Here is a 72,089-nt window from a genome sequence, read left to right as displayed (position 1 = left end):
ACCGGAGCTTTGGGTGTCACAAGCGATGTCCTTACAAGCTTTGTTGTAGTCAGATATTAGTTGTATTAAAAACCTGTATAGTGCACTTGAGAATGAAGCAGGTGGGGAGGTAAGGAGTGGCAGAGAGAAGAGAGCTTGTGGACATGAGAGCCTATTGCTCATGGGGAAGCCAGGTTAAGCCAGTTAAGGGTATTAGACCTCCAGGCCGATGAAAAGGGGTCCTTCTAGATCAAATTGATGTAAATCCACCCTACAAAAGGAGTTTAGAGTTTGCCTTTGTGCAGGCCAGAGTAAACAGGGGGTCCTTGGGTAAGCCTCCCCTCACAGTGGACAAAGGCAGAGAGTTGAAGAGCTGATCTTACCCCAGTAGGCCAATGTTAGCACACAGATCACAGGGTTAGACACACTCAAACCTATCAGCTGCTACACAGGCCTCTACGGTCACAACACTCTCATAAGCCTCAAACAAGCGATAAGTTCCACTGGCTCTGACAGTCCAGCATGCTTCCTGTGACTGCTCCCATTTTGCCCCGAAGACATGAGTGAAGATAACTCTAAGTCACTAGCTCTTGGACAGATATCTCAAAGGGCAATTTCCTCACTCTTCTGGATGTTTCGGACATCCTTCCATTTCACTTTAAGAGTCTAAAAGGATTGTTTTGTGTTTTCACAACTGACGAATCAAACCTCCATCATCCTTTCGTCAAAACATTTGCCGGATCTCCCATATGGATGCGAGGCACTTGTGCTCTGAAAACAGGATTGTAGTCCTGGCACTTGTTAATTTAATAGCCCACTCCCGAAAGGTAAGCATAATTATCAAATTATTAGTCCTAATTAAGGCATCATCACACCTGTCACACTGAGTTGAACTCAGCCCAATAAATATGTGTTCAATTAACATCCATCAAGTGCTTGTAGCCACTGATTCTGGAAAAACAAAGGCAGCTCCTGGTCCACAAACCTTATTCAATTTACCTGGCAATCATAGCATGATTCTCACATTTATGACTAAAGAGGGAGGGTCTGTTTTCCCCGAGATAATTTGAAACCATTCCATTTTGGCAAGGACATTTGTTTTACCCCTCATAACTAAAACCCTAGCAGATACAGCATGTCATGTTATTGCTTTGAAGGTGTTCTAACTAATAATTTGCAATGAATGTTCCTTGTTTAGATAAAAGGTATGTAACCATCGACCCTAAAAGAGCCATTTGGGTCATTTTCTCTCTCAGCAAAACTAAGTCAAATCCATGAAGCCTTATGTCACTCAATAGTAAAATACAAAAAGAAAATACAAAACGGGGTAAACCCTCAACAGTCCGTTGCAGGGCCAAACATTCAAGGGCAATTTACAGACTTCAAACTTAATTTATTTGTATAGCGCCTTTCATTCCGGTTGAAAACACAAAGACGACAGTTAAGAAGAGTGGACTGTGGGAGGAAGCCAGAGTTCCTGGAGAAAACACATGCGTGCACTGGGAGACACGCAAACTCCAAGCAGAAAGGTCCTGGATTTGAACCGGGGTCTTCTTGGTGTAACACTGCACCAGCATGCAACCCCCAAGTAACCCAAATGAACTTGAATAAAACCGTTGAACAAGAAAAGCCTTGTTGTTTTGATTTCAGTCTGCTTTTTTGAAAGATCTTTTTTTCCTTCATGATACTGCGGTTAACCTGAAAATAACAAGACTACATTTTTTAGGATCGAATACAAAAATGTATGCAGTTATATCATTGTAGTACTTTCCTTGTGGACACCAATATGTACTTTAAAATAACTAATGTAAATCAATGAAATGAAGTTGTTTAACGATGTGATCATAATGTATATTTTTAATAAATGACAACCAAGTCAAATTTTAAATAATAAAAAGTAAATGCACTTTATTTATTTTATTTATTAATTATATATTTTTTTGTCTTCAAAGCAAATGAGCCACATGAAAAGATGAAAAGGCCAGATGTAACTCCAGAGCTTCAGTTATGGTGCTGTATTTTCGGCCACACCGCCTGCATTGTGATGTTCCAAGTTGTCTGTAGCGCATTTTTGCTCAGCCTGCACCTGGGATATTTCCTGATGTGCCAGACCCCACCCATACAACGTTTTAGTAATTACAAACCAAGGAAACCAAAACAACATTGACAAAATACAGGTTCGAGGCAGAGACACCTGTGGAGTCTTAATTTTGATGGTTATCTTGTTGGTAGACACATGCAGTAAATAAAGTAAAATTACCTCAGGCATCCAGGTGTACCTTTTACTTGCATGGAGTAAAAAAAAAAAAAAAAAATCAGTGCACTCTGCAAATAATGACTGGATTAATTATTTCATATAAATTAATAATTCACGAATAAGACTTTTTACTTCTTAGAATTTATAAAATTATCACTGTCAGATGCAAACTGATTAGAGGAAAAAAAGAAAAGACAAAGTTACTTAAAAAGTTGATTCTCTTTTTTTTTCCGCTTTCAGCACATGGCTGTTTGTCAGCATAGAGGCCTTTGCACTTGAGCATGGTTCATATGAGCAGCATGAGGGTCCATCACAAGCCTGGCTATAGGAGATGATAAATAATCCAGCTGAAGTCAGCCATAAGGAGAGCTGGCTGTCAGTCCCCGTACTGTGGAACAGCCTGGGGTTATCATGACGTGCCAGCACATTTGGTGCGAGCGTTTGACTGCTTCACCTCCTAATCGTGCCTCCTCCGGGCAGTGCTCTCCTGGGAGACCTCTCAACCTCTTCCTGCTCGCCTCTCTCACAGTCTGTCTTTTCTTACACAGAGCAGACAAACAACTATGGATGGAGGAAGCTTACAAAATGGGGAACTAGTCTCAACCACTGAATGTTTCCATCCCTGCTGTTCTTCAGGATGCTGTCTGTGTTCTAACAATCTAAAGTATATGACTTTTCTTTTTGATTCTGAATTTATCTTTAATAAAGGAAATATCTGGAAAGTAAATTTTAAAATGGAATAGTTTAGGGAAAAACATTTAAAAAAATAGAAATGCATGACCAAACATCATGTAAAATTGTTAACAAATCTATCAGTTTAAAAAAGATCTGAGGACTAAAGATGCCCCCTTTTTTATCTATTTTTCCCATCTACAGCTGAAAAACCTGCAGAAAAAAGTAAATACTTTTTTTTTCTCTGTGCATATCAGTCTGGTTGTGCCTAACTACTTGTCTATGCAGGTAGACTATAAAGCTGGAATGAGTTGACGAAGGAAAGCTGTTAGCAACATGATATGAAGACCATCTTTGAATGCACGGCAATCAATTTTTGCTTCAACATTTGGATGGCATGGTCTGTACTGAATGTAAACAACATGAAAGCATTGGTCCATTTAGTTTTTTATCAATAGATTTGGCTGGTAGCTGTGTATTGGTGTCGGGGGTTATCTTCTTGAAATTCTTTGAGACCCACTCAGATGAAAACCATGTTTTGTTGTTTTTTTAAATGTTATTGTGGCATGTTTCTCATGATGGAGGACACATTAAAAGAACATTAAGCTTAAAATTGATTTTCTGATTATTTCTTTATTCAAATAGTTGTGAATTAAGTAAACATACAAAAAAGCTTGGGAAAAAACTGGCAGTTGTGACAGAAGATCTATAATGGCAAGTCACTAGATCCCTGCTACATTCCATTAGGATGCATCCAAATGACGGAAGAAGGGGGCAGGCTTACTCAGCACCAACAGCCCCACCCACAACGTCTGTGTCCTATGAAATTACATGTTTTTTTTAATTTGGCTAAAATCTGCATAATCATAATTAACCCTTGTGCTATCCTAGGCATTTTAACGTTGGGAGTTGGGTCATCTAGACCCACTAGACAGTGCTCTGAACCTCTTTTCTACAATGATTTGTGATCTTCACTGGTGTCCATGGATTACATGAAATCTTTCCACCTTTATCCACCTTTGTCATGGGAGAACACGTCAATGTAAGGGTGGGGTCATCTAAGATAGCACAAGGGTTAAAAGACCACAAGGAACCCTTTACAATAGATCAGAAGATGATCAGAGAGAGACTTAATGTGGTTTAATTTTCAGACCAACTTCTTAATTTCATGCATCTCTGATAAAAGTTCTAGGCTGGATTTGTTTTTTATTTAGTGCCATGGTAATACAAAAGTAATCAGTAGGTGGTTAAAATAAATTCTGTCAACAAATTGTTGCTGATCATAACATATAAGCAATTTTCTGCTCGAAAATTTAAATCTTCTTGGTATTCAGTCAATTGTTTTGTCATTGAAGCATTCTGCAAAATGCAGAGTTGTCATGCAACTGTTTACTTGGAAATGTAGACTAAAACGTTTTTCCAAAGTATTTGTAAAAGCAAATCAAATGCCAAGTTTCTTGTTTCTACTTGTTGCTTCTCCCTACTCATATTTGTATATATTTACTTGAACTCCTTTTTTTTTTTATAAATTGCATCTTGCACGTTGACTACCTTCAGTTTGTGCTCACTTGAGCTGCTATATTTTTGTTGCAATTTGCTATTGTAATGACAAAAAATGACTGATTCTAAACCCATTCTGATAATTGATTTGTCACCACAGGAGTTAGATAATATAAATCAAGACACTTAAGATAATTGTTGTTTAGAATGATTTAAAATTAAAATCCTGAAGAAAACATCAACTTAACTTTAAGCACTTTAGTTATAATTGCATTAGAAATTCACTTTAGTTTTACCGATGGTCTTTATGATTACATCTGCTCGGTTTGCAGCAGGACAATGCAATCAAATCAAATCAAATCAACCTTTATTTATATAGCACTTTTTCAACAACATATGTCACTCAAAGTGCTGTGCATAAAATACAATAAAATTTAAAAACAAGATGACAAGACAAACCGTGCGACAACCCCCCCCCCCCCCCCGCCCCCCCACAAAAACACACACACACACACCCACACACATCAAAAAATAAATAAATAAGTGATAAAATGATAGAATGTAGAGACCTGGCTTTGTCCTGAAGTGGGGAAACGATATTTTGGGGACATGTCCACGTCAGCGACCCCCCAACCCAAGTTCACGGAGAACACTACCACAGAACCCCCCAGATCCGATCAAAAGAGTCAGACCCAGGAGATCCCACTGCAGCGACCCCGTTCACTGAGAAGGGTCAGTCACCGATGTGTAGGATCCCTCAGAGGAAAACAATATTGTAAAAGCACTCAAAGCAAAGTTTAAAATGTATTGACCATTTAAACATCTTCTAGTCATAATATCTCAGCTCATAGATTCATGTCATGAAAGCACTAATGAATAACGGGAAGTGACACTTATTTTCTAGACCTTTAAGGTTCAACCTAGAGCTGTAAAGACTCAGATTTAGCTTGACAAAAGTGTTATGATTTATTGCTTGATAACAGTATTTTAGTAGCTACAACATTAAAATGTTAAACTAAATAAGAACAAATATTTAGCATAAATTTTATCATATATGTCTGCTGCACTTAAATTAGACGTTGGGATCTTAGCAACCAAATTTGAGTTGTAAAAGTTGCAAAAACAAACTTTAAAAATATACACTTTAACCCACTAGTAGAGTGTTTGCATGTGGTCAGCATCGACCACATCGTCCTCTGCGGCTTGTTGTTCAGTACATTTCTGAACCCACCCATTTATATTGGCTTGCCTTAAACTATATTTATCTTTTCTTTATTGACACGAACAATTCTAAAGGGACACAATATGAAACAAGTTATGCCTGTACACTTGTCATCTCTGCATATGTTGAGAATTACCACTGACCTGCAAAAAGAAAACATCTACAAATGATGTTAAAAGATTTAAAGAAAGGCCAGATCGAAGGGGTAGCAAAGAAAAGCAATGAATGGTATGTATGTATGCCAAAAGATGAAAATATCCTAAAAAAAAAGAGTTTAAGGAAACACATAGCCTAATGAAAATACTCTCCTAGAAACCTCTAAATTTAGACATAACTGGAATTGTGATGTTTTAATCTGGAAAACACGGGACAAAGTTAGCAGCAGCGAAAATTTATGGTCCCATAGGTTCTAAAAAGCTTACCCTATACTTTACCAATGTGATCGGTTTATTATACAGTGCCACTCTGTTACTTGCAGACTTTTTCTTATACTTTAAATGCTGTTCTAAAAAAAAAAAAGTTTATGTGTGGCCCCACAAACCTTTCTTGTGCTTAAAATTGTTAAAGTTTTACACCAAAGAGCAGACTGAGTGAATATGCCACAGATAAAACTTAGGGGCTTAAAAGATGCAGGAGGGTGGGCTACTCAGGATGAATCAGAATTTCTCAGTGCATGGGTATACACTCAAAATATGAATAATTAAGTGGCTATCATACCCCCATAGTATGAAAATAAATCCAGGGGTGAATGGAAAGCGATGGAGCTGAGGTGGTGGATCTGAATACTAATGTGGACAGAAATCCCAATGGAGGCAGGGGTACTAAAATGCCACTGGGTTACTGCCCTGGACCTCATGCTGCAAGTGCCTGAACGTGCCATTTAACCTGTGACATGGTGGATTCAAAACCAACAGCGCAAGTGCTCTAATATACAACAACACAGCTTTTGACCCTACTAGCAGGTAAAGGTGCTAGAAAGGAAGGTTTTTGAAATGTGCCACAAAAAAGGAGGCACTCACCCTGAGATTAATGTAACACTTTTATAAAGCTAAATAGAGAATGTGGCCAGAAGGGAAAAGCTATAGAGACATGTATGGTCTAAAGATTTTAACCAGAAGGACTTTAACTTTAAACAAAACTTGATTTTGGTGTTGTAGTTTAATAGCTATGCATAGCAAGACATAATGGTTGAATTGCTAAACATTTTATCATATTGCAACTACATAGTAGTTTCTGCAAAGGCATTTTTTAATGTACATAACATATTTGCCTTGTTTTGATCAGAGTTTGGTCCTACAACACTTTATATCTATTCCCAAAAAACATTAGTATATCTGTGTAATAAATCACGATGTATCTGTTTACAGTATAGTACAGGATCTACTGTGTATCTACTGTGTATGGCTGATACTTCCTGTAAACACCTGAATAAATGATAAATTATTTTAGTGTGTAAAATGTTTAATGTGCAATAAGAATGATGATGTAACATGTGGAGTACAGTAAAACATTTTAAGAACAAACTTAAGTTATAGGAGGCATAAATGTTCATGGCTGTAAGATTATTTTACAACCGGGAAAACAAAAACGCAGATAATTTCAAAGTCTTTTTTGATGGTATTCGATAATCAATCTATGCCACATCGCCTTTTAAATCGGGATTTTCTAAATAAAAATGAATAACGTGTCAACAAAAGTATTAAAATATAAGGAGTGTGAAATTTGAAACTAATCTTACATAAAAATGAGGACTCAGAAACAACAGTAAGATTTTTGCTATTTGATCACATTTGATGAAAAAAGTAAGACACTGATTAAGGCTTATTGGGCAATTTGTAAGAAATGAGACACTATAAAATATGAAGCTAAATGCAGTTGAGTCCTTCACCACCAGATGGGGTGTATTCAAGAGATCCACCAGCCAGTGATGGAGCTGCAGAACCATACCCATAAGGAGGGTCTAAGGGCAGGGATGTCACAAGCCAGAAACACAATGTGACGTTCACTTCTCCTTTCCTAATCTCACTCCCACATACAATGAAACTGATGTTGGCTTACTTTGAGAAAAAAACTGTAAACTGTTGATTAAAAGGGTCAATTTTGACAGTTATCCATCTCCATTTAGGTGCAGCATCCTGAGTCTGCATAATATGGTGTTTAAATTAAATTTTATTTTACCTCTACATTCTTTAAAAAAAACAATAACATTATCTTATTTAAATAAAATCTGAGTTTTATAATTGACTAAATAAAAAAAGGGAGACAATTCCTTAAAAAAAAGGAGAAACAAACAACAGTGCAATGCTAAAACTTATCATTCTTATTTATCCAAAGTAATACCATAGTTGAAAAGCTAAATTTCGTCCAGCTTGATTTTTTGACTTGCAGTGTGCATCAGTGAGTTTTTAGGTCACCTTTGACTGCATCCAAACTTTATCATCAATCATGTTTTTTTTTTTTAACATGTTCTTGTGGCATTTTCCTCATGCTGGAGGACATGTATAAAAGAAAATTAAGCTTAAAATAGCATTTCTGAGTTTTTCTTTATTTAAATTGGTGAATCAGGAGCAGAAAAAAACAAGATGGCTTTGAAAAAGTGTGTTGCAGTGACAAAGCTGCTACACTCGGCAGGCCACAAGCTCCCTGCTCTGCACCATTCTGATGCATCAAATGGAGACAAATAGATCCATGTACGTCTTTGTTTTCCTCGTCTGACCTGGGATCTGGCTCAAAACTGTACAGCTGGATGGCTCCAATATTGCTCGCCATTTTTGTTGCACCAGTAATGTTAGGTTGGGGTTGTAAACTAGTGGGAGAGAGTGTAAACAAAGGGACGGTGGGAAATGAGGGGAGGCTTACTCCATGCCAACAGTCCCAATCAGGAAAAGACATCACTTATCTGGTTGTCATGCAGAGTTAACAGCTGTGAACAAATTTTGCACTTACAGTGTTACCCTACTTTACCTTTACCTCTCCCAGGTGCAAGATAAGATTGAAATAAATTATACGTTTGTGGTAGTGGTATTTTTGTTTTGTTTTCATGTTTTAATGTTGTGATCACATTCCTTTGGATTAAAGATTACTAAAGCTCTATAAATAGAACGTCTTAATACAAATACCAGGCTACCACTAACGTGTGCCATACTAAAGTCTTAGATAGTTTTATATCCTTTTTTGTAAAAGTGGTGGTTGTTGTTCCAAGATGCTGGAGAGAGCTGAAAGGCTTTTTTTTTTTAAAGAGACACTGTAAATTAAGAGTTTAGACCTTAATCAGCCACCAGACGCAGTCTATCATATGTGAAGTGAAGGCTATTCATTGGAGAGGAGTTTACCATCATTGCGTCTGATAAACTGGGCTATCAACACTGAGGGGTTAAGGGGGCTCTTGGGGTTAGCCTGGTCAGACAGATAGAGCAGGTAAGGAGGAGAGTGAGAAACAGAACTGGCCTTCTGGTAAATATGTAGTCCACAGAGAACCATGCTGCAGTCTAATGGAGCCTCTCACAGCCAGTCTGTCAGGCAGGCAGGTGAAACAAGGTCTAACTGGGTCCTAATGAAGACAGCTTCACATCAAGATGTCTTGAGATGGCCAGTTAATAGGAAAAAAAGAAAAAAAAAAGATACTTCTTACTGTCCACCTTCCATACTCCTGTATATTGCCCACGCAGTGTCACCAGCAAGATTGGAGGGTTGGACTTTCAATGCAAGAAAGTTAACAGATTGTTTCTTGAGTGAACAGAACTGAGGAGAAGCTGAGCAGAATGCAGCCCTGAATAGTCTTGGATGCTTCTAACTAAATACTGAGGATCTAATAACACATAGTATTGACTTTATTTATTTATTGATTTATTTTTTCCTTTCCTTTTCCACATACATAAAACCAGTCGAAGACTTGGCAGAAACATGTTTAAGGTGATTATTAATGACAGTTTTTCCACATGTAGCAAACTTAACAGACGTTTGTAAATTCAGTAAAAACCTCTTGTAATGCTGTCCCATCCAAACGCATTATCATACTGTATGTTAGAAAAGACCAAGTCTGCAGAGGATTTAAAAAGACTAAGACAGGAGAGTAAATTGGGATGCATTCACACAGCAGGGCAATGTCACATTTCATTATTATATATATACATTTTTTTACAATAATCTAGTCTGGTTTAATTTAAAAAGTGGTCCCAGGTTTAAAATGTATCTGTTCTTTTTTAGTGCAACTTTGGTCTGTAGGGTTTGGTTGCATTTAGCCAGTGCAAATTTAGCTGAGGTAACCAAACTGAAGAAAACTGACAAAAACAGAAACTTAGTGGACAATCTAAACATGGCAACAAGATGGCAGAAATTGCTTAACAATTCAATATACCATGGTTTTAAATAGCCACTGAGGGAGTGATAAAAAATGAGTAGCAGGTGTCATAATTAGCACAGGTCAGGGGCTAAAATAAGCAAGTGGCAGGACTGAACAAGAAGACAAAAACATAAAAACTAACCAAGATTTTTTGACTGAAAAAAATCCCAGGCCTCTGGTACAGGACCCGAGCTTGGGTGAGAAACCACCGACAGATGGGTGAGAGGGGTGATATATATCTATATATAGATCTATATATAGATCTATATCTATATATAGATATAGATGTAGATCTATATATAGATATATATCTATATCTATATAGATATATAGATATAGATATATAGATATATATACATTTATTCATTCATCTTATATACCATTCATTTCCTTTCGGGGTCAAAGGGCTGCCGGAGCTTATCCCGGCCACTCGTGTGTGAAGGCTGGGGACGCCCTGGACAGGATGCCAATCTGTCGCAGGGCCACAATCACACATATATGTACACTCACATTAACACCTATGGACAATTTAAAGTAACCAATTAACCAATGAAGCATGTTTTTGGATGGTGGGAGGAAGCCGGAGTCCCTGGAGAAGACCCACGCATGCACAGGGAAAACATGCAAACTCCACACAGAAAGGTCCTCCAGCCGTGACTTGAACTGGGGGTCTTCTTGTTGTGAGGCAAGAGCGCAAACTGTGGAACTGAGATAGTTCAACAGCAAGTGGAGATAAAAGCGGGCCACTGTGCAGACCATATATGTATATAATTTCACTTAAACATTTTTCTGTTTTACAAACTATGACATAGAAAAAAGAAGCATCAAAATTGTAATTATTGACTTACTTTTACTTATAAATGAAGTCTGTGCACTGCTCCTTCTTATGGATAGCCTGTTTGTAGAAGTATTCCTTTTCTTTCTTCAGTTTTAAAAGTCTCTCTGTCTCAATGGAGATCACTGTGACGTGTCTCCACAAATTCCTGAGTTTAGACACGCAATCCTCCATATAGAAAACAATGTTAAACAAAAATAAAGAATGACTGTTGCACTTGACTTGCTATCACTAATTCTATTATTTTTTTATCCACTGCGTCACATTCTCTATCACCAGCGCCTTCTGCCTTGAGGCAGGCATACTGTGGGCCTCACCTAATGGAAAAAAAGGACTAAATGGGTCACAAACTGGCACCACTGTAATCAGACAGTTGGTAGTAAATAAGCAATGAAGTAATTAAAATATAAAGCATGTTTTATGATGATATAAAGACCAAAACATTAAAGCACATGCGTCCGTTGCAGCTCCAGTCAGTGTGTGCGGTGCAGGTGAAGCTCAACCTTCTGTTGTGTATTTGAACAGGAAATTTGAAAATTTGCTACTTTTTTTTTTACCAAAGAAACGTTGAAAACCCTATCAGGACAAAGTAATCCTGGAATAGACATGTTTAAAAATCAATATTTCATATGTATTTTTAATTTTCAATACGTCTATTAATTTTATTTTATTTAAGGTGTATTTTGCAGGGGAGGCACAGCCACCCCCTGACTACACGTCACTGACTGACTTTCAAATAGACATAAAAATTCATTAATAAGACATCCTATGAAGTAAGATGACCGGTTATAAACTAGGATTTCACATATTAAAATTTACAGTAATCTAAATTCAAAGTTTCCAGATGATGTATGGTTGTCATTTCTGCTGCTTTTGTGTGGTGCAGAGACACATATACAGTGAATACAATATACATGTACAGTGAATCTTGAAATAAGGGGTGTAACAATTAATTTAACAATGATTCGAGTCGTATCAAAATTTGTGTTTGCTGATACAATTTATAGTTGATATTGGTTCATTATGAACAATCTGATTTACAGACCTAAGATTGATCCAAGACATTTTTAGCCAAAAATTCAACCAGTGTGACTCAGAGATATACCTGGGTACTGAACAGTGCAGGTGACATTTCCCAGATTCCTTGTATCTCTTGCAAGAAAATCAAGTCTTAAAGGGCCTAAATCATGCTTTCCTTGAGCCTTTCAGAGTAGAATATATCCACATCTATGAGATTATGTAATTTTCAGACAGATCAATCTGGTTGGATCGTAGGAATATAAATTAATTAATCAATTAAATAAATTAATTGCTACACCATACTCTAAAGTCACCCATAGGATTCTGGACTGTGGAAATCCACCCAAAAGTGAGATGGACTCGTTGACTGGAGAGTGCTTTGCCTAACCAAACATATGCTAACAATTAGCAATTGAAAAAAACAAAGGAACGTTTTGAGTCCATCCACCTGCCAGTCAAAAATTAATGACATAGAATAATACATAGAATTATGGTAATGTTTTAATTAACTTTTCCCACATCTGTTATGAATAAAAAAGTAGAACTATAATTTTAACTAATTTAGAACTGTTTGCCTATTGTGACGTCCCCACATTCTGGGTCAAACACTTTGGGGTTAGTCAAGAAACAGTAGTCGAGGAACCAATCACCGACTACAGTCCATCTCAATCCAGGAGAGCTGTCTCGTGAGACACCCTCTGGCTGGCCCCAAACTAAGCCTTGGCCTCCTGTCTTTATGGTAAGTGCTTTTTCAACCGGCTGCCAGAGGCTACAGCATATGCCACCAAATCCCTGGTGTGACTTCCAGGATAAACCAAGGTTCTCCTAATGCAGGAACTGTACTTTGCACATATAAGTTCTGCATGTCCATGCCCCAGACTGACGTTCTGCTGTTTTCAGTGCAACTATTCACCACCCAATGGCTTCTGACTAGATGATCCATGACTGCCTGACTCTCAATAAAGAGGACATAAGAGAAACAGCTTGGTATGAAAACTCTGTGATTTTGCTCTGTGCTTTTTATTAAAAGTGACTAACTAGAGGCATTTAAAGAGTAAATATAATGCTGTTATGGGGCATGTTTTTAAACTATACACCTGTATTTTTCTTTGTGTTTATGCAAAGGCTCATATTTAACATAAGTGTTTTCTTTTTCTTTAATCAGGTCTCTCTTTGTCTGAAAAGAGCTGCCTTAGGTGATGCCCAAGCCCCACCAAAGCCTGCTGGTTGGAAACTTCTCAAGCTATATTCACACTGGCTGAGGCAACTCATGCTCAAGCGGCCACTTTCAATGAAAAGTCTATGTAAACGCCCGTAAACCCGCATTTCGGGCTTCCTCGTTCAAAACTCTCACATTCATGCGCCACTTTGTATGTTTTTAAAGTCCGTTCTAGGGCTCTACGTACATATTAGTACATATTTGTACTTTTAAATGTACTAAAACCACATGTCAAACAGCTGAATTTTGGCTAATCAGGGACTTGGTATTTATAGTGACATATGGATGGTGTCCTTTTCAAAACACACAAGTGCCAACTGGTTGAAAAGTGCTCACGAAGGATAGCTTAATAATTAGTATTTTTTTGCCTGGCCAGAATTTTTTGACACCAATTCTTTCATTTATCAGAAAAGACCTATGAAATAAGAAGCCTGGAGCAAGATTTGCACTCATTCGAAATTTGGTATCAAGCCTCTTCCAACTGTATAGTGGACATGCACTAGTGAAGAGTAGCAAAAGAAAAAGAAGAAGCCCCTCTCTGAAGCTCGAACCGGTTAACTGTGAACATCATGGGTTGAATGAGCAAACAGATTGGTTTGGCAATTCCATGTAAAAATACTCCACCTTTATGAATCCTTTCAGCATTATTGAATGGAAACAATTAGATCGTGAAAGCAGCTGTTTGCTGTGAATATCTGGTGTGGGGATGAGAAATTGTTCAACTCCAGAAATTGAGACTTCTCTTTTATTGTGCCCCAATGCAGTTCTGCAGGATTTGAGGGGCCTTTGTAGTGCTGTGGCTAGATTAAGTCATCATTATTGTGCACACTAGACGCATGGGTGCAAAGCAATCACTACAAGTGTATTATCGTTCCTGTACAAGTCTATAATTAGGTTTGCCCTTGTTACAAAGTGGGCATCTGCTTCATGGAAGAATGGAAAGAAGATTACTTCCAAACCTAACTTTGTCCTTTTGCTCTGAGATAGTTCCACAGCAAGTTGAGATAAAAGCAGGCTACAAGAAGCAACTTTATAATGTGCCTATCTATCACAGAATGGGACGTTCAGAGGCAGAGTGGAATGATGAGCCTGGAGCTTATATCCTGAAATCTCATGATTGCCAAGGACTTTGAGTCAGGTCTTTGAGTTGTAAGAGAGAATCAACAGAATGAGGAAAACGATTTGACAATGTACATTTCGCAAAAATATTGTGTGCTAGTCACACATAGATTTTATTAACCAGCTCTTGAAGAAACATGTGACTTTTGAGAGTTATGAGGCTAAAACATAAAGAATCAGAGTTGCTTTCCCCCTTTTTTTCCCATGCACTTACCCCTTCCTCCTATTAAAGAGCCACTTTCATCTAAAAACAAGTCAGACAAAAATAAAACATTACATAATTAATACTTGACAAATACTGCTCAAGTTATTGGTACAGTCAGGTTTGAACATGTTTGGAGGACCCAATTGCTGTAAAACTGCAGGAATGCCATGGAGGCGTAAGCCATAAAGCTACAAAGGCAGGCGTGTAACGCACATTCAAGATCTTGCTAAAAGGTGGTTCTTGAATGCCCGTTTACACTGGACTGTCACTACCCGATATTAGCACATGCCCACCACCCTTATTTTGAAAAGACTTATTTGGATACACCTGCAAATACGCAAGAGTCCCTCACCCCCAGCGAGTGAAGAATGTCTGTTACCAATCCCTACAAAAACCCTTCTGAAACCTTTCTTATGCTTTGTGAAACATTTATTAAAGAACATTGGAATATTGCTCAACATAAAGAGATTTTATTTTATTTTATTTAGAGCAATTGCCTGTACTGTATGGTACTTTACAACGCATTTATTGATTGGCGGTTAGCAGGATCTCTGCAGCCCAAAGATGAAGCCACCGGTGTTCCTGCAGCTGTTGCTTCAATCCTTTCTTCCTCCACCAAAGACAAGATCTCTACATCTGTTTGACGCTTCTGTCTGAGGAAACGCACCTGTTTTTTTTTGCCATTTTCAACGTTCTTTTGCTAATATAGCAGACTATTTTCATCTTTGTTGTTTTATGTTGAAACGGGACATTTCATCTGGAGGAGGGGGCATATGTAACTTTGTACCTTCCACATTGGTGATTCTTTCTGCGCATGACAATTTTATGACGTAAGGTGACAAATGGACTTCTGGGTATGTGAATGAAAAGGAAAAATAAAGCAGCGGCCATCTACACCCAAACGTGTGTCTGAGCTCCTCATTTTACATCCCGCTTTACCGGCACCGAACCCGGAAAGCCAGCCACACTAACAACAAAAAAGTCATGAAACACCTTTTCCAGAGGAGGCAGTAACTTAAGTTAAGTTAAGGGCAATGCAAGTTAAGTATTTAGAGGATAAAAACATAAATAGATAAACCATTTATCAAGTCACAACCATAAAACTATTCAAAGAGGAAAGTAAGGGAAGACAAGTTTTAAACAAAGCTTTACAAAATGCTACACATCTTTCATCTTAAAATAAGACTCAGATAAACAGACAACTTTGCTGTGGCGGGTTTTCTATTTCAGGTTAATTCTGGACATTTCGACTTTTTCTCGAAAATTTATTTCAAATCTATTCTAGACATTTCCACTTAAATTTTGACATTTCAATCTCGACATTTCGACATTAATCTCAACATTATCCTACAGAATTTTTTTTCTCACCATGGCCCTAAAACTTTGTCATAGGGGAGGGTTGCAGACTGAGACAGATTAATAAAACAGTTATATATATAAATACAGAAGTTATGCAAAACAAAATTGAATTAAATCAATTCAAACTTATTTATTAATAAAAAGACATACTTAAATTTTATAAGTGACGAAAAGACATATTTCAGTCACCACCACTGTCCTACAGCTCACAAACACATTTAAAATGGGATCGAGAGAAAAATGAATTTCCCAAAAATAAGTTTTTCATTTACAAACAAAAGTATCTTCAACACATCACTACAGCACCAACAGAAGACTCAAATCTAAGCTAAGAAAAGGAGCTTAATTTTCTGTAATGTATGTCATATTTTTAGGTCAAACACATGCCTGTACAATACATTGACAAACTATATACCAGATATTTAACATCTTCCATTTTTAGTTCTGGAAAACATCAGGGCTGTTGCATGGCAGCATGTCTCTCTGAATTCTTCCCTGCATGTCCAATGAGCTGTCAAAAGTGCTCCTATCTCTACAGCTGTCAGATTTTTAATGAGGGACTCATTTACTCTGTGGTCACAGTCCTACTTAGTAAAATTGTAAGCTAAAAACAACCTCTGCTAGCTCAGCTTCCATTCCAGAAGATAAAAAAGAAACATACATATGCACACATACAGTATATGTATATATGTACACAGTACAGACGAAAACTTTGGACACACCTTTTCTTTATTTTCATGACTAGTATGAAAATTGTAGATTCACACTGAAGGCATCAAAACTATGAATTAACGTGTGGAATTATATACACAACAAAGATGTATGAAACAACTGAAAATATATTGTAGATTCTTCAAAGTAGCCACCTTTTGCTTTGATTCCTGCTTTGCACACTCTTGGCATTCTCTTGATGAGCTTCAATAGGTAGTCACCTGTCTTCCAACAGTTTTGAAGGAGTTCCAAGAGATGCTTAGCACTTGTTGGCCCTTTTGCCTTCACTCTGCGGCCCAGTTCAGGTGTGTTTGGGGTCATTGTCCTGTTGAAAAATAAACTATGGTCCAACTAAACGCAAACTGGATGGAATAGCATGCCGCTGAAAGATGCTGTGGTAGCCATGCTGGTTCAGTATGCCTAATTTTGAATAAATCCCCAACAGTGTCACCAGCAAAGCACCCCCACACCATCACACCTCATCCTCCATGCTTCACGGTGGGAACCAGGTATGTGGAGTCCATCCGTTAGCAGTGGTTTTCTAGCAGATATTCTACCACGAAGGCCTGATTCACACAGTCTCCTTTTAACAGTTGTTGTAGAGATGTGTCTGCTGCTAGAACTCTGTGTGCCATTGACCTGCTCTCTAATCTGAGCTGCTGTTAACCTGCCATTTTTGAGGCTGGTGACTCGGATGAACTTATCCTCTGCAGCAGAGCTGACTCTTGGTCTTCCTTTCCTGGGGAGGTCGGCATGAGAGCTAGTTTCTTGGTAGCGCTTGATGGTTTTCGTGACTGCACTTGGGGACACTTTCAAAGTTTTCCCAATTTTTCAGACTGACTGACCTTAATTTCTAAAAGTAATGATGGCCACTCGTTTTTCTGTACTTGGCTGCTTTTTTCTTGCCATAATACAAATTCTAACAGTCTATTCAGTAGGACTATCAGCTGTGTATCCACCTGACTTCTGCACAACACAACTGATGGTCCCAACCCCATTTATAAGGCAACAAATCACACTTATTAAACCTGACAGGGCACACCTGTGTAGTGAAAAACATTTCAGGTACTACCTCTTGAAGCTCATCAAGTGAATGCCAAAAGTGGGCAAAGCAGTTATCAAAGCAAAAGGTGGCTACTATGAAGAACCTACAATATGACATATTTTCAGTTGTTTCATACTTTTTTGTTATGTATATAATTCCACACGTGTTAATTCCTAGTTTTGATGCCTTCAGTGTAACTCCACAATTTTCATAGTCATGAAAATAAAGAAAACTACTTGAATGAGAAGGTGTGTACAAAGTTTTAATCTGTACTATATATATATAGATATATAGATATATCTATATATCTATATATATATATATATAAATATATATATATATATATATATATATATATATATATATATATATATATATATATATATATATATATATATATATATATATATATTAGGAATAATATATAGGAATAATAAGATGGCCAAAGGAAGAGATACAGACCACGGATGTTAAGACACGAAAGCTCCTTACCATGCATAGAGGGTTCCATCCCAAATCGAGCACCCTGAGACTGTATGCTAGCCGCAAGGAAGGAGGCCGAGGACTAGTGAGCGTAGAAGCCACTATCCAGGATGAAACATCCAAGATCCATGAGTACATCAAGCTCAAGGCCCCAACTGACAGTGTGCTCAGTGAATATCTCAGGCAATGGAGAGCAGAGGATACAGTGCTGGAGGACAGATCCTCATGGGAGGACAAACCCCTGCATGGGATGTACCACCGGACCATAACTGAAGTGGCTGATATCAAGAAGTCCTACCAATGGCTAGAAAGGGCTGGCCTACAGGACAGCACTGAAGCACTCATCCTGGCAGCTCAGGAACAAGCCCTGAGCACCAGAGCGATAGAGGCTCAGATCTACCACACCAGACAAGACCCAAGGTGTAGGCTGTGCAAAGAGGCGCCTGAAACAATCCAGCACATAACTGCAGGGTGTAAGATGCTGGCAGGGAAAGCATACATGGAGTGCCACAATCAAGTGACTGGAATAATATACAGGAACATGTGTGCAGAATATGAACTGGAAACCCCAAGGTCAAAATAGAAAACACCTCTGAAGGTGGTAGAGAATGAGAGAGCAAAGATCCTGGGGGACTTCCAGATCCAGACTGACAGGATGGTAATGGCGAACCAACCAGACATTGTAGTGGTGGATAAAGAACAGAGGAAGTTGTTGTGCTGGACGTGGCAGTGCCAAGCGATGGGAACATCAGGAAGAAGGAACATGAGAAACTGGAGAAATACCAGGGACTCAGAGAAGAACTGGAGAAAGCATGGAAAGTGAAGGTGACAGTGGTGCCTGTGGTAATTGGAGCACTCGGGGCAGTAACCCCCAAGCTGGAGGAGTGGCTACAACAGATACCTGGAAAGACCTCAGACCTCTCAGTCCACAAAAGTGCAGTGCTAGGAACAGCTAAGATACTGCAGGACCCTCAAGCTCCCAGGCCTCTGGGATGCACAAATTTGTCTTTTATGTCGTGTGTGAATGTTTGTTTTTTAAAACTCAATGTGGGCAAAGACTACAATTAATAAAGATAGTCCATTAGTAATTAATATGTCTGAAAAAATGGAAAATTTGGTCATGTTTCAAGTTGTCTTCTGTCAGACACTTCCGGATCATGTTGGTAATCATCCACAGCTGTTTTCATTTCTGTTAATTGTTCTCAGACTAGATAAGTGTGTGGTTTTTCAGTTTGTTTTGTTAAGACCATTTGCTTTGTCATTCTTTTGGTGCTCCTATGGTTTTGTCATATTTTGACATTAAACATTTTAGATTCTGCTGCCAAGCCTGATCTCAAAACACGTACCCTTAGTAGTTCATGCCACTCTTCCTTTAGAAAAAGATAACCTGTTCATAAATGTTCCATGAGCATTTATCACCAGATGTATACCAAGCCTTAGTGAAAGACCAAATTGGCAGCTCATATGTAAATTAGCAGTGTTTTGAAGGGAAAAGTTGATGTCTGCACTCATACAATCCAAGTAAGGCCTTTCTGCTTTCATGGTAAAATAAATTCAGGGGTTTTTTATGTTTTGTTTTTTACTTGTATAAGCATTGCAATTATGAGAATCAGAAATAGTGAGTTAAAGAAGGCGATTTAAACTTCTCAATTTAAAGCTATTTTAATTGACTTTAGACAGCTGCACATACAAGTTCCTTTCAAAATAAAGTGCATCGTTTGTCAAATATTTTTTCCAAAGCAATTTATTTAAAGCCAAAATGCCATAATTGAGGGATAGAGCTACACGATGCTTCAGTGCCTAAGGTTGCAGACCCCTGACCTTGTTGATATTGTCAGCATCTGCTGCTAAGTTAGGCTGTATATGTACAGTTTTGATTTACAGCATACGAACTTGGCAGAGATAACTTTAATAATTGTTTCTCTCATTTACACTACATTTCTAAGACTAAGACCATCACAAATGACTTACCACACTAACCCTGACCTAATTTACACACACAAGCACACAAATACAGCCAAACTACAAACCCTCACACAAATAGAAGCTGTACCACATAGAAAACCTGATGAAAAGAACCCTAAATGGCGTGGAAAAACTCTGGCTGACGCCAGGAGAATGGTATCATGGGAAAGACGAAAGGCTAGTACCATCATGCTACCAAACACCTAGAAGAACAGTCTTTTTTTCCCCCTCTCTCTTGTTGCTTTCTTCCCTTTCAAAGTGCACTTGAAAGCTGTTCTGCAGTACCTAGCAGATGGGCAGGGGTGGGTGGGGGTGTGCTGAGCTGTATTTTTACAGAGTACGGGCCCGACTGCATAAAGCGGCTAGCTTCTCTTCCTATCAAATGCACAGAAGTTGATAATTCAGAGGTCCAAAGGCCCACTGGCACAAAGCTCCATCCAAGCACCTCTGAGAAATCTGGAAGGAGTGGAAACTGAGGGCATGAGGCTGAGCACTTATAATGAAAGGCAACCATAAAAGCAGCCAAAAACTAACCAGAGTCAGAAAAAGCAAAACACTGATACATATTTTAAGGAATAGCACCTTGGCATTTATATTTATTGGCCTAAACTAAAATTATCTAAGGTTGCTAGTCTTCAAAGAGCCTTGTAATAATCTATATTTTTTCAAATGGTTCCCTTTGAAATGTCAACCTCTATATCTTGTATGCAGTAGGTAACCCCATCTCCTGAGTTTGAAGCATCTGTAAAACACTCAACGGAGACAATGGCAAATTGTCAAAAAAGTAAGTTTAAAAATAAAGCTATTCTTAAATCTATGTAAATGAGGTTTCTTAGAAGGGATTATGCCATTTACATTCTCATAAAGGCTGCCAAAACAACACTTATCCCAATTAGGTTTCCACAGATAGCAGCACTGATTCAGTCCATTTATTATTTTTACATGTAGGTTTTCACTTTAATATAATTGATCAAAACAGTAACCAGCCTTTGAACGTTTGGTCCTTTGGGAGCAACTTCAAACAGTATCAATTATAGAAATCGACTCAGCAGAGTAAAGTCAATTGCCTTTCAATAAAGCATTCAGTTACGGTTGCCTGGAGATCAAGAGAGAGATGAGCCAAGAACAAACCCTAAACCTAATGCACGAGAATTCTGCTTTAAACTCTGCAGCTTCAGATGATTGAAACAGGAACTTTTCCAGCCAGTCAAAATGCAGCACTCCAGAGGCTGGTAATGCACATATTAACTTTAAAGAACTGTTTTCTTGAATAATTAATGAAGTCATTCCTGGAGACAAATCAGAATTGTCCAAAAAGCCCTAAATGAAAAACAAATTCCACTCTAAAACTGAAATTGTGCCACACTGAAGGACGTGATTTGCTACAGAGAGGCTAAGCAATTTTTTTCATTGCTTCAAGCATCTGGAGTCAACACAGAAAAACAATGTAGAACTATGAAGTTTGTGGCTGTGGGAAAAAGAATACTTTTGACTTTTTATCTTGTCAGTATGACAGAGCAACTTCAGACTGAGAGGGAATGATGAATATTAAAAAAAGAAAAAGGGTAACAGAAAAACACCTTCTCAATAAACAAATACAAATCAGTTTAGAGATTGGGATTTGAGGAATAAATACTTGCAGTAATAAACAGAAGATACATCTCCTCTTTCCACACCGGCAAAACTCTAGAGGTATTTTCTAATCAGCTGTAGAGGAAACAAATCTACTTGGAAAATGTCCATATTAAGTCTTGTAGAAAAGTTCAAAACTAATTACCAAAATTGCAATTTATCAACTTCCTATACTTTTTTAACATGAACAAGAGACACAAATAGCTCATGTATGAATAAAATTACGAAACTGAGAATTCAACCAAAAATGTTCCAACTTTTAGTTATTCCACCATGAAGTATTTATATATTAGTATATAAATAGATGGCATTTACAATTAACTACAAATAAAATGTCATGGACTTGGGCTTTTAAAATGTGAAATGACCAATTCAAAGTACTGTGTAGATGTATGAAAGCCACTATAGGGCCCAGGCCAGGGTGTCATTGTGCTGGTCCCAAGTCTTGCATAATTACAGAGGATTGTGTCAGGAAGGGAGTCCGATGTAAAATCTTTGTCAAACCAAATATGTAAGTCAGACTTAAAGGAAAAGAAGTTTATATTTGTAAGAACTCTTAAGGCATCCTATTAGGACATTCAAACACTGATGGCAATGGAGCTGCCATGAATCAGTGCTAGCCAGGCCACTAAGAGATGCTCCATGAGGTATGACTGCTTTTCCTCGATGCCATGGCTTAGTTTTTTTTTTTTTTCTTGTTTTCTTGTTTTCTTTTTAACATTTTCAAAGGGATATAACTGTGCAATACAAACTATTTTGGTAAAGATAACCACAGCAACAGGACAATTCCTTCCTGATTTGCAATAACAATAAAAAGAAAAATCAAACAAATACACAAAATATCAAGTTATCCTCACATGACTTGAAGAGTTGATAAACTTTTCTATGCAAGTTATTATAACATTACATCCTGTAAATTGTTATGGAATTTACATATGTTTGCAGTTTAGACATTTCTGGCAGCACAAAATCATCAAAAGTCTATTTCAAAACTTGGAGTTTAATATTTTTGTTTGACAGTCTTTTATTTTTAAATTACTTTTGTAACAAAAACATTTAAGGGAAACATATTCATTATACACACTTCACACACAATCAATGTGTCCTTGAGCAAGACACTTAACCCTGAATTGCCCTAAACTGTAAATATTAAGTTGCTCGAATGCAGTGCAAGTTATTATAAAAGATAAAGACATGATGTAAATAAATCCTGTTCATGTCTAACTCGTGTAGCAGAGATGTACTTGCATAACAATGCATCTATTTCTCAATACTTAGAGGTGTCAGCATTGCACTGTCTATTGACAGTGCTGCCGTGTTAATGACACCTTTAGTCTTTCTAGGCCCTCTCCTTGAAAGCTTCTGTTTTGACACAATCATTACAAATCGATTGCAAAATAGCTAACAATCATGATTAAATCATTAAATTCTTGTCTACGCTTCAGAGAATTGAGAGAGAAAATTAACTTCTCACCAACCTCATCTTTTTCTGAACTCAAAATAATGATTTTCTGCCAGTCTAATTACAAAGCCAACATCTGATCAAGCCCACATCCAGAGGGGATTATCACATGCAGTAGTATTAGACCTCATTACCAGCTTGAGCGCAGAATTATTACATCTTGTAATTGGATGGTGAGATTTATATACAGATCAGACTGGTTTTGGTTAGATTGTAATTACAGGCTTCGTTGGTTAGCTACTTATCACGCAGCGGTGGAGAGCAAAAAATCTGCACGTAGAGGAGCATTTCATTAACCCCTCACCCCGATGGAGGATGAAAACAATGTACCTACCACATCTGTTTCAGGAACAACACTATAATTTGCCCGTCAAATAATTTATTATACCCTACTTTGGGCTTTACCTGATCAAAAGACCTCGGTCTTACAGGAGCCCATGAATTAACAATGAAGAGAGATTTCTCTCTTTACAGCATCACTTTTTATTGTTGACTGGGCCCTATTTTCTAATTACACACCATAAGTATGTCGTCAATCCCCCTCAATAGGGGCTTCATAAAGCACTGCTTCAAAGTAAGCTGGCTGAGGTTAACAGACTAAAAGCTCATTACACTCCAGCTGGGGAGAAGTGTGTGGCTTTTCATGCATGCAATGAACATTTATCTATCCTGTTTCACTTCACCCACATAAGCGACGCCTCTCTCAACTCACGTTATTGCTATGAGCAATAATGTGAGTTGATCTAACTGCTTTTCAGATCAACTAAATTATTTAACAGTACTCTCTTTTAACGTTTATTAGTGGACAAACGCAGTACCTTTCATTCATCATAGACATGCCAAGTGTGGTTTGAAAGGCTCAGCATGCTTAGGTTGATCAAAAGTGACTTAAAATAATAATAATAATAACAGTAATTATATATATATATATATATATATATATATATATATATATATATATATATTAAAAATAGAACTTTGGTTCAAAATCGAAATGTGCACAAGAAAAAAAAAGACAGAATAGAAAACAAGATGTGTGGTGTAATAGAAATACTTTTGTTTTCCGACAAAGCTCCTTTATGGTTTGCCTTTTAGTTCAGCAGAAAATTGTCACACACAAAGAAAAGAAAACATCAGCAACTCTTTACAGCTAACATAAATGCAACTTTCCTCAGGTGTGTCACAAAACCCACAGCTGTAACAATCAATACAGACCTACACTTTATGGAACAAGGAGTTAACTTGTTCAATTATGCCACAGACGGCTCTATTCTTCTGTAACAAGTGATCTGGGTAGTGAAATCAATACTGACAGGCTCAGCCCATGCTAGCTAATTTTATATTACCTCCAGCCAATAGCAAGGCAGTTCGTAATGGAGCTGTAGTTCCACTTCATTATAAGAATGGAGGTGGGGATCAATACCACACATAGGCATATAAACACACAAGAAAAAAGCGTGGTTTTCCACAGGCAAGTAGTGCCTGAGAGCAAGCTGCCTGAGAGCCCCCAAGAGGCTTTCCAGAGCTGTCTGCCACTGCAAAGAGAGGACGGTTGGACAATGAGAATCTGGGGTCATTACCTCCTCCATAAATTACACTTATGTGTGTGCATGTATGCCCAACAATAACTGGGCATCTTTATTTTTTACTCCCTTATTATCCATATTAAATGCACACATGATGATGCACAAACACAATGAACTATGCTTTAAATCAAGGGTATAACCTGGTCTTGACCAGCTGTACAGTCAAAGAGAGCAAAGAAAAAAAAAAGACTTCAAGTGATTAACCTTCTCATGGCAGTTGCAGGCTTTGACCTTTACCACTAGATTAAACCCCATTTCATCCCTCATATATCAGGATAATACACATTTCGTACATCTGTAGTACGAAGTCGACAGACTTTATTGCCAACAATTTGGGTTGCATTATCAATAGCTTGTGGATAGAACTTGACACTAGGAGTTTGATGTAAATATTTCATGTTTGTAGTTGACTTTGTTAGATTGTGGAGACATTGGAGTCCATGTACCAACACTTCTCTTTTCCTCCCTCTACATTCTCCATTGCAGGTGGACTGGGCCTAGTTCTACTCCTTTGGATCATTTTGAAATATTTTTTCTGGTGTTCTTTTAATTTTGTCTTGCCCTTATATTAAGTCCCAGAGTTAACAGTCTTAAATCACAAAGATAAAGGTTTGAAATTCAGACTTGAAAATTTTCGTCTCAAGGGGCCAATGCTCCTCTAGATTTAACTGTTTATGTAAAAATAAAAAAAAATAAAAATAAATACTTAAGTCTCATATATAAAAGACCCGAGACTTGACTTGAGACTTAAACGTTGGGATTTGTGAACAATGTTCATTTGTTTATTCTCTACTACAGGTCTAAAAGTCAAGCATGTAGTTCTTATCTACTAGGAATGCAGACACTGTCTAAAAGTTGTTTAAAGGTAGTTCAATAAAAAACGGTGACAATAAAGTACTCATGTTAACATTAGGTTACAGTACTTCAGGCTTTGCAGCGAATTACTTGATACTTGACAAGGATTTGTGACTGTGAGCATCTCTTCCATGCTTGACGCTGCTGAATCTCCATGTTTACTTTTTACCAGGCATTACACTAAAGGCACTGAAAAATATAAATGAAATTGTTGTGAATCAGGAGTAGACAAAAAAAAATGCAGTTTGCAAAAGCTTATTTGTGGCATACAAAAACATTGGGCAGGCCACAAGCTCTCTGCTCTGCTCCATTCTGAGGAGCTGGCATCTGGTAATGTTAGGTTAGGGTTGTGAGAGGCTGTGAGCTAGCAGAAGTGAGCGTAAACAAAAACATGATGGGAGATGAGGGCAGGCTTACTCTGCACCAACAGTCCTGCCCAGAACTCAATTTTGAATTAACTTCCACCGTTCTACAGAAACTATGTCTTAGAAAACACCAGCTTTTATTTTCTTTTTGGCTAAAAATGGCATAATCCTAATAAAAAGACCACAGAGCATGCTTTTAAAATCACTCAAAAGATGACTGAAGTGGATCTTTAAGCATTAGCAATGAACCTTTGCCCATTTTTCACTCTTGGTTGCCATTTGCCTCAATGTTTGATGGAACAAAAACACATTAGAAGTTGTTTGTTCAGAGCAGACAGACACTTCAATATAGCGTACAGTAGATTCTTGTTTTCAAAAATCCTTTTACCGACAGACTCTTGTGCATAGCCTACACCTTTGAAAATACTATCATGCAGAAAATATGAATCCACTGATAAGGATGAACTGTTCCGTGACAGATGGAAAATTTAGAACCTTTGACGATTAATAAGCACATTTGTAGAGGTTAAGGATTGCTCTTGGTAAACAAACTAAATCGTCATTAGATCTAACTCGCACATCCCTCTTTTCATAACTTCATATTAAGCAGTTTGAATTTATTGCACTCATTAATAATCTTTACCAGGTTATGTTACACACTCTGTGACAGCCGCGTTATTTTGTTGTAGCAAAGGGCACCTACTGAATGATTTGTCATGTGAAAACACATCTCAACTGTGCTATGAGAGAATTAAATGCATTTTAAATACATTTTAATCTAAATATACCTCAATTTACTTTATTGTTCTTTAATTTTCTTGCTGGTATTCCATATGGAGCACCAGTTATCAAGTAGACAGGTTTTTATGAGTCTAATGGTGTCATGCCACATTGTGGCTTATCAGTCCTCAACAATGCTGCAATTTTCTCCACAATTCGGTAGACAGTCTATAACAAATGTCAGCCTTTTTGAACAACTCGGAAATTTCGTGGAGGTATAAAACCTTGACACCGCTCTGATAATTATGTGGTTGTCTAAAGTTTTAATTTGAAGATCACTGTACGGTTTACTTTATTAAGACCAGAGGGAGTCTTCTACTTTTGTCATTGCTAAGATAATTAATCATTATAGATGTTAGAGGCAGATGTTTGAGATTTTCCATCACTTTTCTGTTGTCATACAACACACTTTCACATTTTTTTTTATAATAAATTAATCTTTAAATGTAAAGATCACAAACCAAAGCTGTTGTAGAAGTGAATAAAAGCAGATTTTTGCTGAAGTTACAGCATTACTTAATTTGTTTAGTTAAATTTTTCCAATTCTTATTTCCACAACAAAAAGGTTGAATTACAAGCTAATTTCTAATGAGATAAAAATTATTATTATTATTTTGCCTCAATCAACAAACTATCTTTTTTTGTTTACAAGCCTTTTTATACCCAGTTTTCAGTCCGTTCACTGACCTGGATTGTGCCGGATAATCATGGTCAACCTATGTTTAGTGAGGTGTGCCAAAATATTTGCCAAGATGGGCCAAACCAGTTGTGGGGGTTTCAGGTACCATTAATCAGAAGCAGTGGGAGCGAAGAGTGTGAAGAGGATTTATAAAGATGTTGTGCTCTTGCAGCCCACTTGTGGAAACTAATGAATCCATGAGCACATTTCTGAGGCAAACTACTTCATTATACTAAGGCCCAGTTGTCATTAATTTCCTTGGGAGGCCAGCATCCTGGGGGATCACCAGCCCTAAGGATTTATTCAGGCCTAAAAGTAGCCATTTCATTGGCTGTTCAATCTGTTAAATCCCGCACTTTCAACTGTCTGTTTTTCTATCAACATACACTTCATTATTCAATAGTGGAATTGTGCTTTTAATCTGTGAGTTGTCTTAATAATAATACAATAATTAACTTAATAATTACAAAAAATGTTGTGTTTTATTATCTGTGCTACACACATATATAGCACCTCGTAATCACAACATACCAATGTTACATCAAACCAAGTACCGGTAAATGGTTAAAAAGTGATGAATTTGTTAAGCCTCTGATCAGAAAAGTTCTCTCGGCTTTATTGATGCCATACCTGATCCTACCTTTATTAATACACCTCATAATACCAGTATTGCACCACAAGACAAACTCATACTTAAACATGATTAGAACATAATAAAATAGCATACAGATTGCGATAAACACTCCTGTTGATGATTTCCAGTAATATGATTTGCATGCTTACTTAGAGAGCAAAAAAAGGTGAAGATATGTATCTGTGATGAACAGGTTTTTCAAATACAGAGAGGAGCACAGGGTGACATTGAAGAGGGAAGGGAGGAGCTCATAAGTTGAATATACCTTAGACATACCTTGTAATCTCAGGGATCAGTAACTCCAAAATTGGGACCGGGGGAAAGTGCCCCCAGACAGCATAGGATGGGGGTGTAGGATGACTGGTGGTGAGGAAGATGAAGAAGACAACGGCAAAGCAGAGGACCAAGGGATGAAGGCTGAAATGTTAAATGGCGTACTTGTAACTTTCTACCTTCCCCAAAGCGCTTTACAGTCACAGACCTATTCCCCCACACGCTCACTCACATTCACACACTGATGGTGGCTCTGCTGCCTATCACTGGTGCAACCTCCTGCCAGTGGCAAAGTTGGGTTCAGTGTCTTGCTCAAGGACACTTCAACCCTGCAATCTTCCGATCAGAAGTCCATGGCCCTACCTCTGCGCCATGACCAAAGAATGCTGTTTGGCTTTTAGAGAGGAGTTGCAACACGCTTTAGGACATGAGGAGGTTCTGATTTGACAGCCACAGCTAAAATAATCACGGAGACTGGAAGAAATATTGTTGATGTGTCATCTTCCCCTCTGCATGCCATGCAAGTCATTGTAATATTAAGAATAAATGGTAAAGCATTAAACACAGGGATAGTCACAGTATAATGCAGCTGACTTCATTTGACTACAGCATACAGGAGCCTGCTCTGTTTCATAGAAGCTAATGTTCAACAGGCTACTGTCAGCAGTTCAATCTGGGGAGTTTATAAATACATTTATTTGAGCAGGGTTTGGCCAGCACAGAAAGCCTGGCTGGCTTTGATGGCCCATAACTACTTAAAGTAGAGGTAACAGACAGTCTCATCTATCCAGTATCAAAAGGTAGTATCAGAAAAGGAAAATTACTAAAATTAAATTACTACAGTAAGGTCATGCCGTGAATTCTAGAAGTAAGTCCTACTGGCCCATCCTGTGATGGTCGGACCAACATCCTGCAACTCTTTACTCAGCACAAGTATGAAAAGTAAATATGCTTTCCCCTCTGTCAATTATTGTGTCAATGTGGAATTTGAAACTTTAAGAATGTATAACATGCATACCTTGAAGGTTAGTGAGATGTCAGTGACTTTGCGACATTGTAAATGCTGAATTTATTATCGATTCTTTGTGCCTTCAATGTTAGATTTCTGACTGGAAACCTCAACATTCATTCCAGACTGAAGTGTCCATTCTACATAGGAGGCCAAGCATTTAGGACCCAGTGCTCATGTAATCAGATTTAGCATTTAAATGCCTGCACTTTTCTATGTTCTTTTGCTTTACTTTCTTTTAACCATAAACGTGGAATAATTTGATCAACTATGCTCTGCCCCTGTGGACCCTCTCTACTTTAAACACTTAAGGGGCTAAATAAATAATGATGACTTGCACGCTGGGTGTGTGTGTGTGTGTTAACAGCACTAGTCACTAGCCTCGGGTCCCACAGCAGCAGGAGTCCTTAAAGCGAATAATTTGCTTCCATTCAAACCGCAACATTGTAGTCATTTGCCAAGTAGATTATGGGCCTTTAAGCAGCAGCCAGGCCTGAAATGTGACTCTGGAGTTAACCGACTGTCAGAGAAGCAGAAGACGTTCTATGAAGAAACAGAAAGACGGACATGAAAACACTGACATGCGGAAATTCAAATGTACAAATATGAATTTGACTATTGGGTTAAAGGAGAACGGAGGGTGACATGGGTATTTACAGATACAACATACATTAAACACATGCAAATCTAAAGCTATAGTTTGAAACAAAGATAGATTGATGATAAAATATTACAAGAAAAAATAACTAACATGCGAGATGCATGTTTACAAAACTAAATAATTCTTTTAGCACAGTATATTCAGTAATTTTGGTGTACTTTTACCATATACTTTTTTTTGGGTGGGGGGAGGTTAAATCAGATTTTTTGTCTTTTTTACCTGCTATGTCCTGTGCAGAGTCACAGGTATGTTGGAGCAAGTTCCAGCTACTCTTGGGCAAAGGCAATCCACCATATGGCCATATTGTCATTAAAAGGCTCTAAATTGTTAAAATAAAACACTCATAAAACACAAACCCTCGAGAACCTTGCAGGAAGAACAAAATTAAGCAATTTGCAACTCTGCAGAATTCTTCAAAACCATTTTAACAAAGTCACTATCAACAGTCCTCGTCCTTTTTCTACTGTACTGCCAAAGCCTGAGCCAGACAATTACAAAGACGGGAGGTGGATACCAATTGTGGTACGGTCAAATACCACCAATACAGCATAACATCACAAGCTAGAAATGAGAGAAACTGCATCTCTATTGTTTGCCAATGGACTTGCAGCACAGACAACAGAATTTTACCGGGGTTGAAACAAATTGCAGCAGTGAAGGAACAAAAAAAGTTGTCAAAAGTGACAGGATTGGTCTAATAGCAGAGCAGATGTCGTGGACAGCTACAAATGAAAATCAAAAGGGGATAAGCTCACATTTCAATGCTTCCAAAGGTTAACACAGGTCCTGATAGGCCAGTGAAGCAGAACAATAGCATTTAAACAAAGTTTAAAAGGCTACATTGAATGACACTAACCCTTAGACTGACAGAAATGAATTTAGAGTGCAAACCTCCAAACCTATTCAGAAATGACTGTCCCAATACCTTGTGGGACTTTGAGAAACAGACAAAACAATCTTGATGAACAGAGAAAGGCCATAGAAATTGATCTAGATATGTTTATGAAATATGGGGGACCTTTCTGTGTGGAGTTTGCATGTTCTCCCCGTTGTATGCGTGGGTTTTCTCCGGGATCTCATGCTTCCTCCCACCATCCAAAAACATGCTTCATAGGTTGATTGGCAACTCTAAATTGTCCATAGGTGTGAGAGCGAATGGGTGTGTGATTGAGGATATTCTACCCTGCGACAGACTGGCGACCTGTCCAGGGCATCCCTTGCCTTCGCCCAAGTGGCCGGGATAGGCTCCGGCAACCCTGTGACCCCGAAAGGGAATAAACGGTAAAGAAAATGAATGAATGAATGAATGTTTATGAAATAATCCATTGATATGATGTAATAAGACATAGAAAGTATAAGAATTGATAAAAATGTGGAAGCGCGGGTGGTCCTACTTTAATTTGTCTTTTGACCTGTGCTTTGAGTTTTCAATCCTCCCCAATATTGATTTATTTGCTATTGAAAAATTGTAGTCTGTTAAAACACTGATTGTCACAGTTTCTTGCGTCTTTCGTAATCATTAGAGACAATGACATTTTTATACTGATTTTTCCCAAAAACTGCCCCAAGCTTTCAATCACTGAGCTCCGCTTCTAGAGAGAAAACAGAAACATCAAATCCTCCTCAAAATGACATCTGAGCATCAATACTCCACCCTTTCAATGTGTCAGTAAAAGCTGTATTGATTTCCTCCTAGATTAAGGGCGCTACAGGGAGCAATATAAAAGTTCAAGCTGAAATGTCTTCGCCCCAACATGACGGATGTCCTTCAATGTGCGTAATCACATTGATGTCTTGATTTTTATGCAAAACAATAAAACAGCAATTTCAGCAATAAACAAAATCAGATTGGATGGAATAAAGAAATTTGTAATTTGTTTAGTCGACTGTCTATTCCTGGCCTTACAAACTGAGGTGATCTGACGTAAATCTTAATTTACGTTGTCCCTGATGCATATTGGCATACACTTTTACAGATTAACAAAGAATTTTAAAAAGGTTTGAAAGGTAGAGAAGAAATTTGTTTAAAGCACTTTAATTTTTTTATGGAGCCACTTTACAATGTAAATAGTTTGTAAAAGTGCTTTCTTTAATGCAGAGTTTTGTTTCTGCAGTCACAAGCAAATCAAACTCAGTTTTTTTAATTGTCACATTTTTTCCACCACAAACTAAATTTGGAATCTGGTATTAGTCTAGCAACGTTTATTACTTTGAACATACAGACCTATGCGTTTTTTTATTTTTATGTATACATTTATTTATCCACAAAGAATCTGTGTAGCCATTCATCCATTTAACTTTAAATAGCCAAAAACTTCCTATGCATTTGAGTGCTCCAGCAGCAATATCTCAACCATCACTCATGTCTGGCTGCATTACATGACCCTCACATATTACTATGAAGGTAGTCTCTCACAAGCTCCTACAGATGTGCAATCATAAACCCACATACACACATGCACTTCAGCCTGATCCTCTGTTCCCCAGCTGTGCGGCAGCGCAGAGGCCATGTATCCTGATGGCACTGATGGTGCTTCATGCAGACCTCAGGTCTCTGAAGGTTAACTCCTTGACCTCTGTCATTGAAGACTGAGATGCACGAGCTTGCTCACCGAAGCTTTATCACTTTAACTGAAAAAGGGCACAGTACTTTAATTTGCTAATGATTGCACATCCAATAATAAATGAATCTCAATTAACATAGTTCATACATGCTTACTCATAACACTGGTATGGTCAGGTGAATTTTATTGGTATTTTAGCTGTTCCAGAAGATTAATATGTAGCTTGTAATCCCAGTTCATTATTTGGAATTAACTGTACAATTTAAAATATTTTTATCATATAATTCAAATACTTTTTGATTGCATGTGATTTATTACATTTGACATAAATCACTTTTTTTAAATATTGTAATTAAAATGTTTTCAATAAAAAAGGATTTCCAGCTGAACAGAGGATGCATAAACAATAAAATTTTTTATAAAATGTTATAAATATGCATCAAACATATTTGCTTATAGTACAGAAAAAATGTTTTTTTAATTGAAGTGTTTGATCTATTTTGTGGAAGAACAGTCTTTTATTCTTTTTCGCTGTCCACACATCTAGAGAACTTCACTCAGAAAAAAATACAGCTGTTTACACCAATTAAGTATATAACAAAGTAAAGGACAAGCAAGACAAGAAAATACAAATAAAAAGCCAAACAAGATTTTCAAATAAAATCAGAAAGGAAATTTTCAATCAGAGATGTTCGGAGGGGTTGAGCCCAAATAAAATGAAATCACGTTAAAAATCCCGGTGAGGCCGGCGCACACTTGAACTTGGCTAAACGTTGCTCTTGAACATCTGATATGTGCCGGGAAAAACAAGCCATTAGAGTTAACTCAGGTAAACAAAATAGAACTCCAGTGGGAACACGCAAAATTGAAGGATTGGGGGGTGGGGGGTTTACTTTGAAGTGGCTCTGAGTATTCCCCAGGTACCAATGAGTTATGTATTTGAATGATGTGCAGATTCACACCCGAGTGAGCAAAGATGTGTGCGGAGGGTGGGAAGATGACAGGGTTTAATTTCCAACTCCACCGAGGAGAACTGAGAGTGAAGGAGAAAGAAAGGGGGTGGAGAGACAGGGGAATTAAAGTGAGAGACACACAGGGAGAAATATAGAGACCTAGATATGAGAAGAGGAAGGCAGACGGAGAAATATCGGATTCCCTAAAAACATTTTGACATTTTAAACCGAAGGCAGTTTGCAGGCAGTAAATAAAGGGAAGGGAATCAATAGCAGTCAGTGATAAGGGGATAAAGCAGCTAAATATGAATTACAGCCTAACAAAAAGGTATGGATTTCCAATGGGGCCACGTGACATGAGATGCTTTGAAATGCAAATAAGTAACTTATGCACATTGTCCTTCTCAGGGCTGGCCACCTATTGATCGGCTAAAACAAATTCCATTGATCATTGAATACTTAATAGCACTAATTAAATCTCACATGAAGGTACTAACACCCCATTTCCAGTTTCCATCCTGTTACTCAGGAGACCTGTCTTTGACTGACTTAAGTCTCTGAAAAATTGCTCGCAATTATATAATTAGAAAGAAATCATATTTTCATTGCACTCATAAGATGCTGTGCAACATGTTTCCAGTTATCCAGCAAGGAAAAAAGATGCCTTTAACAAATGCAAGCAACATTTACATTACTGTTTTACATTTCAATTTTTAGAAATTAAAAAATGTTGAATTTGTTTATTTAGTATTACCATTGCTGGAGCTAAAATATTTTATATGGGGAGGGGGGGGGGGGGGGGGGGGGGTTAAAAGACTTTGGAAGGGTGGCAAATGAGACTGGAAAGCTATTACAAATGAAATGATGACATTTTAAACTTGGTTTTACTGTTATTAATATTAACAGAGGTTCTTTTAGCTGATGTGCTATTACAAATGCTTAAAGAAGCTTGTATTGGTGCTACTTAATCTTTGTTAATAATGCTACTAATATTGACTAAAAAAATGCTTTTATCTGGTGGGGCAGCTTCCCCCCTTGTCACCCTGTAGCTCCACCTCTAAATATTAATAAATTATTTATTCTGGGGTATTTAGTAAAGAACTAAAGCAAAATGTGAGGCGCAGTCAAGTTCTGAAATCTGCAAGCTGGTTCCCAAACAACCAAAAAAACCTAAAGTTTAAAATCACAACAAAGCACCATGTAGTAATGAATTTTATTTTATTTATTTTTATGTTTATATTCTATTCTATTTTATTCTATTTATGTTTATGTTTATGTTTATGGCTAGAGTGCTTCAAATAAACTTGAGATTTGTTTTTGTTTCATTAATGTTGAAAAATAAGTGTTTCTAACTTCCCCAAAGGCAATTCCGTAAAGGCACATCCACATGTATTATTTGCAGCAGTAAACATTGTCTATAGAAGTGCACGGCTAAAAGTTTGTTCTCTGGTGTGATCTGTTCTTTGTAAATAATACAAACCTAGAGTATAGATTCTTTCATTAAAACTACACTCACTTTTTTCAACTTTTTGCTTTGTTGATTAAAACAAATTCAGTTTTAAGAATCTAGTTTGCTGCAAATATAATGTTTGTATTTGTACACAGTGAAATTCTCCTTACCTGAATAGATAAGAAAGAAACTAAACACTCAAGAAGTCCAGCTGGTGCTTTCAGCTTGGTGGAATCTGTGAATTATTCATACCCTGGTGGAGCAAAAAGTGTGAGAGAAGAAAAATCTACTTAATTGACTGACATAATTTATGGCATTAAAAAAACTGGCAAACAGGAAAAGGTTACTGTCTTGGTAGCATTAGAGGGCAGCTCTCAGTGTATGGGCCTGTGTTAAACAAAGTGCCAATCAATAACCTCTTTATTAGAGACCGCAATCAATGTAACAGTGACTCAGTGAGCCAATTAACGCTATTGATCGCCTCCGCAGACAATAGAGGAGAAAGGAAGAGGACGTGGGTAAAGGATTAAGATGATAAAGAAAATGTGTACGGCGGCAGCAGAGGGGGAGCTGCAGTGCCTTCCTCTGCTCTTGTTTTTCTTCTCATCTGCAGGGCGGTTGTGAAGCGAAAGGGCCAGTTTCCCACCAAGGGAGAGGCCCCGGAGTTCTGCTGCTGAAGACGCTCTGACAGAAAGCAGAGGCCCTCTATCTCCCTGGAGGAAGTAAACGCATGTGTGTGTAGAAGTGGCAGGAGAGCGGAGTTCAAGGAAACTGCTGCTGTTAAACACACACACCAACGCCGGTCGTGCACATCATTTATGAACGGCAGGGATGAACTGCACTGGGAACGTAGTATTACTTGTCTTCTCACTGTTAGTTCTGAATAGTAATGAGGTCAGAAGTGTAAGGTCTATGGGAGCTCACTTCCAACATGGTACTCCTGTAAAAACTGACCAGTTTTTTTTGCAAGATAACCTAAGGTTAGACACACATGTTTCCTAAATGTAGCACAGGTATCATTAAGTGTCTGGTTTACTTTGATTGAGGTGCTAACAAACCGTTTTATATAATAGTTATAGAAGTTAAGAATTGTCTACTAATATACATTTTGTCTTTTGTATTTAATATTAATAAAGAGGAGGGAAGAGTCTAGTGTACAAGGTTACTTACTGCCTGCAAACATGTTTGAACACCTAAAGCAAATTAGATGTTTTATTTTTTGTTTGCTGTTAATAAGTGTTTTTACTGAAAAAAGAAAAGAAAAAAAGGCTCAACTTCTGCTGGATGAGATTGCAGAGTAGCACATGTTGCAGGGGTTATCTGGCTCCCAGTATCAGACTGCAGTTGGAACATGGACTCTCCTTCCTGAAGGGAACACTCCGAACCAGCGTGCTGATGGCTTGAGTGGTGACTGAGTAGAGAGTGAGAAAAGGGAGGACTAGATAAGGAGTGAAAACAATCGTGAGAAAAGAAAAACTTTAGGAGTCACATTATATACTTTTTGATTTGTTTCCAATTTCATCTTTTTAATCTATTAATGTAGATGACAACCTCAGTAACACCAGGATGCAGAACAACTTCAGTCTCTCACAAAGTGGAAAAAAGTTTTTATAAATATGAATCCACAAGAATTAAATTTTGACAATGGTTAATAATTGTTGACAGGTGCAATGAAAGGGAATACAAAGGCTCATGTTGCAAACCACAAAGTACAAAAAGACCAGGACCAATCAGTGAGGAAATAAAAAAAAACAGTTAAGATGAAAAGATCAGATGAACCTGCAATCAGAATTGCATGTTTTGTAAAAAGGTGGGGGCCGAAAAAAGGTTTTTCTAAGAAAATCAATTTGATGTGGATAAAGTCTTGTTTCATAAAATGTATAATTTTAAAACTATTTATTGAATTTTAAACATGATAAAACAATGGTTTTGTTTTCCTTCTCAAGCTTTTTCTTTTACAGTAATTTGTACTTAAACTCAGGGTGTTATTTTACAAAATTCACCTTAAGGTAATGCTACGTTCCGTCATAGCACCCTAAGGTGAAGTTGTGTTCAACATCGAAGTTTTTTTAGTCCCCTTCCATGCTATGCTCTCATCGGCAATTTATTTTCCACAAACACAATTTGCTGAACATTCACTTACAGTACAGAGCAAATGTATTCCTCAAAGCACCATGCTCTGTCTTTAGTACAGGTTTTAATTTTTTTTAGACTTTCTATCATTTGTCAGGTTTAAAAATGTACTACATTTTGGTCAGAAGTCGGTAGATTCATGTTTAGCCTTAGTAAGAAAAAGCTAAACCAAGGTAGTTTTTTTTATTCCCAAATCTGACTTATTAACTGTGAGGCAAAGGTCAGAGTTCACTTGCGTACAAAGATCCTTAAAATGAAATCCAAAGTATTGAGTTTCACTGCCTATACAGTTAGCAAGATGTTTTGATGTTGGCAACCATGTAACATCTGCACTTCCTATTCATATTCTGCATCTGGGTCTGGTTTATAATGGGGGGGGGGGACAACAGTGACCTTGTAGCAAATAAGCAACAGAGCAGAGGTTCCCATCCTGGATGATATTTGATTATCAATACAGTTTGCACAAAGATCTGGGATCACTTATTGCTGGGTTGGCTCACTTACCAGGACATGAAATCCGTCATTTCAATTTTCTTACATAGGTTGGAAAATAAAAGCAAAGTGGTAATGACTACCAATTTATTTGGCATGCCTTTGATTTCAAGGACAAAAGAAGAAAGGGTTGTCTGCATCACGTGTAATACAATTACACTAATTTACCTTGTTATGTTATTTTGCTTTACCTGACTTGTGAATGTATAGTCAGAATGGACAGTGGGTTTATATGTGTAAGATGTATGTTTTTTTAACTACATAACTGGTCTTCTAAGCTTTCATCTTAACCTTTTAGTAGAAATTTTGTTGAAGTTCAACTCACTCACTTCCTTTAAGAGTTCATGGTCTGAACTCAATGCCTGGGATGGAGAAAATAGAAAATCTTTTTTTCTTTCTTTTGTGTCCTTAAGAGGAACAAATCTGACTGTCAGCTCAGGGAGGATTATTTCAACACACTTGGCTCTATAGCTTCCCTCCCATAATCCACCCAAAAAAGTCTTGGTGAGGCCTTTCAAAACAATTTACGCAGACAAACATCAAGCACACCTATTTGTATTGGCACCATTTAGCAGTAAAACCAAACTGAACCTCAATCAGATGGAGCTGGACTGTTTTTGTCTCCATACGGTGTGACATTGACATGCTAAACACGGAACACTCCAAAGGAGTTTAGTATTACAACCATTTACATCACTTTAAGTTTGCATGTTTCCTTATGTAAATTATTGTTATAAGCAATAAACAAAAAAATCCAGGAAACAATAAAAACTATTTTAATACTGTTTTAATATCTCATGATACCTTTTTATTTTTTTTGTGTTTTCCCTTGTTTTGAGCACATCTTCCTAAAAGTAAACCATTTTCTGGAAACATTGTCCTTTGGCTGTCCGTCATGACTGTGTGAAGTTTACTTGTTTGTTACCTACCGGACCTTAAATAATAGGTTTTAACAGCACAGGGAAATGGTAATATTTTGCCTTCGGTTCATAGCTGTACTTTGCATACAAACCACCAGCCTATAACCTCTGGTGGTACTTGAGAAAAATAATACAGATACGTTCCATGACTAAAAGCAGTGGCTGTACTGTAATTAGACTGACAGTTACTGGAACTGTCTTTGTGCAGTGAGCTTAGAGATGGGCCACGATGCTGTTGGGAGTTCAGCTGCTTCAGTCAAAGGCAAACCACTTAACTGTAATTTTCCTCTTCTTGCTTTTTCCTTCACACTTTCAACATTTAGAGGGTCAATTATTGTTTGAAGCCTGATGAAAAGTTGAAACTTTGGTTGCAAAAATTCCCAGTTGGGAAACTTGATCATAATTGACGATGGGTGGACTATGTGGTCAAGTGATCCATTGTCTCATTTAAGGCCCAGTTTTTGCTGTTCCGTGGTAGTTGTCATCTTGGCTGAACATAAAACAAAAGCTCTGTAGTTTTTCAAAACTGCTCAGAAAAGACAGACTCCGATGAAAATTGTGCTTTTGGTTCTTGTCATTTACTTATAGTGGAGAACACAAATAAAGAAAACTAAGCATAAAATTGTGTATTACTTTATTCAAATCATTGTGAATCCTGAGCAGAGGGAAAAATGTGACACGTGATTGTGTGATGTACCTTCAACAGCAGGCCATAGGCTCCCTTCCGCTCCATTCCGATGAATCCACTTGCAGACAAATAGATCCATGTAAGTCTATTTTCCTTGTCTGAGCTGCCATCTGGTTCAAAACTGTATGGCTGAATTGCTCAAAACTGCTCGGCATTTTTATTTCACTGAGTAATGTTAGGTTTGGGGTGTGAGGGGCTGGAAGTTATCGGCCGAGAGTGTAAAAAAGGGGATGATGGGAAGTCAGGGTCAGGCTCACTCTGCCACAATTCGGAGGTGAATTACTGCTGCTCTGCAGAAACAATGTCCTAGAAAATGACCCTTTTTTAAACTTAAAAAGGTATAATCATAATTAAAATAGCACTGGAAATTATTTTTATAATCAAAAGATGATTGGAGTGGAACTTTGGCAGGTGCAGCTCAGGCAGACACAATAGTGGAGTCAGGGAGTGGCTGAATCAGAGTCTTTGACATAAGTCCATGAGGCCATCCAAAAAGAGGAATAAGAACAGGAACAAAAGCACCAGGAACTCTTGAGAAATTAAGACTGGATTGCTCACAGTGAAAGAAAGACAATGAGACACTCGCTTGAGAAGAAGCACTGCTTATATAGGGAAGACAATGAGACACAGGTCGAGCACATTAGGGAGGAAGCAGATCACACAGCAGGAACTGGAAATGAAGACAGGTGAAAGACAGGACTATACAATAAAACAGGAAGTGACAACCAGAAAGCTAACCAGTTTAGCTCGTGCTGGTTTGCGGCGCCTTCCGTCCGTGTAACCAGGGTTCGAATCCGGGCTGCTCCCTATTCCCTTCTCTGCTTCTGTGCCGGTCCCAAGCCTGGCTAAATTGAGAGGGTTGCGTCAGGAAGGGCATCTGGCGTAAAAACATTGCCAAGTTAACCATGCGACTCCTCCTCGAAAGAGAGGTTGTTTCGCTGTGGCGACCCTTGATGGGAAAAGCCGAAAGAGGAAGAAGAAGACAACCAGAAAGCTAACTAGTTCTGACAGGAACCCCCTTCCCACGGCTGACCCCGTGCAGCCTAGGCCCGTGAGTGGCGTGGAAATCCTGGATGAGCTGGGGGTCAACGATATGGCAGGGGGAACCCAGGACTGTTCCTCAGGCCCGTAGCCCTCCCCGGCCCCGACGCCTTTCCGCCAGCAGGCGACGGACAGTATAAACAGGGCCTCCATCAAGGATCCGGGGGGTCGGAGGTGGTACAGAGGACAGACCCAGGGGGGTTTCCCGCACAGGCTTGATGTGGCTGACATGAAATAAATCTGAGAAGAACTGGGTAAGCGCAGTCTGACAGCAGAGCAATTGGTAATTTTTAACACTGAAAATGGTCCAATAAATCTCGGGGCCAGCTTACGACACTGCACTTTCAGCGGGAGGTCCCGGGATGAAAGCCACACCTTCTGCCGAGGCGAGTGAACAGGAGCAGGATAACGGGGGCGGTCTGCAGACTTCCTGTATGATAGTGATGATTTCACGAGGGTCGCCCTCGATCTGATCCACGTGCCTTTACAATGACGCACCATAGCTGCTGCTGAAGGAACAGAGGGGGCTACTAACAAAAACAACCTGAAAGGGCATCAGGCCAGTGGAGGTAGAGGGTAATGTGTTGTGGGTGTATTCCACCCAGGGAAGAGATCTGGACCAGGATGAGGGATTTTGCCCAGACAGGCATCGCAGATCCCGATTCACTCGCTCTGTCTGACCATTGCTTTGGGGGTGGTAACCTGAGGTCAAGGTTCTCTCCGGGATCTCCAGCTTCCTCCCACCATCCAAAAACATGCTTCATAGGTTAATTGGCAACTCTAAATTGTCCATAGGTGTTATTGTGAGAGTGAATAGGTGTGTGATTGTGGACATTCTACCCTGGGACAGACTGGCGACCTGTCCAGTGCATCCCCTGCCTTCGCCCACAAGTGGCGAAGTGGATAGGCTCCGGCAGCCCTTAGACCCCGAAAGGGAGAAACGGAATAGAAAATGAATGATGAATGAATGAAAGAGTCCAGCTGGAGGGGCATTTGAGGATTTCTGTTGGGCACAGACAGAACATGCAGACACAAACCCGGAAACATCGTTTTTCATATTTGGCCACCAGAACCTCTCTGTTACACGAAACAAGGTCCGTTACACTCCCGGGTGACACAATAGCAGGGAGGAGTGCCCCAACTGCAGTTCTTCACTTCTCAACCCTGGAGGAACAAACAGCCGATTAGGGGGCAATGCTGCAGGACTGGCAACGGATCTGTTGGCTGACCTTACTTTGGACTCAATGCTCCATGTGAATGCTCCCAGAACTTTTTCAGGAGCCACAATAACAGACTCCTCCACAGGCAGCTCAGCGGAGGAATACATCAACGACAGATAATCTGGTTTTCCGTTTTTGGATCCAGGTCTGTATGAAATTATATAATTAAATCTGGAGAAAAAGAAGGCCCACCTTGCTTGCCGGGGATTCAGTCGTTTAGCTGTCTTTATGAATTACAAATTCTTATGATCGGTCCAGATCAGAACCAGATAGACTGCGCCCTCCAGCCAGTGCCTCCATTCTTCCAGTGCGACTTTGACCGCCAAGAGTTCGCTGTCCCCCACAGCATATTCTCTCTCTGCAGAAGACAGCTTGCGAGAAAGGAAAGCACAAGGGTGAATTTTCCCGTCCTCACCCAACCTCTTGGAGAGGACAGCTCCAACACCAATATTGGATGCATCAACTTCCAATAATGAACTGTTTAGCTGGGTCTGGCAAGGTGATGTCGGGAGCTGTGGTGAAGGACGACTTTAGACGTTGGAAAGCGTTATCAGCCAATGCAGACCACTGTAAGGTAGTTTTAGAAGAGGTTAGAGCATGAACGGGAGCAGCCACAGAGCTGAAACCCTTGATGAACTTCCTATATAAGTTTGCAAAACTCAAGAACCATTGGAGATCTTTCCTGGTGGTGGGGGTGGGCCACTTCAGCACACTGTCTTGGATGGGTCCATGGCCAGAGACCCCTGCGAAATAACACAACCCAAGAAACTGATCTGGTCCTTATGGAACTCAAACTTCTCTGCCTTCACATAGAGTTTGTTGTTAAGTAGTCCCGTGAGGACTTCTTTCACTGTGGAGATGTGTTCGTCCAGGCTGGGAGAAAAAACAAGATCTGAATGTCCGTCAGGAAATGACAGAGTCACGGGAGGGGTCTTGTACGTGATGTAGCAAAGCAATCTGCCATCCAGCGCAGTGGCTGTGAGGGGTTCTGACATCTCAACTTCCTTTATTTGTAGTTTGGAAGCCAACGCATGGCTCATCAAGTTGGTGTCTGCTCCAGAATCTAACAGCGCACCCTGAGCGGATGTGGAGGTGTCTGTGGTGAGCGTGATCTGCGTTAATTGTCTGGGTACAGAGATCCTGGACTGGGTTGCAATCGCCCTGACGGAGGAAATGTTGGTGGAAGCAGCTCCCTTGATAGGGCAGTTGGTGATCAGGTGTCCCAGCTGAGCACAGTAGAGGCAGCGACCCTCGCTGAAATGCCGTTGGCATTCTGCTGGAGTTAGGCGGGTGTGACCCACTTGCATGGGTTCAACAGCATCAGGAGACGGAACTGCCTCTGAGCATGATGGTTGGAGTGAAGGAGCGTAGGGCAAACTTGGAGGTCTGGAGAGAGGAGCGGATAATCTCCCATGTTGTTGCTCTTGTAAGCGTTGATCTATTTTGGATGCCAGCAAGACCAGAGTATCCAACTCTGGGGGGAGGTCGAGAGGAGCGAGATGGTCCTTCAAATACTCTGACAAACCGGTATAGAAGGCATCCAGTAGCCCCAGCTGGTTCCATCCAATATCAGCAGATGGAGTTCTGAACAAATCCATCACTGACCTTCTACCTTGTTTTATGTTCACAATGGCTTTGGCAGTCTCTCTTCCAGGGACTGCTGAATGGTAAATCTGTCTGAAAGTCTCTAGGAATAAAGGCAGCGAGTTGCACACTGCGCTGCGCCGGCTCCATTTCGATGTGGCCCAGTGATTGAAACTCAAAATGGAGCTCACACTGCGTGAGAAAGGAGCAACAGTCTCCTGATCCCCGGAAAAGCGTTCTGGACTGGAAAGTCTGACAGGGCGGGGCTCTGAAGGTCCAGGGAGCGTAGTGGCTGTCTCAGGGGGAGCAGAGGGAGTCACAGAGGAAGAACACTCCGAAATGTTCCAATTCTGAAGCGCCGTAGGTACGTCAGAGAGCTGCGTTGAGAGGGATGACATGGCAGTGGCAAAATCATAGCGGAGCTGTGCGAGCTGTTGGTCTTGCTGGGTTATTCTCTGACCCTGTGCTCCAAGCGCTGCAAGGAGATCTTCTGACTCCAATGTATCCATGTTATGGCCAGATTGTACTATCAGGTGCAGCTCAGGCGGACACAATGGTAGAGTCAGGGAGTGACAGAATCAGAGTCTTTAATATAAGTCCAGGAGGCCATCCAAAAAGAGGAATAAGAACAGGAACAAAAGCACTAGGAACTCTGGAGAAATAAAGGCTGAATTGCTCACGGTGAAAGAAAGATAAAATGGCACTCGCTTGAGAAGAAGCACTTCTTATATCACCTATTAGTGACCTGGTGAACTGACTGATACTTTTGGTTTTAAGCCTGCGTCACCTGCAATGGACTGGCTAAAGGTGTACCTCGCCTTTGCCGAACAGTAGCTGCATAGACACCAGTAACCCTGTGACCTGGAACAGGATCAAGTGAGTATAACGATGAATGGATGGATGGATGGAAGCCTGTGTCAGAGAAGAAGTGCAAGATGTTTGGGAGATGTTGGGAGATGTTTGTTCAGCATGTTTGGACATTGCTTGTGGTGTCCCACAGGGGTCAGTGTTGGGCCCCAAGTTATTCATTCTGTATATTAATGATATATGCAAAGTATCTGAAATATTTAAATTAGTTCTATTTGCAGACGATACAAATATTTTCTGTGATGGTGATGACTTAAACTGTTGGAAGATGTAACTAAAGAGATGAAAAAGTTGAAAATATGGTTTAATATTAATAAGTTATCATTGAATTTGAGCAAAGCAAAAATTATGTTGTTTGGTAACTGTAAAAAATGCATGCACATTAATGTAACAATTGATGGGGTACAACTTCAAAGAATATATGAATGTAAATTCCTTGGTGTTGTAATTGATGATAAATTAAGTTGGAAGCCACATATCAAATACATACAATCAAAATTGTCTAAAAGCATATCAGTGCTAAATAAAGCAAAATTTGTCCTAAATTATAAATCACTTTAAATTCTATACTGTTCCCTGGTGCTACCGTATCTAAACTACTGTGTGGAGGTATGGGGAAACAATTATAAAACATCATTTCATTCACTGTTAATTCTTCAAAAGAGGGCGATACAAATCATACATAACGTGGGTTATCTGGATCATACACATGCATTATTCTTACAATCAAAATTATTGAAACTTACAGATCTGGTGGAGCTGCGCACAGCATTAATCATGTTCAAAGCCACATACAGCTTACTACCAGCAAATATACAAAAATTATTCATGAAAAGAGAGGGAGAGTACAGTTTGAGAAGAAAACAAAATTTTTACATACACAAAGCACGCACAAATAGAAGATGTTTCAGTGTTTCTATTTGTGGAGCAAAACTGTGGAACAGTATAGAAGATGAAATAAAGCAATGTCCCAACATAAAACTCTTTAAAATAAGATATAAATATATGATTTTAAAACGATATTCAAATATATCGGATGGATATTAGATGTATATATGTATGTAAGTATACATATGTAAAAATATGTATGTGTATATTATTCTTATCTTAAAGTGTGGGTGACATGGCCTATTTTAATAAGCCAAAATATAGTAAATAGTTTCTATTTCATGTTGCGATTGTTTTTAATATTTTTCGAAAAAGAATAAATAGCGAAAAACGCAATATAAACAACGAGGACGGCCGCCGGCTTCACGCATTCCGCCGAATTCGCTCCGCCCTGTTTGTGACGTAACGAAAGGAAGACAAGGAAGACAACATGGCTAGCACCGATAGCGAAGCACAGAGTGATGCTACCGTCTCTATTAGCGATTTATCATCAGATGAACAGAAAGATGAAGAGGAAAGTTGCGGAGATTATCATGATGATGAGTCACTTTTGCAACCGTATCGATTCGAACCCTTTTGCGAAAGTGAGGAGGATATAGCAGAAAGTAGTAGGTCTAGTGATCATGCCGATGACCATAGCCAGCATGAAGATTCGGCTAGACTCCAGTAAGTCTAAAAAATGTATAAAATTAAATTACTCCACTTACCCTAAAATATACTCAAAATGTCCCCTTTTGGCCTAATCTAAACAAAGGTAAACACTGGTTTTCAACCCAATTTACAAAATAAATGTCATAAGTTTCCCAGATGGTACTACTCTTTAGTTAACAAAGTCACTGTATACCATTAACAACTGTGGAACATTAACAGTTTTACCCGTTTGAACCCGTTTGAAACCTTTTCTCGTGCGCGCGCGCTCACACACACACACAGTTCAGTTTACTCACGGTACCGGCACCTCAAAAGCAAAAGAAAAAAAACGTTGCAGGCCTGTTGCTTCTCTTGCAAAACATTGAGTGCGTTGAAATGCTCCAGTTGGATCCAAGGACAACAGAAAACACGACTACTTCGCCTCAATGTGATCCATCGTGATGCACACTAGCTTAGCAGCCTCCGCTCCCGACTCCAGCGCCGTCCTCTCCGACCCAGAAAACGGCTCGCTCGCTTCCAGCTCACCCGCCTTTCCTCGACTCAGAAGCCAAGATCCTCCTCCCAACTCTCCGTTCAAAATTCTTCGTTTGTGTCCCGGTTTTTGTCCCTTCGAAAACGCAGACTTCTCTCCTGCAGATCTGGAGGGAAAAATCCTTCGCCGTCCACCTTCTTGAACTTTCCCCTTTTCAGCAGCGTTTCTTGTTTTGGGAATTTTATACACAGATACACTTTCACTAGATGTATTGCTACATCCAGCTGCCACACAACGACTTGGCATGTTGATGATTAACAGATTTAAACACTAGAGAAACGAAGACTACCTGTTTTGTTTACATGCTGTCCGAAGCGGAACTGCGAAAGTCAACGCCTTTCATGACGTCACAGGTCATATCGGGTTCACTTCCAGCCTGCGCTCTAGCGGCAGATCCAAATCTCTGATTCCTTCGAAAGATGTCTATTATTCATATGCTTCGGATTTTTTTCGACGCGAACTATTGGTATCAATAGAATCAGCGTTTAAAGGGCTTTTTTATTTGACAAAGTTGTTCAAAGCATGGCATCCACACTTTAATATGCGCATAGTATTCTTCAATAGTAATTCATGCTAAGTATTCAGGACAGTACTCTGTGAAAATTATTATACCTTATGAAACATTGTGTATAAATAAAGAAGCTGCTTACTAATGTAATTAATATTGATGAGGAATAGGGGGTGAGTTTATATAAGTTTATACTTCTTCTCACTCCTTTTCGAATATGTATAATTGTTTAATTGTTTGTAGTATTTGTGTTCATATATGGAAGAAAAAAGAAAAAGAAAAAAATTCTGTTTGTGTTTATAACGGTTCTTGAGCGTGAATGTTTTCTTTATATTCTCTTTTTTTATTTATGTCTGTTCTTTCTTTTTGTTTTGTTTTGTTTTTTTAACATATATTCGAAATAAACTTGTTTCCATTCCATTCCATTCCAACCAATGCAAGTCCATGTGAGCGGAATGGGTGGTGACAGAAATTTCTTAGTGGTGTTGAAACAAAAAACATTTAGTCTTTACTTTTTTTCTTCAAATTTGAAATTTTATGGTGAATTTGGATTTATAGTTCTACGCAGTGCCTTTCTGACACATCCAGAGCATGCATATTTTAAAATTTCTCACTGACAAATGCACATAGACACGAACAGCTGAAGACCTTTTGTCAAAGACAACACATCTACTACCTGTACACACATACAAATACACCAAGAGAATAGATACACAAACACCATCATACCACTCATTTTCTCCCTTTCTCACTCTCACAAGCTGTGGAATCCAGACTCTCTCTCTCTCAACATAAGCAGTTATTTCCAGGAGTTACTGGCAGAACTCCTTCTCTGTCAGTGACAAGCTACAAATCCCTGACACCGGTACTGATGATAGCTTTACAGTTGAGCCTCAAGGGGACTCTGCCAGCCAGCATACACAAGCACACAAGCATGGCTTGCTGTGTTCTTTGCCTCTCTCTGCTATTTCAGTTTCACCTTCTCCAAGGAGCCCCAGGGGCCTGTGGGAGAGGAGGCTCCCGACAAAAACTGCCTAGGGTTTGTTTGAGTTAAATATCTGACTTCAAGTAATCAGAGTGACAATGAAACAAACGAAACACTGATTCTGCCTGCCCTCTCATGTACAAATCCATGTTTGAATCATGGAAAACAAAATCAGATGGAAAAATGTGTAATTATGTGCTTTGAAAAATAAACACTGTCTTTTAAACTTGAGCAATCAGAGAATGCCACACAGGCATAACTTTTATAGTCTTCTATGTCGCACCATTATGTACAATTATTGCTTTCTTCTTTACATTTGATTGACTTTGTCATGTAGTTTTACCATTCTCTTCATTGTGTGTGTGTCTGATGACAGTTTAATGACTTGCTATGTCCCGTAATTACTCTTCAGCCCCGGAGATGTTGTTTTTTTTGCAGTAACCAGTCCCTGATGTGACCGTCTACTCCTCCATTCCTTCTCAATCTGATATTTATTACTTCCCTTCCATTTTGGATAATTTAGTAGGACTAATAATATTCCTTGTGAAGGGACATATGTGTGCATGCAGTGTGTATGTGTGTGTGTAATATTTCCAGATCACAAGTGCCTTGGATTTATTGGCATATACCAATCTGGCTTTAATGAGATCACACACCTCCAGGTAGGTACTGCTTCATCCTCATGCCGCACTCAGGGTTCTCCCTCCATCTCTTCATCTGACTGCCCTTATTACCATTTTATACACCCCCTCTCTCTACCTCAGCACTACTGCTACCCCCATCTGATGAAAACTAGAGAGGCTTTATGTGGTTCATTAAGTCAGCATAGGAAATGTATTAAATAGGAGAATAGGGCTAGGAGCTATTGAGTGTTGACTTAACCTTTCCAGTTTTTTTCCCTCTTCCCACTGAAGCTTCTAATGGAGAATGAGTGCATCACTTGGTCTCATTAGTACCCAATTGGATCAATCAGGCCATTTTTACGTTACGGTACTTTAAGCGTGACTGTTTTGCATGTTGGATTACTCAGGGTCTCAGCTGCAGAGGTATGTTCATATTTGCAAAGAGTTTTTTCAGGTTTTTTTGTTACAGTTTGTTCAGCATCTATCATTAGCTAACCTTAATTTATTAAAATAACAGAGGATAAATTGTAAAATAAAAATGTTTTGAAAATGTAATTGACTCTGCAGTGATTGAGTCAGCTGCCATTTACTTAACCTTTAAAATGAACTTTTTTCAAACAGACTCCAAAGTTTGATGTAAGCTTGTCAAAAACCTAAAATAGAAGACATTGTGGTCATTTTGCCATAACAATTATCATTATTTTGGCCTTTTTCAGTGAGATATGCAGTGACCATTTACATACATTATGCATGAGTGTGTCTATATGCACTTGGCCCATCATACATGCCCTTGTAGAAATGTGTCGAACTTTGGCAAGCAATTACATTAAATCTGTTTCAGGCTTTTTATTAGCACATTTGCCTTTAGTAATGGTTTAAGATAAATAAGTGCAGTCCACTGTTCCGATAAAATATTTTTATGAAGGGGTTGTTGAGAAACTTTACATTATGTAAAGAAAAACCTTTAACAGAAATGGTATTCTAACACGGGCTATGGATGTTTTCTGGTCAGCCAATTAAAAAAAACTATAACTTTTCGATCAAATGGTGTGAACGCTGTGGCCTATATGTTTTTTTTGTAGTTTTTTTCTGCAACTAACATGTTGCTCACTCTTCCACATGCTTCATTTTTAAATGCTCTCACAAAAAAATGTAACCATTTGAAATTGCAATTATTTTTAGCTGAGGATAATTTGTAACTTTTTTGTAGAACTCACCTTTAAATTGAATACAATAATCAGCATAAAACGCATTCAATATTTCACCTTCAAGTTGTATGTTTAACAAAAAAAGTAAATATAAATAGGAAGGCATATATAGAATGTTGAATTAAGTTTGGTTTGGTATGATCCAGAAAGTTTCTTGCAGGACCAAAGTTATTTCTTCCTGAGCAAAGGCCTGGAGTGGATGAGAGCTGCAGTGAAAGCTTGGGGAAAAGAAACTGACCACTCCGTCCACTTCATCTCTGTGGAAAATCTTTCACAGGCGATTCACGTCTCGTGCTCGTGGCCCTTTGGCGCCCCTTGGAGAGAAAGGCCGTAATCGCAGACGGTCTCCTGGGGGAGTGTCAGGGGCAATTTGGCGCACGGCCTCAGCAGGAGCGGACCACGTGACTCCTCCTCAGCAGAGATCATCATTGCTGTCAGTGACAGTATAAATACGTGTAGGCTGCAGGGGGAAATGAATGGACCCTCTCCTCACAGGCTGTCCCAGCTCAGCACAGTAGAAAAGCACAGCTGGTTTGTGTTTATGGGGAAGAGTGAGGGCAGCAGTGATGACTGAGCTGCTGATCTAATAAGGCTTAAAATCATTTCTCCTTTCATTCAGTGAGAGGCAGCATCATTCCTTCCCCATCTTTCATGTGCGCATCATTCAATTAAAATGCAATTCTCGTCGCCCCCTTGCACGGATATTTAATTAGACTTGGGAGCATGGCTGCTAATATCTATTTTTTCCCCCGCACAGCTCTTCTGATTTCAGCTCAAAGGCAAATTCTCACCCTGTTACTCGTTGGTTAAACAAGGGCATGTATCCATTTGTTAATTGATACAATTACGCATTACCCGTGATGGTCACGTAGGTCTCCAGGCACGCATCAATCACGGGTCTATTGACCTGCCAAAAAGCGCTCTAACCGTTTCTGTTGGGACTGCCCCTCTTTCTAATAGAGAAAGATAGAAACATCACCGTAATTAACTCCAGGGTGGACCTGTGCTCGGGAGGCAGAGGCGAACTGAGGTCTAAAGAATAAAAAATAATAATAAAGAAAAAGAAAATAATCCGTTTTTTTTTCTTCAAAATAAACTTTTCTTGTTTTTAGAAAAAAAAAATCTTTATGACTCTGAAAACCTGTTTTATTATGTTTGTTCATAATAATTTTTTTACTGGCTCACAGATGCTTTTACTCTTAAGTGATAAATAACAGTAGTTCGATATTTCAAAAAATATAAAGGCTATAAAAGGAAATACTTCTCCTTTTGGTGGAAAAAAGGGTGAGGGGGAACAAGAAAGTGTACAGTGCACCTCAAGAAAAGCCTGCGCTGGTTGTGATTGGCAAAGACATTATTCTCTCCTTGGTACCCTGCCGTTCCGGGATTACAATGACGTCACGCTGATACCCTTGCATGGATGAATGCTAAAGAACTATAGAGCCACAAATAATAGCACAAGCAGAGTCCATATCTTAGAGGACTTACGTTATCCTTTAAGCCTCCTACAGCTAACACAACAACACTTTTTCTATATATTTTTTTCATTGTTTTATTTTTGCACTTAATGACGCTTAATTTAATTTATCATCGGGTCCTAGGGGGGGGATTATTCATTCATATAAAACAATCTGCAGCTGGTGCCTGCCTAAAGTCTTCCTCCTTTGAGTCAAGTCATCTATTATTGAGCGAAAGGCCGTGCGTGGAAATGTGTGGAAGACTGTGGATTTGAAGTAGAATTGGTTGCAATCGATCAAGGGTGAAGAATATTCTTGATGGTAACAAAAGAAGCAGCTATGTCTTTCTCGCAGTTTGGATATCCTTACAATGCAACTTCACAGGTAAGACCATTTCTAAAAATTGTTTTCAATGTTATGCTTGAGGCTATAGAAACGATAGAATATATTTTATTCACTTTAAGAATGTGTTTTTGAACAAACAGTAATAAGCCATATGCTGCTTCTTGTAGAACTTGTGCGTTCCGTGGAGCTTTTGTAATTAGAGTAAATATCCACATACCTGCGCGCATCCGTGTCCAATTACACTGAATTATGAATGAACTCACGTGTTTTTACGATGACAATAGAGATGAATGTCACCGACTGCGCACTGTACAAACTGGAATTGGGCTTTCACTTAAAAAAGTTGTATCATTATTATTACTATTTTTTATTAATTGAAATTGAAGAAGACGCAGCAGTGACGAACTTTCCTAAAGCTTTATCAGCAGGCAAAATGTATTGTTTTTAGCTGTTTTATAGAACTTATTTGGGTAAGTTCAACTCGAGACAGAAGTTCTCATGGAAAACTTAGGTGACAACTTTTTAGCAGTGAGATTTTTCAGCTTTAAACAGATTGCATCACATTTTACTTTTTTAAAAGATGTTTGGTTTTTTTTGCAAAACTTTGATCTCAATAATATTTTTTAAAAATGCTGGAGCAGTTGGATTTAGCGCATGCATTCTGCAAAACTCCACAATCTCTTAAAGTTTATCTGTGACCATGCGGTCATTTATTTTATGTTATTAAAAAAAAAGAAAAACAGATAATGTTAATGGTGCTGCTGTCCTGGAAAAAACTTACCTTGAATCATGAAAGGTTACAAGGAAATGAAACAAAAGCTTACGCAGAATAAATTATATATTTTAAAATTAACCAAAATGTATTGAAGAAAAATATTTTTTCTCTCTTTTAATAAATATTTACAGCGTGAGCCACATAGGAGTGTTGCACATGCATCCACATAAACGCTGAAAAAAACAATGACCATATCTATCCACGGTTCTCTTTATGCAGTTTTTCGTGTCGGCAAACCCCAGTACGACTTGCTGCGATTCGATTTCCAGGTCGGTCTCTGACGGGACAGGGAGCTCCCAGACCGCCGCCGCCGCCGCCGCCTCCTTCTGTTGCCCCCCCTACGAGAACCGGCTCTTGGCGAGCAGCCGGACGGAGCTGAACGCGGCGCTGGGGATGTACAGCTCTCCTTACGCAGCGGCAGCTGCAGCCAGCCAGAACTACGCCAACTACTTCCAATACGGCGCCGACCCGTCCGCGCTCTACTCCTCTCTGGTGGGCTTCCCTGATGCGCAATGAGGGGGATGGGGGGTTGGAGATGATCGATCAGCTTGATTGATCAATTATGTTAAAGATAGCAGGGGCAACCAATATTTTAAATGAGTGGCAATTCATATTTCCCCCCAGTAAAATTATTTAGTGGGTCCAAACGCTCACTCCAACCACTGTTTATCTCATAAAAAAATAAAGTGGCATATGTAGGACAAAAAGAAAAAGTTAAAGTTAAATTAAAAGTAAAGTTTTGATGAAAACAAGATTGTTTTTTTGTTAAACTGATATTTTGTCAAAATGCAGATGAATTCCCCCTACAAAAACTGTGGAACAGTTAAAACAGTGACACAATCATATGCTTTTGTCTTTGCTCCAAAGATTTTTATTTAACAATTTTACACGTTTTATGACAGTATTTGAAAACACGTTTAGAAGTCCTGCATGATGAGCAGCTTTGAAGTGAAATGCCTCCAGCTGGTAACAAATTCTCTGTTTTTTTGTACAGAACCCTCAATATGACATTAAGGACGGCACAAGCACTTTACACTCTGGCATCACTCAAACGGCTGCATACTACCCATACGATCACTCACTGGGACAGTATCAATATGACAGGTAAACCTTTCAATTGTTTTTATTTCCATCAGCATGCATTTGAGTGTTTCACAGCAGACTTTTCCTGCATAGGATTTGCTAAACTGGAGAGCAAAGTTAATGAGATCTTGATCTTTTTTGAGGTCAAGCCCCATACGTGTCAAACAATAAAACGCACTAACTGAAGTGCATGTGTGACTTCCTGCCTGTTTCAGATATGGGACGGTAGATTTTAACGGAACAGCACGGAGAAAGAATGCCACTCGTGAAACCACCAGCACCCTGAAAACATGGTTGTATGAGCACCGGAAGAACCCTTACCCCACCAAAGGAGAGAAGATCATGCTGGCCATCATCACTAAAATGACTCTCACCCAGGTCTCCACCTGGTTTGCCAATGCCAGGAGGAGGCTTAAAAAGGAGAATAAGATGACCTGGTCACCAAAGAACAAGACCAGTGATGACAGGAAGGACGACCTCAGCAAAAGTGATCAAGACATAACCAAAAGTAAGCATTTATTTGCTTTAAAGTAAAAAAAAATGATAATAATATTGATGACCTTAAAGATAGATTAAATTTCTCACACTTTTTTGATTGTTTAGACTCTAGCGATTGCAAGGAGGAGAAGGATTTACATCTGAGTGATCTGGAGGACATGGATGAGGAAGAAGACTGTGACAAACTGGACAGTGACTGTGAAAAGACGACGCCAGACGAGCCAGACCTCCAAAGGGTCATGGCGGTTTCTGGAACTCTTCACAAAAGAGACTGCAGCTCTGACCTGCACCTGAGTTTAACCAACAGCTTCCACTCATTCCCCTGCACCATCAAAAGTGCGCCCACCCTCCCTCCTCCCCCCTCTGATTTCCTGGAACCCGTGGTGTCCAAAGCAGCCTCTTCGACTGGCTCGACAGCAGGCGCGGTGTCCTTGTCTCATTTTGACGCATCCGAAAAACCCCGGATTTGGTCTTTGGCTCGGACAGCGGCTTCAGGGGTTATACTTAGTGCTCAGCAGCCCGGCTCCGAACTGAGAAACGGAAATTCAGCGGGGGACTGTCAGCTCCAAAGCTCCCGAATTTCTGTGGCTCCTGCCATACAGTGTGGGGCCATGAGGATCCTCCATGAGTCTATCAGTGTCAATAATGCTGAGAGCCCCTTCTCTGAGGGCTCATCCTTGCACTCAAAAGTCTGTGGAACTGGCAGCTACAGTCATAAAGGCCTCCAGCTTAATTGTTCATCCTATGCTGCACTCCAAGAAACATGTCAGTACTCCAGCATTGAAGGTGCGTCTGTCCTTTTATTCCGCAGAGGAGACATTTACTTTACTAAGTATAAAATAATGCAAACATCTAGAAAAATTGCAACTAAAAACAGAGCAAAGAGCAGCAGCGAATATAGATGTATTTCTCCATATTTTTGCTTTTGCTTTCTTAACTCTGGCAATACAAGGTCAATAAGTGAGTGACGTATAGTTTTTTTTTGCAGACTTTCCCTCGAGACAGCTTTTTTGAAATGTGCTTTTATTGGTGTGCAGGATTCTCTGGTGGCAAAGCAGAGATCCAGCCATCTGACCTCAGTGAAGCCTGCGGGACTGCGCAGGTTGACAAGGTCACTGCATTCAGGCCAGTCATGAAGAGGTGAAGCAGGTGAGAGGCTGCACTGACCTGGAAGGAGCACAGGAGTGGCAAACATAAAAGGCTGCATGAGTCAAGGAAAAAAAAAATCTAAGCATTTACACACATTGATTGTAATCAATGACATCTGTGCAAATCTACTTTTACATAAAAAACGAATTAATAGGTCACAAAAATTGTCAAAACATTCAGCTTTGAGATAGAAATCTCTCTGAAAGATCAATTTAAAAGAAAATGAAGAGATGCGAACATTTCCCATTATAAAAATTGTTTTTTTTTCATATTTGGTGAATTCATTTTAACCTCAAGTTTCCTTTGTACCACAGATCACTGGAGAGAGATCAGCTATGAAAAATAACAGGACATCTATTATGCACTAAAGGAACAGCTGACCGAAAGGCGGCCTCAGTCTGACGCTTGGAAGAACCTGGCGCTGCTGCAAACTGTCAAACTGTGGACTTGACTATCATTTTGCACAACATTGATTTTATGGTGTTACAGACTTTATGCAAAAAAAAATATTCAAAATGCAAACTTACAACAATGGCCCAAAGGAGACGGCTGTTTTTGTGTATGGCAATCGTGTGTTGAAACCTATTTATTTCTTTGTGTATTTATTTTGCTGTCTCTTTTTTTATTATTTAAGTGTTGATTTGTTGAATTGAGTAATTTGTTTATTTGTGACTGTGTGTTGTTTTATCCAGATGTTTAAGGAGAAAAGTTTAGTCTGACTCACAAAAAAAGACACCCGGATCCACTGTTGGATTTCTGTTTCTTCATATTTTTTTGTCATTTTGTTAAACTGTGAAGTCTTCCTGTGTTTGCCACTGACTACATTTTTCTAATACATTTTTTTCTATAGGAGATTTCTTTTTTGAGTCTTGTCATTTTTTAATTCACCAGCCAATTAGGACATATTTGCTGATGTGTGCTTGATCAAAGTTTGAGAGGGCCTAGTTCCCTAAAAGCTGCAGCCCCCGGTGGAAGGTCATAACTCAGAGGAAGAACATGAGGAAAATCCTCAAGTTGCGGAAGAAAGGGGACACCATCTCTGTGTTGTCAGCGTCTAATCAAAAGTAGCATCAAACACTTTGTTACTGTTCAGGCAAAGACATGAGGCAGAGAGGTGGGATGAATGCTGCTTTGTCCCCTGTGCAGTGAGCCGCTGCTCTAACTTAACATTGTGTTGATTAAAAGGTCATTTGTAGGATCAAAACCTGCAGAGATTCACATGGTCTGCCACATAACTTTTGATTTAACTGTTTTTCCTGGAGACTCTGTTGGCATGAACTCCTCCTATAGACATGCACTGAGATGTGTACTAGTTTTATAATACTTTCCCTGAGTCCTAAACAGAAAATGAAACATATTGATTTGTCATAATTTACAACAAAAATATATGCATCTTGTTATTAAGATTTAATCATATTTCTGACAAAAAGAGATGTGGCTTCGGATGTTCTGTACTAATCACTTCAACCACAGAATCATTTTTACATGAGCAGTAAAAGATTTAGAGTCTGACCTAAACAAGAAACAATACCAGCAAATACACCACAGCCCCCCAAAAACGTCATTTCAGTTCGCATTTGTGGGATTATGCATGTAATAAAAGTGTTTGTCGTATTAGGGCAATTCAGGCTCTATTTTCAGGCTCTGGTCATCTTGCGAGCCCTTGGCCAATGGCGGAGCCGCCAGTAAATCCACGAAAATCTACATGTCGAGGATGAGGAAGGTCAGGAATAATAACTTGGGCTTATTTAGATTTTTTTTTTCCAGTTCAATTTCCCCCTTCTGTGCTTATCTGGAAGCCAATAAAGGATCTGCATGAGGTGAAAGCTGACAAAACCAAAAGCTCACTAAATTTCTTGGTAAAAAAAGACTGGCTACCTAAAATACAGACAAGTCTATTCAAATACCTGAATGTCACACTGATTGACATTTACTTGCCAGCAGCTACGGAGGTGATATTCAAAATGACACACTTAAAGCTGAACAGCCAGAAATGAAAGCCGTCTGCTGGAGATAACAGGACATCCTGAGTGCTTATGCATGTCTTAACAAGCAGTAACTTTGTCTTATAATCAAGACTGCATAACTGAGAAGAAACATGTCAATAGACAAATCACATAAACCAAAGGACTTCAGGGCAATTTTTAATCACAAAAAAATGTGTCCCATGATGCCTGATGGCTTTTTTCTCTCTACAGTAAAATCTTTAGTGAATCAAATATTTAACACCAAATTTAATTAAACAGCAAGAAGAGCTGCTTTGTGCTGTTGAAGGTAATGATGCATGCATGATGGGATTACCACCACTGAGATGTACCTGAGGGAAAGCACAGGCTGGATAATGGCTGTGATGGGCACATAGAGCACGATGTGCCTTAAGCCTGAAGTCTGGTCAATTAGAAAAACAACTATCCTCATTCTATGAAAAGAACAGTTATTACATGCCAAATCTTGAATTTCTTCACCATAGATATTATTCTTTCAAATCTCAACTCTGGTAGAATCGGCGCTAAATAAAATGTAAATATTTTAAAAAATGGCATCTCGCCATACTGTTCTCCTTTGGTGCAGGGAGAAGATTTTGTATTTCTCAGGCACTGTTTAATCTGAGGCGAGACATGAAATCTGTGACAAAATCTTACACAACTCTAAGTTCTTTAGGTAGCTTGTGCTCAAGAAAATCTCCCTAATACTGGCCTTCCTTCTGGTAAATTACATTTTTCATCAGTGTGGGGGGAAGGGGTACTTTTATGAGAGCATGTTTGCATAATCCAAAACAGATTTTAGATAATCTGTGAATGGGGGACAAATCTGAATGTAAAAAAAAGAGAAAAACAAGCCATGAACATGAATACTTAAATTGGTTTGACAACTTTAATCTGTGACCATCATTTGTGTGAAATCAGAGGTCGTCTCTATGCCCACACAATTGCATATATGAACCCCCCCCCACCCCTGTCGCTCTTGCCGTGTCATGCATCATTGGGTCCATCATTGGTCTTTTTGGGCCAAGTTGTTGCTTGCACTCGATGCTCTTTTCAAGTCGTTTGGCCAACTGACTGTCAGAAATGACAGGTGGTCTGTTAATTCAGCGCTTGCAGCTCATTCGAAGAGGGGAAGACTGGTGATTAATTGTGATTATGTTCATCTAACAGTGAGTCTTGTCTCTCTCACCACACCCACCCCATAAATCTGGATCTTCACTTTCAAAACAAAGGCACAATTTTGTAATCTGAAGCAAATTTAATCCATAACAGCAGTACGACAAAACAGAGATTTTGATTAATGCCACTGATCTCTTTTTGTGTTGTAATCCTTTGCTATTTTTCAGCCTCTCAATCAGAGGTCAGGGTTGTAATCACCAATTAGTCATGCAGTTCTGTTGAGAGCTATAGACAATATTTAGAGAAAATTTAGGAGACAAAAAAAGCTCTCCAATATTTACATTTTTAAGAGTGTAAAACAAATTGTAGTAGATTTCAGAGTAAAGGAAAACACAATTTCACAAGCTGTGTCTCCTTAATTGTTTACTGTACTTTTTATCCCTTCATTCAATTTGACCAAGAAAAAAATATTCATTTTAGAGAAAACCAAACAAAAACTGAACTTTTAAAATATTGTTTTTTTTAGTGTTGCTCAGCAAACGTTGCTTTCTGCCAACAATAGTTACACAAAAGCTGACATCAGCCCCAACAAAGCTTGCATGTTGTGCATCATAGAGCTAAAGGTCACAGAGGGGTTAACTTCTGACAACGTCCATCACATGTGCACTGTTCATTCAAGCCCCCACTTAATGAGCATGTGCCCGCTATGTAAAAGAAGAGAAGTTATTCTGACACTAGATCAATGGCGTCTTTGTGTAAATAGGAGCCATAACAAAAACAACAACATTGCAAACAATAATTTGCCCTCTAGCCTGACAAAAGAGCCAGCATTGAGGTGCCATTGGATGTGTCCCACGCTGGGCAGCAAAAGCTCATAAAACAAAGACTTTGTACCGATTGCTGAGGGTTGAAATGAGGGGGACAATGTACACAGTTCATTACATTTTGTCAAAAGGCGCAATGAAATGTGTGTGGGACATTGTTACTGTGCATGTCTCCCTCCATGGAATTTCTGATTGCCGATGTTGCTACAAGGTCTCTGCTAATGAGTTTTGTCAAAGACAATTACAGACTTGGTGGAATGAACAGAGAGGGGATGAAAACCTGGCTTTGTGTGGTTTGGGTAGATGTTGCACTGCGACCCCAGCTTTTCACTTTAACCTCTGGCTGACCTGTGAATTAGGTCCAAAAATCCAGGCTTCTGTTCCATTAGTGCTGGAGGCCGAGTAATCTGCTCCTCAACTGTGCCTACGGATGGAGTCATAATTTACCAAACTAGATCAGAGTGCTGCACAGAGTAGCATTGGTGCTGCCGTTTCCCAGGCCTCTGCTCCTTTTGTGGTTTAGCCCATTTGAATATGAGAATAAAGACCTTTGACTGATAAATGACAAATATTTTTGTTTTTTACCTCCCGTTGTGTTTGACTGACAGAAACACTTGGGGGGGGGGGGGGGGGATACAGTCCAACAGCACTACAGGTTAGCTGCATTAGCATATTCAAAATAACATCCAACATAGATTAGCTCTCAAAATCACTGCAACATCAGAAACATAAATAAAGCGCTACAGATAAAATGAATACAAAAATAATGCCTTTAAGTGCGCCTTATAGTGTGGAAAGTATGGTACACTTTGTTTGCTTGACCTTTACAATGCATTAAGTCATTCTCCACTGGGGTTCCTTTGCTAACAAGACAAACCCTGTGACTGTTTAAGCAAATGCTCGGATGAGGCCTCTGTTGAACTCACAAGGCAACGAGACACAAACAGGTGTGAACTTTTTGTGAGATAAAAACAAAAAGAAATGTTGGATCTCTTCAGTGTTAATCTTTCTCTGTTTTTGTTCAATTTTTCGTCGTTGTTTTTTAACGTTTGTTTACTGCCGTAGCAGTTTTTGCTTACTGACCTTGAGCTGGCGTCGCCGACATCAGAGTAATCTTCTGTGCCATTCTAATGCCATTTAATAATCCCCAGCATCTCCTTTTAATCTCGTGCTTTCCTTCTGTTTTTCTTGCTCTTTATGCTGGGCATCTGTTGGCCTTTACTGCCTGCTGCTGAGTCTCCATCTGACTCCCAGAGTATAGTTTGAGCACACAGAGTACTGTTGTTTATGAAAGGCACATGTTGATTTCTGATTAAGCTTTAAGGAAAAAATAATAGTAAAGCCTGTAACACATTGATACATGGGAATAGAACAGGAGCCTGAAGGAGAGTTTGCTCTGACAATATGTTTGGGTGGAAGTGGCCTTTAGTTTTAACTGAGCCAGTTGATTTTATAATATCAATAATAAAATAACAATATCCTCTTGCACATTTATGTGAAATGAAAAACATTTTTGGACACAATAGCAAAGTTTTTCTCTAACCATCTTGATGCATGATGCTGTAACAATTCACCAGTATGAATTTAGGGGTGTGGCTGTGTTTGTGATAGTTTGTTTGCCTGTTTTTCCACATTCGCGTGGTTAAAGACTAAGCAGTGAAGCTCCAACCGAGCTTTAAGCTTCCTCTTGTTAAGTTGATTTCCAATTGCCAGAAAACAAAAGATGATGTCATTTCTATATTCACTGTTTTTCTTCAGATAATAAAGTGGAAGGGATTGGGTTTGTCTTAAAGTCCCAATTTTTCGAGATGCATAAACATTTTTAACATTTGTGCTTCGAATTCCAAGATTGGAAAATTTGTTTATGAGAATATTTCCCTTAAGGTGCATCCTATTAGTTGTGTTACTTTTGATACACATAGAACAGATTCAGTTAATATTGTATTTTTGGTTTTGAAAATGTCACAAGCTATTTCAATAACCTGCAAAAAATACAAATTTGCAGCACCACATGACATGAACACAAATCACTCACAACATACAGCGTTTGGATTTGGATCGTTTGTATGAAGCATCTGTGAATAAACCAAGTCATCATAGATTCATTGTCATCAAAATGCACAGGTGACAAGCTGCAAGGCGGTTCATTTGGACTGCAGACAGAAACAGTGTTGAGCAAGAGTTTTTGGGCAAAACAGCAGCAGTCCTGTCAATTTTCTTCAATTTATGTCTCCTGTTTCCTGAATCCAGCCTGTGACATCACCACTGAGAGTTTGACAGCTAAAATTCAGAATGTGAGACCAGTAGCTCGTCTGTCGGGGAGAGTCTGCTCCAGCCTTCCTGCTTTACTATTCAGACATGCAGCACACTGAGTACCTACAGCACATATAATGAACTGCTTCGAACACAGAGTATTTCCACCACATTAGTTTCATTGGCATCACGCAGGCAGGAAGAAAACTCCCAGCAGGACTGTGTAACAGTATGGTGTCAACACCACATTTTACTTCCAAGCTCTACTCGGGGGTCTGCCTCTCTGTGTGAAGCTCCTGTGTAGGATTAGCCTCTGATTTTGTGAGTCAAACGCTTTCTATCTAATGGAGACCCCACACCTGGCTGATGGTCTGCATCATCTCTGCTCATACTCAGGATCCAAACATACCCAACAAACACAGCAAGAAATGCAGAGACATTTCCAGGAACTCAGTTATTGCAGATTGTGTCATTACTCTGACAACTCCCACCTTATAAACGGATACATCCAGTGCAGAAAAATGTTACAGAGAGCTGCATCAAACAGACAACTCCAGTAGCAAATTGGCACTTGGGCTTCTCCTATACAAACATGTTGGTAGTCTTGAAAAGTTGAAAAATTATTTGAGTGTCACAAAGTGAGCTCCTTTAAAAATAAAAGCCACTTCAAAGATGAGGATTTACAGCATAATTGGTATAAATGTTGTTGTAGTGCTTCGGCACAAAGACATGTGGTAGCAAAGGCAACTGAAGTAAAAGAACAAAACCAAGAGAAGGATGAAGGAGGGGAGTAAAGGAGCGAGCAAGAGATCGGTGGAGGGTGATCCAGAGACCACACATTCTCAAAGTTCACCCTTAAACACAGCACTCTCATAAAAGCACAGGTCCCATTATTCACGGGTGGGATTTCTCCTTCTCCTTCTTGCAGCACACAGGCAAACAGCCCAAACCCCTCGAGCTGTGTCAAATGATGAAGCATCATAATTACACCCATTTTATTGGCCATCTTATTTCAGCAATGACTGATGTAGCTCCCAACCCTAAAGTGTTTCCATTTGCACTTTCATGTGGGGAACGAGCAGAGAAGCCACAGCTCGCCTGCTTCTCAAAGGTAGGCTTGACAAATATTTATGACCCTGACGTGAAGTCACTTTTAATCAGAGCTGGTGACCTGTTCCAGAGGAATCTTGCTGCTGTAACATGCTTATCTCCTCTGTAATAAATGAGCCTTCAAAGGGCCCTCTGTGCTTGCATTATGTGGTTGTCTAAAAATAATAACTGACACATTTCTTTAGAATCCCTCATCATAGGAACTCCAGAGGAGGAAAATGCAGATTTCTGTTGCAGAAATACACCAGTGACCTCCCTCTACTGGTCAAAGGCCAAACTACAGTAGGTGAAGTGATCAGCCCTGACACTTTGCTTTTGGAGGAATGTTGAAAAACCTTGAAAATGTATACATTATGAAGCGAAATTATTTACCTAAATGTGCAGAAACTACAAAAACAAATAATGTGCATAAAGAAGAAAGTAGATGATGTTTTAAGGACAACTTGTCATAAGCTTAAATTAACAATGTGTTATAAATCATATGTATAGGCAGACAGAATGTGTGGGCTGGATTGACGATGTGATGGATGACAAAAGAAATCACAAAGAGATCTGATGATGAACTACATCAATAAAAAATCACTTTATGCTCCTGGAGTTCATATCCGAGTCAGTCAAAAGTGAAATCCTGTTCAAAGATGTCTAAAAGGCTGCAGTAGGTTTTATGCTGTGTGGTTTGAAACTTTCATTAATGATGCTAGAATGTTCTCTGCAGTATTTTGACATGTGCTCCTGCAGGTCCTTCAGAGTCAAAACTGATATTTTTCAAATTAAGGGGTTATGTGGAAAATATCCTAAAATACAGAATCCATGTATCATTTCCCCCATTATTATATTATTAACAGGGACACTATTTTGTTGTTTGGGTCGAGTTCAAAGCTGCCACTACCCCCCGGAAGCATGTGGGTTAAACCACAACCATGGTACAAACAAAGCACATGGAACAGTAGCTCTAAGTGTACTTCTGACAGTAAATGTTTAGAAAAGGAACTTTCAAAAATAACCCAGGGTAATGGAATTAGTGGGTTAGAGGCGCCTGACAGCATGTTTTTCCTTTCACAGACTCATGTACCAGATTAGAATAACCATTTTATGGACACAACATGATCTATGTAAAGAATGGAGCTGTATTTGTGTTTTCAAACTTTTTTTTTGAGTCGCTCCTGGCAAGCAAAATCTACAGGATCTCATTCGAGTCAGTTTATTTTGAAAGCAAAATCTCGTAGTCCAAGTGTGTTAAAATTAAACTGTGTATGGTGGTGTGGTTTGGGACAACTAAGTAACAGCTGTACCAGAATTGTTGCATTTATATTTATATTGCAATAAATACAGCTTCTCGTTTCAGTTTGAAGCTTCTATTTTAGCCTAAGTTTTCTGGCAGCGCAGGTAACTATCTGCGATAGTTACCTGCGCGTTTCCTCCAGCTGTTTCTTTTTGCACTTCATGATGTGTCTCTGCTGCCTCTGTGGCCCTACTTGGGCCTGCCACCCATGGAACTGCAGTGACCTCTAGAGACAGTTTTCTCCACATACAGTGTGCAGCCAATCTGAGGTGTTCTGGCACAAATTAAAGGTGAACTTTGTGTGTGTTTGTGACCTTGTTTGTAGAAAAGAGATCAATTGCTTAATGGTTGAAGCTGAAGATGACTTGAGGGACAAGCACTTTTTGAAACCTGTGCACAGATGGAGATTCTCAGAGCAGCACTTCAAATAGTTACACACCCAAACACTAACATTAGCTCGCATCATGAAAAAAGGTGCATTCTGACACTTATGTGCACTCGCACAGTTAAACAAACACAAAAAGACGAGACCCGGGCCACCCTGCAGATCACTCTGGTCAGTGTGGGAGCCATGTCCTCTATGATCTAATATGTTTAGTAAATAGTCATTTATTCTCCCCAATTAATAACACAGAGCAGCATGTGTTTATGGCTCTGCCTTAACTCACCCAGTTCATCTGCAGTTCACTCACTGAAACTCTTCTAGCCTCTAGCCCACTTCAGTCTGTGTCAGGTTTATCACTTATCTTTCTCCTGTGAGTTGGGGGTGGATTTGTTATTTTAAATCACATTTTAAGAGCAAATATGCCTGTCTGAAGCTGTGAGGTAAAATCTTCTCAGATTGTTCCCCCTGCAGCAGAAAATAAGCCAAAAAGCATTTTTTACGCTACATCTAAGCAAACTCTGTTCTTGGGGTTGGCACAGACAGAAATACAAACTGCTTTCCAGTTTAATACGCGAGCATGTAACACTAATTTGGCCCTTAACAGCGAGGACTTGTAATAATTTTACAGCTTATTTTCACATATTAAGGTGTCTTTATAAAACAGAATTTCTATGGGAGGAAAAACAGGTGACATATTTCAGAATAGAATGTTCTGAAATGCACCCATGAATCAATATCAGAGGAAAATTCTGTTTTTTTGTTTTAACTCTCAGATAATCTAATAGAGCATATGGAAATGTTTTTTACCTAAAGGATTAGTAATATTATAATGACACAATGTGTGCAGTAATAAGTGAAGTCTTAAAAAAATAATAGTTGTTACATAATTTTACATTTCTGTGTAAAATCTTATTTCATAGAATTTTACTTCTGCATTCACATTTTTTATTTTCTTCACATATTTTTTGAGAGAGCATCACTTTGTTGCCATGTTCCTTTTTAAGCGGAGCAAATTGGTTTATCTAAACCAAACAAAAATAATGTCTGCAGATCGCACAAATATCAGGTGTGATTGTGGGTATCTCTGTAGTACAGTTCAACTTGTGCATCCCATTAGCTATGTACAGTTACGGCATAGGGCTGATGCACAGATGCCCTGAGTGGTGCCATACGGCCGATGGCTCATTAGAGCTCAGATGGAAGACATGAATCAAAGGAGGAGAGGAGAGGAAACAATCAATCTGCCTAATGGGAATCCCCTATGAGGAGCGTGGGCCAGCCATCCCAGTGCAGCTGTAGCAGTTTTTATATGTGACCTCCCAGCTTAAACGAGGCACCAAACCGTCCCAAGTGCTGCTGTGGCTGGCTCCAACAGAGTACGTGGGTGCTGAGGGCTGGTGATGTGGTTTGTGTGAAGCAGAGGCTCAGAGACCAACCATTCCTATTTGTCTTGTGCACATGTGTCGGCCATATCCTTCCTACCAGAGAATGACACCCAGCTTGATGTGGGGGGGTTGTCAAAGTAGCAACAGGGAATGGATTTATTGCACATCGTCTGTGCGATGTGAGGTAAATAGTGTGTTTACTGTCAGAAAGTGGGGTTGTGGCAAAGATTGAGATGTCATTGCAGTGGTTTAAGCCAGCCAGCTCTTCAGAGGGTCAAGGTTGTGAGCCAGAGTTTACCTGAACTTTGGCTGATGTCTTCAGACAACTCTCAGAGGCTTTGATCTGCTGCACTGCATGGTTTCTGCACGCAGACAACTACTTATCTATTCAGTGTGTAGTTAGCGGCAGCCCTTTAAGAATCGAGTTATGCTAAACAAAGGTTGATTTAAACCAGGGGTTGAACTCTGACCTTAGCTTAGAGGATAATGTCCCAGGCAAGGAGAGCAAAGTCCTGTTACCATCCATGAATCAGTTCCCTGCTGACATTATTTCAAAATTGCTTAGTTGCATGGAACTCCCTTTAGTGCTGAACGGACTTTCATAAAATTGATTTTCTGAGTACACCCTTTTAGCAGCTATAAGCTTGAAATATGAACCCTTCATTGCTGAAAGCATTTCATTTTTTTGCCCCTGTGACTAATGATCTAGGGAAGAAGTGCGATTGAAATTCTCCTCGGCAGCCATTTCCATAATTAAACATTGCTAATTATAGAGCTTTGGCTGACTTTAAACAAACAGGCACAGTTGCCGAGCATGCCTGCATGCACTCCATGCACTCCGTTTGAAAATGTATGCAAATTGAACTGATATTGTGCATTTTCTTAGATAAAACTGGCAACATTGGGACACATGGTTCCTGCTCACCAAGATCAGACAGTTGCATGTAGATTTGTGCTAGGAAGAAGCTGACATGCTGCTGGTAGTTTGAAAGCAATACCCGGCATAGGTAGGATGTTTGGCACAATAAGGATCAAAGCATTCACTGCGCAAGTATCAGATGGTAAAACGCTTCCCATTCATGTGTGCATGTGCGTTTGGGCATACATGAATATGCATTCATTCATTACTATGAGTGCCTTGAGATAGAAAGCCTCAGTCTTGGCCAGCAAGCATTTCTGTGTTGTTGATTTTTTGCGCTATGATACTGCTTGTCAATTTATCAGCCTTTGACAGCCTGCCACTAGAAGCCATTATATCAGACAAACGAAAATTATATATGAAGATTAACATGGAGTCATTTGTTAGGCAGAAAGTAATACTGCTGGAAATAAACAGAGCAGAGAACTGAGAGCTGTGCTGCCAGTAATTCACATATCAACAGCATTTAAATTATTAAAAAGATTGGAAATCATAATTGGCCATATATTTTTCCTATTTTTCTCCACACAAATGGCTCGCCTGGGGTACTTGACATTCAATGCTGGTTTGTAATGTAAATGACAGAAGGTATTTTCTCCATATCTCAACTGCGGATGGAGTGATTGACTACTGAATATAAGCATGCTACAGGTGGGGGTCAATTATCATTTGAATAATCGAGCATCAGTGACTGCCTAGCTAGACTGTGAAGTGTGACACATTTTTATCTCTATGCATTTCAATGAAGTCTGGCTCGTACATAAAAGGTTATCACCAAGGAAACATATTTGCTTAGGCACAAGTTAAACAGCCAAGTGAGATCAGCATAGATATTCAATTTAACCAGTCAACCCTGACCTATAAATATTTCAACAAAACCCAATGAGGACCCCTCCTTCTTCTCTAACCCCCTACTTTCCTTCTTTGATCCAATTCCATTTCAGCTGCGGGAGACACGAGGGATGAGAAGGAGGAAAGACGTAGGGGAAAGAGGGGAGGTGTGAGAAAAGACAGTCAAGCATATTGTAGCTTATCTGTTAAGTGAATTGTTTAATGCAAGTGCCATCCTATCACCCGGGATGAGTCTCAAGTGAGAGGGGAGAGCAGGGACAGATTTACACTACAGGGCACTGGTGGCTCCAAATTTCAGGAAGAGACGTAGACTAATCTATAGTTGTGAGCTGACAAATCTGGCCTGACACGGTGCTCTGTAGCGGGTAAACTCAAGAGATGGGCATTAATCACAGCGTGTGCTCGGCTGAGAACACGGGTACACTGGGGACGCCTCAAAGTGAGCTGGAGGTTATAGAAGCAAGGAGATTAATCAATACAGAGCCATAATAACAGCCATCCGCCAGCACTTAAAGCCCCAGCGGTAAAAAGGTATAACAACAGTCAGCAGCCCACTTTTGAGGACTTTCACTTTCTGATATTTGCAGGAGCTTTAACACTTTTACATTCACAATCTAAGATAAGAACATACAAACGCTAAATGCAAAAAGCAGGGACAGAGAAAAACAGCTTTTCAGGCAATGAAATTTCACTTTTAGCCGTTATAAGACTACAAAAGGTTTGCTTATTTTATTTAGAATTTTAGGGATTTTCCATTTGATTCATCTGTTTGATTGGGCAATGAATGCTTATTTAATTTCTTCTACCTTGTTTCATTATTTGTTCTGCAACAATTTTGACTGAGCTTTTGCACCTGCATAAATTCAGTGGGGAACCATTTGGGGCAGATTGGACTTAGATCAACTTGCACTTAGATGAGTTTAAGATGTTTACTGAACCAAAACTGTTGTTTTTAATTCGCTTTTGCAAACTGAACTGCTCTGAGAGAGCCAAATGGGCAGAGAGAAGTAAGTCAGTGTGGGGTCCTTGCTTGCAAAAAAAACAAAAAAGAAAACAACATAAGTTATGTTAGTAAAATGTAGTATTTTAAAGTCCCACTCCAAACATTTTTTGATCTATTTTAAAAGTGTCCCCAATGGTCCAAAATAACAAAAAAACCTGTGTCGTTTTCAAGGACAGTTTCTTCAGAGCTGCAGGTGTTCTTTACAAATTTGAGTTGTGGGCGGGACTGTTGACACGGAGTGAGCCTGCTCTCATTTCCCATCATCCCCTTGTTTACACTCCCGCTAGTTTACAGCCCATCCCAACCCCAGCCTAACATTAACACTCCCACAAAAAATCATGAGCATTATCGGAGCTATCCAGTCGTACAGTGTTGAGCCAGATGGCAGCTCGGACGAGGAAAACAAAGACGTACTTGACTGTAAGTGGATGCATCAAAATAGAGCGGAGCATGGAGCTTGTTGCTTGCCAATTGTAGATTTTACATAACAACTAAGCTTTTTTAAACTGCATTTTTTTTGCATTTGCTTGTGATTCACAATAATCTGAATAAAGAAATACTCAGAAAAACACTTTTAATCCTAATTTTCTTTATATGTGTCCTCCATCATGAAAAAAATGCTAAAGGAAAAGGTTAAAAAAGAAACATAAAACAATTTCCATTGGAATGTTTTTTTATTTTATTTTTTAAATTTCTGTCATACAAAGACCGTTTTGTGTTTTATGTAAAATCTAAGTATGATACTCAAATACAAGATCAGACTCTGTCCTACTGTAAACTGATGAGCTCACCCAACTTGAAGACACAAATAAATCTGAGGTGAAGGGCTGAGTTAACTGAGGTGGTTCGGGTACAACAAGCTCCAAAAACTGGCCCGCTCCGTCACTATAGCTGCCCCTCCCTGTTGGTAGGAGTCTGCCACCCAGAGAGACCTCAATAAACTAAACACCCCCCCCCCCCCCCCCTCTTATTTTATTTGACAACAGATCTGTTGGTTTCCCCCCCTCTGCCCCCTCACTTTATACAGCAAGTGAGCAGACAGTGTAGCAGGAGGTGAAAACTCCAGCTATTTGTCAACGTGGCGCCCGTGTCAAAATGTCAGGCCCGGGGACATTCCCAGTGCAGCTGGGCTGTTAGCTAAAGAGACAGGCCGTATGGTCAAAGCAGGAGCATGTTGTCAAAGAGCAGTCAAACTGCTACAGACAACCAATCACAGCGCTCACTCCTCCCTCCTCACTGTTCTCATTTGTGTTTTTATTACAGCCTCCGTTTATGTGCAACTTCTTCGCCTGACACTCTCAGATTCTCCAGATGCCTCAATCTCTATATTTATTTAACAAATCTGTCACAATAATCTCCCTGCAATAATTCAGATTTGCTCTTGTTCCTTTCCATTGTATTAAAATTATAGCCAGATTAAATCTAATTCTAAAAAATTTCAACTAAATTTACTGGTTTAACTTTTGGCAGCTTAAACTAGAAATGGGCAAAAAACACAAGTAAAACTTCAAATCTATGAACACCCATTGTTAAGATTAATGAGTGTCGGTGGACTGCTGCTTCAAAATAACATCCTTGTAAAGGCTGTTGTGGCAAAAGGATGACCACTCCGGTTGTAATCCCATTGCAGAAAACAGTAAACGTCTTTGAACGTGCTTGATGTTGTCAGTTTGCCTCTCTAGAATACACTTCCCCTTGAAGAGTCCCAATCCCAAAAGATTAAGAAGGGAAATAACAATAACAGAAGCTCAAATCAAGTAACATATGAAACATAAAAACACAACAACATCAACTGAACTCATGAGCAACAAATTCATTGCTCCATCTTTTCTTAAGCTTCTTTGATTTGAGGTTTACAAGAAGAGGGTGGAGGATTTAGTGTGGCAAAAGGCAAGCAGAATATTTATGGGTCAAGCACAAGCAGATTATGCCCTTTTAACAAAAATAAAATACCCTCCCTTCAATTTTCTTTGCATTCATTTCTCCCATTAATGCTAAACAGTCCTGGTTAACGCCCTCTTCTCTCCTGGCACACTGCCCTGGCCTGGACAGGTGGGCTGGGCAGATTATCAGGTGGGGATGGCTCTTTCATGACAATTTTGACAATTGGTAGTGGGTGTGAATTTATGTTCTGTCTCATCTTCAGGCTTTTCTTCCTCTGTCTTTTCTGACCATTTTGTATTTCTCATTGTAAAACCCCTCCCAGAGGCCATCTGGTACCTTTTTCTCTCCCTCAGAACGTGCGCCGGTGGAATTCCCTGGCCTAATTAATGAGCCGACACCCACAGACGGTCAAACGCTCGCATGTCTGTCTCTCTGCGCCACCTAGCCTCAGGGGGCCCTTCACTGAAAAGAGAAATAAATTGGATCAACTGGACAGAATGTGCAAGCCAACAGCAAGACATGTCATACTTGAATTTTGACTTATGGAAAATGACAAAAGGCTGTTGGACTCTGGTGTCAAAGTAGCAGAATTTATTTTCCTGTTTGAATTTTAATTGTGTGTGGTCAAACTAGAGTACATTAATATTTGACTCTTACTTAACTTTTTTTATTTACTATTTGTTTTGTCTTAAATTGAATCGCGACAAAGCATGAAATAAGTTACTGGCATCTTTCATCTTTTCCCAAAGTTCGACAAAGCATGCTGGGGCTGTTTCTGCTCAGCAGATGCTGGAGGAAGGCAGTGCCGAGGCCCGGCTGTATTTGCCAGAAATATTGCTTTGATCTCAGCTTGTGGAACACATAGCTTTGAGGCTGGACCTGGATCTGGCTGGGATAGAGCCTGGATACTGCAGTGCATGAGGGCCTCAATTGACACTTGTTAAAATATACAGTACATATACATAAATGCTTTAAAAAGATGCATCTATCCATTTCTGAAAGTGTAAATAAAACAAAAAATTAAAAAAACACAGAAAATGAAACTATACGAACATTATTTGAAGTTTATACTCAAAAAAACTTTTCATGTTGTGAAATTGACCTCTTCAGCTAATTTCCTATTGAATCAGTTTCCGAGGAGCCAGAATGTAGGAACAGCCGGCTCCATTCACACTCCCTGAGCAGCTCCACTGACATAGTTTCCCTGCTAATGGGGCCACCTGCAGGTCTTCGCGGGGTCCCGTCCGGAAAGTGTCAGAGGGGAATGCAGACAGAGCAGGCGGTGTCATGGGTGGGTGGTGGTGCAGGGCATCTGTGACTGGCACCAGCATAGAAGCCCTTTCATTTCTCCCTGTTCTGCTGAATGCCATGGGCACACACACACACACACACACAGAGCCAGCCACTTGTGCAGGCCAGGGCACCAACACATGTCAGGAGAGCCTTTCTCTGTGATCTGAGTGGGTAGAGCCCAAGTCCATTCTTTCCTAGCATTTGAACAGCAGTGTAAAAGCCAAACAGAGAAAAAAAACAAAAACTAAACAAAGAATTTAAGCAACTGGGTATTTAATTTTTTATAGAGTTCTAACGACATGGCATGACACATGTTTTTATGTTTCAATACAAATTCTGAAACATAAGTATTTTATATAATGTGGAAGAAAATGGCACTTTTGGGCAGAAAACATACGTAAGGGACAAATGCTTGATTGTGCATTTCTTACAATAAAGTCAGTTAAATTAACCAACCTTTAAGGTCAACCAAACCTTTCACTAAACAGAACTAAAACACAAACTGGAACTGCTGCTTAGAACATAATATGAAGATGTTTTATTTAATCTCTTTCTGCCTTTATGCATCCTCTCATCATCCTTACTGTTTCCTTTCCCCTAACACGAAGCCCCTTACATTTTTATTTAATGTTTTTTAGTATTTGTTGTCCCTGTTATTTAAAGTATAGCCTTAGTAAAGCAATTAATATATTGTCACACCATCAAGCCATATTGTACAAGGGTATCATATTGTGCAGAGACTTGTTGTAATGTGTGTATTTTGTAATGTACTGCATAAAATGTGTTGTAAATAAGTTTTAATGCAACTAAAAGCCTCAAAGCTAATGATATATGGTCAAGATGTTTAAATATGTATTAGAGCTGTTTTAAAAGGTCAGAAAACAATTTACAGCAATTAGCCAATTTCTCAATGGGCTGCTTTTGCACATATTCTGTTCTTGTTTTGGACAATTCCTTTTAGCCATCTATCCATTTTTCAAAGCCACTTAATTCCTTTAATGCTCAAAGTGACTAGAACCTAAAGCAAGGTACATCTTGGATGGGTTACTGGTACAATTTCTTTCTTCTTGTACATATATACAGTACAGACTAAAAGTTTGGACACACCTTCTCATTCAAATGAATGGGAAGGTGTGTCCAAACTTTTGGTCTGTACTGTATGTTAATATGAATTTATTTACCTTTTTTTCATATTCTTCTTTTTTTCTTGTAAATGCTGCTGGTAATGTTTTAGTTTTACCCATTAACGTTAGCACAGTATATCTTTAGTCTACTAAATTTCAAAGCTGAAGGTCACAAAGTCTATTATTTC

At 39.2% G+C, this 72,089-nt stretch overlaps 1 protein-coding gene and 1 long non-coding RNA gene across 4 annotated transcripts; one reads left to right on the top strand and one right to left on the bottom strand.

Annotated features, from left to right (window-relative positions):
* Positions 1 to 31,379: 31,379 nt before the first annotated feature.
* On the bottom strand, positions 31,380 to 45,655 carry LOC110013778. Of its 2 annotated transcripts, XR_002288921.2 has the most exons (4): positions 45,617 to 45,655; positions 36,112 to 36,247; positions 35,007 to 35,089; positions 31,380 to 32,500 (listed from the first exon to the last, which is right to left on the bottom strand). It is a non-coding gene; the product is annotated as an uncharacterized LOC110013778 (long non-coding RNA). The 2 variants fall into 2 exon arrangements; XR_002288917.2 differs by having other exon boundaries at positions 35,007 to 36,247.
* A 4,778-nt stretch (positions 45,656 to 50,433) lies between these two features.
* Positions 50,434 to 55,342, top strand: irx6 (iroquois homeobox 6). Of its 2 annotated transcripts, none has more exons than XM_011493316.3 (7): positions 50,434 to 51,017; positions 51,973 to 52,245; positions 52,748 to 52,857; positions 53,052 to 53,344; positions 53,440 to 54,120; positions 54,372 to 54,483; positions 54,798 to 55,342. In XM_011493316.3, the coding sequence occupies exons 1-6, from the start codon at positions 50,952 to 50,954 to the stop codon at positions 54,476 to 54,478; spliced, it is 1,530 nt and encodes a 509-aa protein (XP_011491618.1). In that variant the 5' UTR covers positions 50,434 to 50,951; the 3' UTR covers positions 54,479 to 54,483; positions 54,798 to 55,342. The 2 variants fall into 2 exon arrangements, with proteins under 2 accessions (XP_011491618.1, XP_011491624.1); XM_011493322.3 differs by having other exon boundaries at positions 50,436 to 51,017; positions 52,023 to 52,245.
* The last annotated feature ends 16,747 nt before the right edge of the window (positions 55,343 to 72,089 follow it).

Source organism: Oryzias latipes, chromosome 3 (assembly GCF_002234675.1).
Source record: "Oryzias latipes chromosome 3, ASM223467v1".
NCBI lineage: Eukaryota > Metazoa > Chordata > Actinopteri > Beloniformes > Adrianichthyidae > Oryzias > Oryzias latipes.
The sequence above is the reverse complement of the archived record's forward strand: the minus strand, read 5'-3'. Positions and strand labels throughout refer to the sequence as shown.

Excerpts from the sequence above, each read along its gene's own strand:
- irx6 (XM_011493316.3), top strand. The coding sequence starts at position 50,952 with ATGGTAACAAAAGAAGCAGCTATGTCTTTCTCGCAGTTTGGATATCCT. Across the intron at positions 52,858-53,051 it reads GGACAGTATCAATATGACAG|ATATGGGACGGTAGATTTTA; the intron begins GTAAACCTTTCA and ends TGCCTGTTTCAG. Across the intron at positions 53,345-53,439 it reads TGATCAAGACATAACCAAAA|ACTCTAGCGATTGCAAGGAG; the intron begins GTAAGCATTTAT and ends TTGATTGTTTAG.